Source organism: Tasmannia lanceolata, unplaced genomic scaffold, assembly GCF_043159265.1.
Source record: "Tasmannia lanceolata isolate RefF3 unplaced genomic scaffold, GAP_Taslan_0.1 ptg000019l, whole genome shotgun sequence".
NCBI classification, from domain to species: Eukaryota; Viridiplantae; Streptophyta; class Magnoliopsida; order Canellales; family Winteraceae; genus Tasmannia; species Tasmannia lanceolata.
In genome coordinates this window covers 14,129,544-14,192,706 of record NW_027518696.1, presented here as the reverse complement: position 1 = coordinate 14,192,706, position 63,163 = coordinate 14,129,544, and the positions used below count along the sequence as shown (strand labels likewise).

At 37.7% G+C, this 63,163-nt stretch overlaps 3 protein-coding genes across 4 annotated transcripts; all 3 read left to right on the top strand.

Moving 5' to 3' along the window:
- The first annotated feature begins 7,792 nt into the window (after nucleotides 1–7,792).
- On the top strand, nucleotides 7,793–25,776 carry LOC143852906 (uncharacterized). Its single transcript, XM_077362560.1, has 6 exons — nucleotides 7,793–8,142; nucleotides 17,736–17,828; nucleotides 19,108–19,341; nucleotides 23,898–24,000; nucleotides 24,920–25,149; nucleotides 25,408–25,776. The coding sequence occupies exons 1-6, from the start codon at nucleotides 7,829–7,831 to the stop codon at nucleotides 25,628–25,630; spliced, it is 1,197 nt and encodes a 398-aa protein (XP_077218675.1). The 5' UTR covers nucleotides 7,793–7,828; the 3' UTR covers nucleotides 25,631–25,776.
- A 621-nt stretch (nucleotides 25,777–26,397) lies between these two features.
- On the top strand, nucleotides 26,398–35,929 carry BUG22 (cilia/flagella-associated protein). Its single transcript, XM_077362561.1, has 7 exons — nucleotides 26,398–26,652; nucleotides 26,758–26,852; nucleotides 29,893–29,967; nucleotides 30,073–30,104; nucleotides 31,207–31,448; nucleotides 35,317–35,553; nucleotides 35,652–35,929. The coding sequence occupies exons 3-7, from the start codon at nucleotides 29,915–29,917 to the stop codon at nucleotides 35,658–35,660; spliced, it is 573 nt and encodes a 190-aa protein (XP_077218676.1). The 5' UTR covers nucleotides 26,398–26,652; nucleotides 26,758–26,852; nucleotides 29,893–29,914; the 3' UTR covers nucleotides 35,661–35,929.
- A 6,803-nt stretch (nucleotides 35,930–42,732) lies between these two features.
- On the top strand, nucleotides 42,733–47,769 carry LOC143852861 (uncharacterized). Of its 2 annotated transcripts, XM_077362488.1 has the most exons (7): nucleotides 42,733–43,152; nucleotides 43,861–44,287; nucleotides 44,464–44,761; nucleotides 45,522–45,647; nucleotides 45,744–45,892; nucleotides 47,067–47,269; nucleotides 47,369–47,769. In XM_077362488.1, exons 2-7 carry the CDS (start codon nucleotides 43,875–43,877, stop codon nucleotides 47,488–47,490), a joined length of 1,311 nt encoding a protein of 436 aa, XP_077218603.1. In that variant the 5' UTR covers nucleotides 42,733–43,152; nucleotides 43,861–43,874; the 3' UTR covers nucleotides 47,491–47,769. The 2 variants fall into 2 exon arrangements, with proteins under 2 accessions (XP_077218603.1, XP_077218602.1); XM_077362487.1 differs by having other exon boundaries at nucleotides 47,067–47,769.
- The last annotated feature ends 15,394 nt before the right edge of the window (nucleotides 47,770–63,163 follow it).

The window sequence follows — 63,163 nt, the reverse complement described above, 5'->3', positions numbered from 1 at the left end:
TGATTGGCTGGTATATCAGCCTTTAACAGCTCATTAGAAAATTGTAAATAAAGGAAAGGGTGCCATTATTGAAAAGTAGTAAGAATATCAATTCCCTAATCAGGGTTTACAAATATTAAATGTCAAAGGTTTTTGAGAAAAATTCTAATAAATTGCCCTCATTTGATCAATGAGGGGGATTGGAGGTTACAATACTATCTTGTGGTAGTATTAAGCGCTGGAGTACTAGACACAACCATGGTTTCAAATTTTGGCCAAAATTTTGAAATTTCGGCCGAAGTCCGACGAAACAATAAAAAACAATATTTTATCTCATACGAAATTTTGAAAAAAAATATATTAAATAATGAAAAAAATCGGACTTTTGGTTGAATTTTCTTAAATTTCCGGCTAAAATTAGGTAGAAATAATGTAACGTTTGGGTATTATGGATTTCGATCTCGGTCTCCACCGTAACCTGAAATTTCGGATTTCGGTCGAAATTTAAAACCATGGACACAACATTTCTCTTTTGTACTTTTCAGCTTCATAAAGCATGGGGTCGAAATATAGATCTTGAACAAAGACACCCTATTTGGATTGTAGGAAAAATATTTCTTTTGGAAAGTTTTTTTGTATGATTTTTTGTGTCCACGATTTAGAGGGAAATGATATGGTTATGGTTTATTTAGAGGAATATTATTATAAATTGAAGGTCACTTTAGATAAAACTTGAACATCATGGGTTCAAGTTACTTTTTTTCATGAGTTAAAAAACAAGAAATTCTGAAGAAGTTTTTCTTTTCCATGGAATATTCGTGGGCTCAACTGTAAAAGATGAGCAAAGAAGGGGAGAGAATTGAAGAGGCACAAGTGGAGAGAGCATAAGAAATCTCTAAAAAACTGTGAAAAAACATTACACTACTAGAAACAGGGGTTTTCAGGGGCTTTTCATTCTGCCCTCACTCCAATACTCTCTAGTCTCTCACTATTCCTCTTTCCCACAACTGGACCCACTAATATTCCATTGAATATTTTTTCATGGTTGCCAAACATGGCCTGAAAGATATAGGACAACCCTACAATTGATGAAAGGCTGACAAAGAGTGAGTAGGTTTAACAAATTAACTTGACCATAGTAAAAATATCTCCAGCAATGGGTGAAAATTGACTATCCTATCACTGTAGGTTAACGATTTACTAGCAAAGAGGAAAGAGAAACTTTAGATGCATTCAAGGAACAAGTCCAATGAAATTATGCTTTTGGCTACTGATGTTGGCACTACCATGTTTTGATACTTGCACTAACTCATCTTGTCTTTTATGATCTAAACAGCTGTCAAAGGTCATTACATTTCCCAAAAAGCTCTCACATGCCAATTAAAAAAGGAAAAAGACAAGCTGGTTTTGTCAATTATTAAAACATGGTAGTGCAAATATCAGTAGCTTTAATCTAACTAGGGGTGCAACTCGGGTCGGGTTGGGTACCCGACCCGACCTGATCCGAGGGACCCATTTTTCCAACCCGAACACGACCCAACCAGATTTCCAACCCGACGAGGTTCAACCCGAACCGACCCGAGGAACCCATTTTTCCAACCCGAACCCGACCCACCCCGACTTCAACCCTACCCAACTTGAGTTTTTAAACTTCAAAAATAAAAAAATTATAAAAAATGTCGGGTCTCACTCAGGTCGGGTTGCAAAACCCTCAACCCGAACCGACCCGGGTTGGGAAAAGTCAACCCGAACCCGATCCGAACTCAACCCGACCCAGGTTGAACCCGACTCAAGTTGCACCTCTAAACCTAACAACCTTTATATGATTAAATGGGAATTAACAGGCAATTTTGCATAACGCCATTTCGTAGCTCACCTTTTAAGGAGCGAGCAGCCACCTGAAAAAGTGAGCTGTGAAATGGTTTTCTGCCAAATTACCTAGAAGTCCCTAATTAAATATGGGTTTTGCTAACGACCGTTAAGGTGCATTGGAAAAGAAATTTTCCAATCATTTTACACACTTTTTCATACTTTTACACATGTTTTGAGATTTCTTTATAAATATAATGTGTATAATCTCTTTTCCAATGCACCTTAACGGGTGCCCTTTAAAAACCCTTTTACAGCCCTTTAAAAATAGGGAAAAGTACACTTAGACCCCCAGTGGTTTCTGGCCCTAATGTTTAAAAAGTTACAAGTAGACCCCCTGTGGTTTCAATTTGTGTAAGGTAGACCCCCTCAGTTGACGGTTCGTCCACAGATTGAAGGGTTAGGATGATCCTATGGAGCTGATTTTTTGGGCACACCCTATCTATGTCAGGGCCCATCAAATGAACGCTTTGGATCATCCAAACAATGTGGACCCACTGTGTTTTTGGTATTGTTTGGATTCGGGTATGGGGTCTTCATTAGCATTGATAGTGTTTCAAAAGAGGGGGCCTACCTTATACAACTTGAAACTTAAGGGGGTCTACTTGTAACTTTATAAACATTAGGGGTTAAGTTGAATGTGTCAGAAACCACAGGGGGTCTAAGTGTATTTTCCCCTTAAATATAAAAGAGAAGAAACATGAGCGTCTTGTATGAAAACATGTTTGTGTTGAAATCATTTCCCTAAAGATATAGTCTAAAATGCATTTATAAAAGGATCCATTGATGGCCTACAAAATGGATGTTTGGTTGCTTGTGGATGGGTGGGAGATTAGGAGAGGAAGAAGTCAACGGGAGATCAAAAGAAGATCAGTCAACAGGCAGATTAGGAGAAGATGTAGAGAAGGTTGTTTGGTTGCTTGAAGATTTGTGGGAGATCTCCCATATGTCTTCTCAACTCTATCTCCCCAAGATTTTCTCCTGAAATTTCTTTGTTTGGGTAAAATTTGGCGAGCGAATTTAGAGGGCGCCACATCACCCGACCGGCTCCCGATAACCCCGGTAGTCAAAGACCCCAAAATTACTAAAATGACGACCAAGCAACCCTCGGCAAATTAGGAGAAGATCATTCCCCCATATTTTTCTAAAAAATAAGCAACCAAACGGAGCATAAAGAAAAACTCGAGAGTTTGAGTTCTTACATTGTGCAGTTAAGAAGGCAATGAAAGCTCAACAGTTTGAGTTCTTACATTGGGCTGTTAAGAAGGCAATGACTTGCTACATCATCTATTTAGTATAGCCGAGCCCACTGGATTAAGTGTTTGGATCACGCTCATGTCATTGTGGGTAGACACCCTTACGAGACTTCACATAGCATTATTCTTCAAACATACAATACTAGTAAAATGGTAGGTCACGATGGAAAGCCATTTTGCGGCTCACTTTTGCAAGAGAGAGCAGCCACGCAGGCTCACTTTTTAGCGGATTTTATCTTATTCGCTGAATTTGTCTGAGGTGGTTGGTCTATCCTGCAAAAGTGAGCGGAAATTGCTTTCCTTGAAATTAACTAGCAAATCTCATACATATAGGGCACGGTTGGCTACCATGAGATTTTTTTTCTCCAAGAGGGCGAGCATTGGCGCAACGGTAAGGTTGCTCCATTGTGACCTAGTGGTCACGGGTTCGAGTCACGAAAACAGCCTCTCTGCAAAGCAAGAGTAAGGCTGCCTACATCTGGCCCTCCCCACACCCCGCAATGGTGGTAGCCTCGTGCACTGGGCCACCCTTTTTTATAAATCGGTGTCTCCAAGTGGAGATGAGGGTGAAGTGACTCAAAATCAGGAAACAAAAAACACGAAACTAGTGACTCCAAGTGATGATTAGTGGCTAAAAATCAGAAAACAAAATACTCTACTCAAAGTAAGTTCGTCTTTTTCCTGATTTTTAGCCACTTTTTAGGCTCATCTCAATCGTTCCCTCTCAAATCTCTCTCCTTCTCCCACTGCTTTACCCCATTCTCACCACTTGGAGACATCAATTTATCACGGGAAAGAAAAATCCTGGCAGCAAGACATGGACATAGTGATTTTGTAAAATGAATTTCATAGTCCCCTCTGTTTTTTTTTTCAGGAGAGAAGTGCTGCATAAGCAATGATTATGATTTAAGGGTATTAAATGAAAAACTTAAGGTTAGCGAATATGTGACATTTCTCTCTTGAAAAGAGTGCGGCTCCAAAAGTAATTTTGAAAAATTGCACTCTCTTTCTCTCACCACGGTAAAGTAAATGTGAATCTTTACTATGTCATTCGTTTTACCATAGAGAATTTTTATTAGAATTTTTTTCATAGAACATTTTTATTGGAATTTTTTTTCATGAAATAATTTTTTCTTATTTTCAAGGACTATTGAAAACTTATTATACCTTGGGATTTTTTCCATGGGATATTATTTTCCATTTTTTTACATCCCACACACATCATGGGTGGGGCTGCCATTTTACACTTCATGTTTTGATGGGTCGGGCTATCATCTCCAGCCAAACCCATGCATAGGGTGGACCCCACCATTTGTTAGAGTAATGCTTCAAGATTGTTAGAGTAATTAGGTCAAGAGGTTGCTTGAAGCGTTACACCCAAGGTATCTAATTTGGAATATCAAGTTTGTTGCCTCAAGCCCCTATATATAGAGATACACTAGGGTTTTAATAGGTTAGTGGGCTCTAGCCCAAATAGGCCCACTACACCGGTCCATTATCTTATTGGGCTTATATTAGAACATATATGGGTTATATTATATACCCAACACCATTCGCACCTCATGTTTTGATGAGGTGGGGCCCACCAGTTTACACCCATGCATACCATGGGTCAGGAATGTGTGTGGGCCCACGTGTGCGTTTATAAAAACTTTAATTCAAGTTTTTAATTTTTTTTTCAAGCCCGTAAAGTGTACGAGGGGCTTAGCTGTGGTGTTTCTTGCTGGCAACAGTGAACATCACCATGCCCAACTGTGTCGTGTAATTTCAAAAGACTACTAAATAGATCATACTCTTAGACTGCTAAATGGGATAATTTCCAAAACTTACATGATCAAGCATTTTCAAAATAATATAAAAGTTTGGAGAAGGGTCTCACATTTTTTTTCTAGTATTCTTTCAAACACTGATCAAGCTCTCTACACAGACAAATTCACAGTCAAGTTATATTTTAAAAACTCTAGGATTAGTTTAGGTAGCTGAATAATTAAAATTTAATCATACATGTCATCATCGTAATCCACACGATAATACATATTATAGTTAATTAATAATATTCAATACTATGTTGATTTTTTTACTATTGGATGGACGATATCGCGGACCAATTACATCAATTTGTCGTGATTAGTGCCATGGATCTAAGGCTGACTTGTACCATGGATTACCCTACAAAATGATACGTTTAATTAACCTTTGAAGCTTTGTATAGGAACAAAATGGGTTTTCCCCAATCATCTCTACTCTACTCCAATATATAAGTGTGGTTTCTCCTTTCTTTAGAGTATCGAAAGTGGTTACTTCATCTTCTCTTCAAGCAAACCATTTCTTTCCCTACAATTTCTCTTTGAAAGCTAGGTGTTTCTGCCAATGGCAGTTCTTGCAGTGAAAATTCCAAGCCACGGCATGGATTTTCAGTTGGAGAGTGGTTACTCTACTCCCTATTTAAGTGCCCCCACTAGTCCTAAAGGGAATAGCTTTAATGATGATCCCTACTTTTATAGTGCGCCGCCAAGTCCCACGAGGGGCCTGACAACTGTTCCCTTTGTCTGGGAATTAGAGCCAGAGGTTCCGAAAAGTGGCGCGGAGATCGATTCTGGTTCTGAAGATTTCCATTTTGAAATCAGTCAGAGATTTGAGAACCCTTTACATGAACTAGAGCAACAGCAACAGCAGCATCAGCAGCAGCAGCAGCAACAAAAGATGGAAGAGCTTCCCGTCATTTCCTATGCAGATGAACTTTTTTGTAATGGTCAAGTCCTTCCCTTGAAACTCCCACCTCGCCTTCAACAAGGTAGTAATCGAAGCTCAAGTGCTTCTTCCCCTTTGTCTTCTCCGAGGTCAAAAATGTGTGGGACATTTCAAGGGTTGAGCCTCAAGAACAAGGACTTTGATCCTTTTATGGCAGCTCTAGAGCATGTCATGAAAGAGGATGTGGGGAGGGAGCCAATGAGTCCTCGTAGGAGGGCCCGTTCTCTCTCCCCGTTGAGGGTTCCTCACTGGAGTGATGACCCCACAGGAGGGGTCACACTCCAAACAAAAAAAGAAGTGGGCCCTTTAGAGCCCACGGGGCATGTATTGCCATGCCCCAGTGGGCTCATTGACTCCAATCGGTCTGCTTCCGCAAGGACCATGGGACCCACAGGATTAGATTCACAAAAATCCAGATGGCTCATTGACCCGAAAAGCCCAAATTCTGCGCGGGCCATGAGACCCAAAAGATTAGATTTACAAAAACCCGTGAACCCAAGCACCGAGACGCTACCTGGGCCCACATCTGATGTGGGAGGGCCCATCGAAAAGTCTACCAAAAAAAAGATTTCTACAAGAAAAATGATCAGGAATTTCTTGTTTAGGAGTGCCTCAGAGGGGAGGGCAGATCCTAAGGACAAGTTGAAAGACCACACAGCTGCCCTAAGTAAACCTAATGAGGCAAGGAGTTTGAGTTTCAGGTCTGTGCATGAGGCACATTACAGTGCTAAGAAGGGGCTGCCTGAGGACATGAGGCAGAAAATAGCTATGCCTTACAAGCCAAGTATGTTTCCCTGTCTGGGATTCAGCCCCAAACAACCAAAGAAAATTAATTGAATTGCCATGGGTGGGGCGTTGAGTGCTGTTGTCTCTTTTAAGAATGTTTCCTTCATATCTACTTACCACATTTCAAGTTCTGTGCTATGAGATACTGAATATGATTTCAGTGTGTTTGTGTAGGTGAAAGATTGAATCAAGTGTTGTTTGTTGTGGTCATGTTCTGAACATCTTTAAAAAATGAGTTTAGTTGTTGTTACTTTCTTCTTTTTACCTATTTCTATATGTGAGCATTGATATGGTGGGGCCTCAACACCACTATATTAATTGCGAAGATCAAAGCTAAATAAAAGAGAGCTTAGGGAAGACAAAGAGACTGTTCCATTATAAACGGGAGAAAGAGGCTTAGAAAGATTAATCTTTCACTTTACCTCTTCTAATCTAAACAACCATGACATAAATTGAAGTAAAATTAGCAGCAATTCGCATAAGCTCATAGCTTAAAGGCTCCTTTGCCCAAGTGCACACTTATTAAGACTGGGAAGAAAGGGGGGCGGAATTATTATCATTTCCCCTACAAATACTTAAATGAATAAGACAAAATGTGCTACAAGGTGGCTGTACTATCTGCAAAAGTGAGCCGCGAAATAGCCTTTTTCGAAATTGTAAAAGCAACTCCTAGTTTTTTTTATATGGTGTAAGCCCTTACGGTACTCTAGTATTTTTTAGAAAGTATTGTATGTACCACACCATAGGATGATCCAAACCGTCCATATGATGGGCCACAACGTAGATAAGTTGTGTCCAAAACAATCATTTCCATAGGATGATCCCAACCGTCCGATCTATAGAAAAACTGCATCTTATGGAAACGTCTATAGATCGGAGGGCTAGGATCATCCAACGGAAATGATTTCTAGGACCCAACCTACTTACCTTGTGGCCCATTATATGGACAGTTTGGATCATCCTATGGTGTGCTCCGTACAGTAGTTTCTGAAAAATACTGGACTATAAGGGCTTGCCACATATAAAGGGAGATGACGCTTTTTGACGTTAAATTACATAACAGTGGGGCGCATTATCCTACAGGAGGGCGAAAAAATCATTGCCCAATATAAATTCTCCCCAAACTTATAAATACAAGCTGCCACATTTTTTATCTGGATTCCAAGCTTCTCATCCCTGCAAATTTCATGGCGATTTTCAAAAATCCGAAGAGCAGACACAAACCCAAATCGCCAATTCTTTTACTTTCCATCTCAATCTTTGCAATTGCATTGTTCTGTGTCTTCTCTTCATCAATATCCACTCTTCGATTCTCGATTCCCTCTGCTCAAACCCTAAAAAATCTGATCAAGGATAAGAAGAATCAGCATAATTCAGATCGATACTTGTACTGGGGGAAGAGGATCGATTGCCCTGGAAAGCACTGCGATTCTTGCGAGGGTTTAGGTCATCAGGAATCTAGCCTTCGATGTGCACTCGAAGAAGCCATGTTTCTCCAAAGGTATCAGGGTTTCTACATTTTAGAGTTTCTGTTTCCTAATAATTTTTACTTGTATATGTTGGAGATTTTGTCAAATAATCTATCTTTAGGAATTTATGTTTATATTTAATATTAGATCTAACCATAATCAATCAAAATAAGTAAAATATATTGATCAAGAAAAGGTTAGAAATAGCCTTTTTTAATGGATAGAGGCACATCAGAAATGACGCTCTCTTTAGAGTCAAAACGCCCCCGTTTGCACTGGGCTCTCCGGCATTTTTCTCCCAAGATTCAACCATCCTTCAGGGTCTCTTTCGTGCAGGGAATTGATCCCATGAACTCATCATGCACGTATCGCAAAAAATACATGAAAACCAAGAATCTGATGTAGGGGTTTTTTAAGGAAAGAAGATGGTGCATCCTCAAGAAGAAATCGTCAGAGATGGGAGAGAAAGAAAACGTTCAAGAGTCTTTTTATAAGGGAAGAGACGGGTGAGATAATATAGGAAAAATCCCTAAAAGTCTCTCCCACTCCCCTTAACATTTTTTGATGAGAGAAAATAAAGGGATTAGACGTTTGGAAACGTCTCCCAATCCCTAAAATCTCTCCCACTCTTAACCGTTTCACATCCCCCTATTTTCTCTCTAACGTTTCCCCATTTGTAGCAAAAACGTTTTTCATTAATAATTAATAAAATAATTTTAAAATTCAAATCAGTTACAACAATCCCCAACATGATTTAAAATTTAAAATAAACAGGCAAACGAATTTACTGTGCAATGGGTGTAGGTGTCTTCCGGACTTGAACCTACACTTAGTGTTAGTAAGATTCCATCTGAAGAAGCCCTAGTGAACTAAGTCTTGAACTAGGTCCTTGAGTTCAAACTTCATCTTACCACACACACAGTACGGGCAATTACTTGAGTTCTAGTCGGTTTGGCCCTTTACGGTCATGAGCCCTATCTTGTTTTCATGAGTGTTTTTAGGGAGTAGCCCAACTTCCCACAAAAGCGACCTTACTACCACATTCACATAGGTGAGTCCTCCAAGGGTGCGCTGTGACCTACACCCTGCAGAATCCTGCCTTGGACTGGTTAAGAGAAAATACTCATCCTAAAACCGTCACAGTCTTGAGCACTATCACCATAGGAATGAGACTAGGGAATACCCCTCAAAATATTCAGTGCTCCACCCAGTCACCCTACAGCTTCGTTTTTACCCATTGAACCTCCTTCATGGGATCTCCAATCACAGAGGTTGGGTGTCCACTGCCATGACTACCTTATGGGCTACAGTCTCCATCCCCTCGATGATTTTTCACTAGCCTTTGAGCTAGTTTTTCTAATTATATTGCTTTCAGACTATATGAAGTCTAAAGCCATCATCACTCTATGAGAGAGTTATATTTTATCTGTGTCTTAAACACCTTTTTACATTATCATTGTACCATCATTATAACTCATGAAATGAGTATGCCAGTCATATTTTTACATCATGATTGTGCCGTTCATGATACTCAACTATCAGGCTTAAAACATCATATCTAGTCTATAGACATGCAAAGAACATAAACTCAAATGCTGTAATTCATCATGTGCGAGTAAGTTTCAATCTTGTTATAACTTTAAATAACTCCTCTTGTATAAGTGATAGCCCCCACATTTGAGAAATTTGGTGAACATAATAATTTACTTTATTTGTGCAAATGCTCACCCCCACACATCTTATGAAACAGTAAGCATTTCCTAACGCAATATAATCTACACATTATATTGATTCAAGAGATTTATTATCTCAATATCAAGTCTCACAGTCTCCATCTTATGCATCATAAACATATGCATCGCATACACTTAAACATTAAAAGAATCATAAACATTTGATTAGTAAGTTAACATCATGCCTTAGCACTAGTAGAAGAGGTATCTTCAAACCATTTGACTAGAGAAACCATAGGTCAATAAATATTTAACTTTTGACAAACTGTTGCCCATGTTGAATCAAAATGTAGGTAAAGCTTTATCATAATTACATGCCATTGAACCATAGAATCAGATATTCTAATATATAATGCATAATCTATGATAGATATGCATGTCCAAATTTATTCTTCTTCAGTTCTAAAGACACCATCTTATTACCACTATTTTTTTTAACACTTTTAAGACACATTTTCCTTCTTAGAATTAATGTATCTAGAATCTCCATATCCATAAGCAAATTGGCAGCAGATCAAAATGTCAGCATGCGGCAAGAGAGTAAAAACTAACTTAAAGAAAATAGTCTCTTAGCGTTGGTCATTTTGCGTGTCATTATCAAAATGTGCCAGCATGGAAACAGAGTATATACATGTTCAAAACTAGCAAAAGAAAAATGTGTTGTTACCAAAACTGCAAGTGCTAAATCAGTTTTGCCTTTTAGTTCGGGTGCCAGTATCAAAATCATTATCCAACAACCATATACATCCAAGTCACATATAGGCTTGTGAGTGCAACAGAGCAATGGTATGACAGAACGGTACAGATGGTATGAACTACAGACAATTAGAAGGCCATATAATGTAAGAATATCTTATATTACAAAACGTGTACCCTTTTCTTCGAGAAGTTTAGCGGAGAGGATGGCAAAAAGGGTTCTCAATTAGCCGAGCAAATGACGCCTACAATCCTGGGAAATTGAGGGTGTGATAACCAAAGATACTCTCTACCAAAAACTAAACGGAAATTCGATAATGGCATTCAATGAAAGGGGTTTTGGCAGGGAGAAGAAAACAATCTGCGGGACACAGAGAGACGGGAAAAAACGGGTGCCAGTACCAAACCTGGCCCCTTCATATAAAAGTGACTAAGGTTTGGCAAGGTGCCCTTAACAAAAGAATATTCAAAAGAAGATTTACTTCTAAGAACCAAATGGCTATCCTCCTTAATCGAGGGAGTCTAATAATACAGCATCAAAGCCTTGTCTTTTACAAAATTCAACAGGCACTACCGTATGGCAACCGGGACCAGATCCAGAGATCCAACAAGGTTGGATCGGATAGCAAAGACAGCTATCAAGCTCAAAAAATTGTTAAGAAGTTGGGAGTGTCATTATCAAAACAAAGGGTCCAGAGGATAATCAAGAGCAAAGCCCAATTTGCTGTAATTCCAAAAATAACCAGAAAGTAATTCAAACAAAAACAGGTCAAAGAAACCGCTTCATCTTCGATCGTTTCGGGAGAAACCGAAATTGGCGAGCGATTGGACTACACTTGATTTTTCGGTTTAATTTCTAGAAATACAAAAATACAATTTAAAGCCATCAAATGGATGGTCCAGATCATCCATATACAACAGTAGCGTATAGTATTGTCACAAATCATAGTATTTGACCTCTGATATGATAAATAAAACAAATATTGGCAAGTTTGGGTGTTTATATTTAAACACACAAATATTCACATAGGCTGAAAACATGGGCGCCAATATTAAATTAAGGGGATGTAAATTTCAGTTTTCCCCATTATTTTGTTTTGATTTGGTGCCATAATCAAAGAATAGGGGTGATAACTTACACCCTCTACCAAGGACCCAAGGAGTAGCCATCGTATATATAAGATACCTTTCTTTTTATTTTTAATATTAACAGAAAATTCCTTACGTTTTGACTCTAAAATTGTTGGAGATTTTGTCAAATAATCTATCTTTAGGAATTTCTGTTAATATTTAATATTAGATCTAACCATAATCAATCAAAATAAGTAAAATATATAGATCAAGAAAATGTTAGAAATAGCTTGTTTTAATGGATAGAGACACGTCAGAAATGACGCTCTCTTTAGAGTCAAAACGCCCCCTTCTGTACTGGGTTCACCGGCGTTTGTCTCCCAAGATTCAACCATCCTTCAGGGTCTCTTCCGTGCAGGGAATTGATCCCATGAACTCGTCATGCCCGTATCGCAAACATCAACAAAGTAATGAAGGATCAAAATACATGAAAACCAAGAATCTGATGTAGGGGTTTTTCCAAGAAAGAAGATGGTGCATCCTCAAGAAGAAATCGTCAAAGATGGGAGAGAAAGAAAACGTTCAAGAGTCTTTTTATAGGGGAAGAGGTGGGTGAGATAATATAGGAAAAATCCCTAAAAATCTCTCCCACTCCCCTTAACGTTTTTTGATGAGAGAAATTAAAGGGATTAGAATTTTGGAAACGTCTCCCCATCCCCAAAATCTCTCCCACTCTTAACCGTTTCACATCCCCCTATTCTCTCTCTAACGTTTCCCCATTTGTAGCAAAAACGTTTTTCATTAATAATTAATAAAAAAAATTTTAAAATTCAAATCAGTTACAACAGTATATATGTGGGGCTTTCCTGTTTTGGTGTTTTAGGAATGAGTTTTTTTTTTTTTTTTTGCCGTTTTTGCAATTTTAGGGTTTTAGCGGTCTGTTGTTTAGGTGTTAATTTCTTTCCTGAAAGAACTTAGGCCCTGTTTGGATTGCAAGAAAAACATTTCTAATAGAATTTTTTTTCTTGGGAATTTTTTTACTTTCAATGATTTAGAGGGAAATGGTATGATTGTGGTTAATTTGGGGGGATATCATCATAAATTAAAGGTCTCTCTAAATAAAAATTGAATAGGGTTGATTCAAATTATCATTTTTTTTGTGTGTAAAAAAGTTGGAAATTTTAGAAATATTTTTCATTTCCAAACTTTTCCAGAAAATTCCTGCTATCCAAACACTGCCTTATTGTATGAAAAATTCTGACTTTGGAGTATTTCCTCAGATTTTTTTTCTATGGAGTGATGTTGTTTTCTTGTTGGATTTATTTTGAGCTGTTGAAAGTTAAATTGTTGAAAAATGGGAAAAGCATAAATAGTTGAGTAGACAAGCTGTAATTTTACACATATGGTATGAATTATCTAGTCAAGAAGAATGTAATGCAATGCCATGATTTTGTAACGTGTGGGAAAGTCTGTTTGCCTCTCGTTTTTTTATGGGGGATTTTTTTTCTATTGAGAACGATGAAAGAATTCGCTCCATTTCATAGTAATGTGGGATTAACTCACGGTGTGAGAAGATCTCCTCTTGGCCACAATTGAATTTGTAGAACTACCCTTGACGTGTACACTACCAGAGGTAGTTTACCACCATACCAGAGGTGACTACATCACTTTAATTTCATTTAAATTCCCAGCTAAAGGAGAATAAATGGAAAATGAGACCGTTTCTGGTCAATTGTAATGAGGCCTAGATTCATTTGTCAAACATCCCCACCATCTACGTACATGTGGCTATAAGGTCCAAGGATTTAGGGCTTCCATATTGTAGGCTCTACCACGGATGGCCCATGCCACAAAACTCACACATATCCTAACAATCCGATGATGGACTTTTTCATGTTGAATGTGGGTTGTTGATCATTTTTTCGTTTAATGGTTAGGCAACTGGTTAGACAATTTTTCATTGTTCTGTCAGTATGGTTTTTGTACTATGGAACATCAAAAGTAGGGCCAGCCATTGTGCATCTGGATCATCCAAATATACAACCAAGTGGATGATGATGACATACCACAAATTGACCAGAAGCAAGATTTGAAAAAGTATTTTCCTTCATTTTTCATGCATACACAACTGTAGCCTACCTACCTATCAAGGATTGCCCTTGCTGATCCAAATACCATTTTTTAATTTCTGTATGCTAGCATGAACTCAGCCATTTCTTTGATAATGGAGGCATCCGTGTATCATTGCTTCTTGGAATAGGAGTATATGCCATTCTTGATTGTCTCTAATCCTTTGATGCCTCTTAGGCATGCCAAAGCAACTGCTCTTCTGGTACTTCAGAATATTCTCCTACTATAAAACGGCTTGCATGGTCTCTAGTGATTGCTCTAGCACTTTACTGCTTTGATATTACCCCTCAATAGTATACACTGTAAGCATCTTACGTTACACTTCTTGATCTTCTATCATTTATGCGTAGAATCTTCAAATCGACAAGCGGACAAATAAGTAAGAATGGAGTATATAGTATGTAAACGAGATAAAAACTGTCCAATTATGGAGCATGACACCACATAGAGCTTGTACAATCGTTCAAACATAGGGTTCGCAAGTGGTGCACACCCAATGTTCGCGGCGTTATTCAGTAGATGCCTTTATGGGAGTTTAGGAACATAAATGAGTTCTGATTCAATAAAATCAGCAACATGTATTCCCAAATCAGCATACACGTAACGTATGAATCAAAACTCAACTATGGTTGTCAAAAAAATTCTGTGCTTTAGAGTTCATTCATCAAAAGATATTAGTTCATCCCAAGTACTTTCCATACAATAATCTCAAAAGATAATCGCTAACTAATGAATAAAATTGTCTGTTAATTCAAAATTGTCATAGAAATCAGATCTATATAAAAAAAAATAACTACGACCCAAAAATACTAACGAGGTTATGGGAGTAATGGTGGATCTACTTAGGTAATCAAGTGACAAGGGTAAGGAATGATTAGGTAAGGGTTGTAAGGGTGATGGGAAAGGTTTCGAGAGGAAAATGGTAGTATGATAGGCTGCAAAGATAGAGATGATTGGCTTAGAACCTGGGATTGACTTGTCAAGCTTCATACCTTGATCATCTGCTGCAAGTAATGGCCAAGAGAGTAAAGAGAGAAAGCTAGAGTGGGGGAAAGAAGGGCTGATCTTAGCCAAGACAAGGAGGAATGAAGGAAAGAATAATCAAGATCAAGAAACGATCAATACCGGGAAGAAAAAGGAAGATCAAAATCCATAAAAGATTAAAATCAAGAAAAATTGAGATCCAATAAAGATCAAGATCAAGAAAGATCAACATCAAGAAAAGGAGAAAGAAGATCAAGGAGGAGAAAGATAAGGAGAAAAAGGGAAATTGTTTGTAAACCTGACTGAGGAAGATGAAGTGGACAGGGAGAAAAATGAATGTTGGATATAAGAGGGGGGAAAGGGGACGAGTAAAAGAGGAGGGGAAAGGGGACGAGTAAAAGAGGAGGGGAGGTGAATGGGAAAGAAGAGAAGGGGAAGAATACCTTGCAGCTGGGAGTTCCTCATAGGGTTAAGTCTTTTATATGGGGGTTGAAGGGTCTTTTGCCAAGGTTCGTACTTATTAAAAATAGTAAGCCTCAACTCAACTCAACTCAACTCAAAAAAGCCTTTGTCCCAAACTAGTTGGGGTCTGCTAAATGAATCCTTTAGAAAAATTTCATGAAGAATGTGAAAGGAATCTACCCGGCTCTAATTCTGGCTCTAGTTGGGTTCTTCTATGTGGATCATTTTCTTCGATTCTATCCTATCCAAGGTCATGTTCTATGTTATATTCCTAGCTATCAAGTCTTTCCTCAGTGTTTCTACCCAAGTTGTTTTCGATATGGCCCTACCTCTTTTTACTCCATCGATTTGGCACGAGTTGCCTCTTGTCACTGGAGCATCCAAAGGCCACGTTGGATATGTCCAAACCATCTTAAGCGGTGCTCTCTCATCTTCTCCTCAATTGGTGCCACCCCCACCTTTTTACGAATGTCTTCATTTTTAATTCTATCTAACCTTGTGTGGCCGCACATCCATCTAAGCATTCGCATTTCCGATACACTCATCTTATGCACATGTTGCTTCCTGGTGGCGCAACATTCTAAGCCGTACAGCATGGCTGGTCTCACAGTTGTTGTATAAAACTTTCCCTTCAACTTGGGAGGGATTTTACACTCGCACAGAACTCCTAAGGCAAGCTTTCACTTCAACCAACCTACTCTTATTCTATGGTTAACATCCTCTTCAATCTCTCCTTCCTTATGTAGAATTGAACCAAGATAGCGAAAGATACCCCTCTTAGGTACCTCCTGTCCAGTCATATTTAAAATAGTAGGCCTACACTTACAAAAATAGCAAGTCTTAGAAATACTAAATTTATTCTTGCTCAACTCAACTCAACGAAGCCTTTGTCCCAAACTAGTTGGGGTCGGCTAAATGAATCCTTTAGAAAAATTTCATGAAGAAGGTGACTAAATTTATACTCGCTAAAAATAGTAATTCCGTACTTTGAATTTATTATGTGTTTGCGCTTGGGTAATGGGTAGTGGTGGGGCCATAGACTGATGTGGACATCCCCCATGTCTAGGCTAAATAAATGTCACTAAATTGAAAGAAAAGTTACATAAAAGAAAAAAATAATACATTTCCAATGACTAAGACCGCTGAATAACATCATACAGTCACTCCATTAGGGATGTTGAATCATCTTATCAAAGAAAGAAGAGAAACCTTCTTATTCGCACTTCAAAACTAAAATGATTTCAGCAAATAAGGATCTTTTCCGGCGATCCATAACACTCTAGTCTTAAACCTTGTCTTGTTTATATAGCTAATATTCTAAGAAGCTACCTTAAATTAGAAACTTATCCTTAGACATCCCAAATACTATCCATAACAAACTCTATGAACTTCCTGGGGTTTCTAAGACTCACTTAAAACAGCTTATAAAATGACTAAAATAACCATAGTTTCAAAACTCCCCTGCGTCATTGTTGACTCTCTCGAGTCGACTCCTTTTTACCATGCCGTATTCTTGTCCGCATATGCATTTTGCAGTACAAAGTGAATTAGAACTCCTTCGACTTTTTTGATAGATGACTGTCAACTGAGTACTCGGCTCTGGGCTCTGTCAACGATTGCTTGACCGCGTCAACTGAGTACTCAAGTGCACCGCGCCGAGTCGACTATGATTTTCTTTGGCCGTGCTTTGACCTACATCTGCTTTTTGAAACACTGAAAGTAACCTTAAAGAAAATTTTTGGTGCCTCAACCGTGTTGTAAGAGTTTGATGAAAAGAGGGTCCGAGTTTTAAGGGAGATCATGAGATATTTATCTTCTTTCTTTTATATTCCTTTCTTCATGCTGAAACTTTTGTTGGATACGCAGTTCATTCGATCAAGTTTGTTTTCATTTTATTTTATTTTCCATTATTTCTGACTTTCAATGTTTGTATGTTAGCAACTGAGCTTATTTTACATGACATTTGGGTTTTTTCAATTTGTTAAATTGGCTATTATGCAGGTTGGGTTTTGTTTTTCTTGTTTTGCTATGGGGGGCTTGTTGTTGTTGTTGTTGTTGCCTTTTCTTTTCTGTTTTTGCTTTAATCTGCAGGAAATTTGTGGTTGTAGCCATTGAGTCTATCCCTTTTATCTGCTTACATGTTTCTGGTTTGAGCTTATTTATTTACTCAACTTTCTTCAATACTTTGCTCTATTCGATTTTCAGAGTGGGCAAAACGGTTGAAATAGAATTCAGTGGACGACTCCCCTTCATTCTAGATAATCCGATTTTTTAGCCACTTTTGGTTAGTGATTTAGAGAAATGGCAGAATCGGCCAGTGGCAAATAGCTCCATCCCCCTTATTTTTTTCCCTTAATTTTCCATTCTCTGGAATGAAAAAAGAGCACAAGCGCATGCGATGAAGTGTTAAAGATCGCAACTGTACTTATCAACTACTAGAATCTCAAATGGTTTTTGGCTTGATATTTACTTAATACATTATAGATTGGTGAGAGCATACTGACCCTAGATACTTGGCTATTCATTCCATTTTTTAATCATTATTCCAGAACTTTTGTGATGCCTTCAAGAATGTGCATTAATCCTATACACAATAAGAAGGGAATCCTCCATCGGTCCAGTAATGCGAGTACAGAAGAAAGGTGTGTGCTTTGGATTTCCTGCACCTAATATCTGGGTATGTAATGAATTTCTATCAGCTTTGGTTCTTTAAAAGAAATTGTGGGTGATTTGTATAAAAAATTGCAAAATGTCTAAATATTTACTGTTTGAAGTATTTTCCAAAACCTACTTAAAATCAACTACCATCCCACTAAAGACAGTAAGTGTTATTTTAGGACCATGGTTTAAAATTTCGGTTTCGGTAACCGTTTCGGACCCCACCGAAAACCGAAATTTGGTAATTTGGTTCGAAATGCCAGACCGAAATTTTGTAACACTTTTTTTTTATAATAAATAATGGCATTTAATTCGGTCCAAAATTTGGTAAATGGCGAAAAATGAAATTTCGGTTTCGGTCGATTTCAGTCCGAAATTTTGGATTTCGGTCGAAATTTAAAACCATGTTTAGGACTAGGATTTCCTGCACCTAATATCTGGGTATGTAATGAATTTCTATCATCTTTGGTTCTTTAAGAAATTGTAGCTGATTTGTCATCTTGTAGTGAATTCTTGTAATAATTCTGTTGTTTCCCTTTATTAAGTTTGCACTTTGCAGCTAGCCATGAAAATATTAATATTTTTCGGAGAATGGCCAAAACCTACATGTTTCTTTAACTAAATGCTAAAACGTACTAAAAGAATTGCATAATGTCTAAATATTTACTTTTTGAAGTAATTTTCAAAACCTACTTAAAATCAACTACCATCCCACTAAGGACAGTAAGTGTTATTTTCGGACAATTTTACCCATTGAGACATGTGCATGTGTTGTTGGAGGCAAAAAGTACATCTGGATCCATCTGTTTCTTATCCAAATCATTCATGTGCTCGGCCTCACTACAGATGGGCCATATATTGAAAATCTCATACATGGGACACTAGTAACCCTTTGATTTATACATCCTTTTTGTATTCTTAACTTCTTATTTTTTTGAACTATCCATTTGATAGGCCACAATTCGAAGGTTTAGTATCCAAAAGAAAGACTCGAAACTCCAATGATTGAAAGGGTAAAATTTCCCTAAATTGACACTTATTTCATGGTAGTTGATTTTAAGTCGGTTTCGTTAAACAAATTAAAAAGTAAGTGGGGTTTGGACATTCAATTATAAGTAGGTTTTGTTGAGTACTTAAAAAAAGTATGCAGGTTTTGGTCATTTTGCAAATTATTTTTTCCTCACCATTTTTCTTTCCTTTCAAAAGAAATTTAAGTATTAGGGCTATTTTCTGTGAACTGAAATTTTCTCATTCATCTGTTAGATGGGCAGTGAACTCTTGTGCCATGGACTTTTTGTATGATTTGGACCTCATGTCCAACACCGTGCCCGTAATTCTAGACAATTCGAAAATGTGGTATCAGGTACTATCAACAAGTATGAAGCTGGGAAACAGAGGAGTGACGCATGTGGAAGGCATTGATCGAGTTGATCTGAAAGAGAAGGGCTTCTACTCAAATTTGTTGCTAATAAACCGTACTGCAAGCCCTCTTTCATGGTAAAATTACCTTAGCATTTTGTTGGTTTTGTCAGTCGAAACATGTCTGTTTCACAATTTTAGGCATAGTATCAAATTTCAGTCGAAACATGTCTGTTTCGACCGGCATGTTCTAGTTTCGATTGCCATCGAAACAAAATTTCATATACGTGGAATCATTACAATACTGACTGAAAATTCGGTCACGTAGGTCATGTTTTGGTGTCGTTTCGGTCACGACGATCGAAACACTACAAAACAGTACATAAATTACAGGATTTCAAATGACAGGTCTACATTTCGGCTTAAGTGCCTAAATTTTTACTGCAAACTTCTGCTATTCTTTCACTATATACTCTATTTTATAATATTATAACTGTTTTGGTATTTTTATTGAAAAATATAAAATTATTTAAATTTTCAAAAAAGAAAAAGAAAAATCAAGATATGTGTATTTTATAGCCATGTCCTATCATACATAAAATTATGTTTGATTTTCTCACTATTTTCTATTTTGTTTTAATTTTATTTAAATATTAAAAATATTTTAAAAAAGAATAGTTTTTTTTTGCCATTTTGTCTAGTGTCATATACTGTACCATGTTCTGTCATGCATGAAATTTATGTTTGTATTTTCTCACTATTTTCTACTATGATTTGCCCAACACTTTGAATTTATTGCCGACACACATGTCGTGTCATGTCGGACATGACGTGCGTGTCCACTCGTGTCAACACTTTTAAATATACAACTAGAAGTGTTAGACTTAACATGGGCCTGTCGACACGTTTTTGTACCATGTCAAGTGTGACATTCTGTTTTATTATTGAGTATTTTGTTTACCTCTTTTATTACTAACTCATTTATTATAAACTCTTCTTCTTCTTCTTCGAAAAAAAAGAAAAAACTAATATTTATTGTTATATTCCCTCTCCTAAACCTAAAATCCTAAACAATTTCTTAATCAAATATTATATTCATTGTATCCTATTGGTCTCCTTTCTCGCTTTATATTGGAGATGAAAGTGGACTAGATTAAATTGACGAATGTGTTGTTATTTGATTATCTCATGTTTCTTTTATATTATAGTTGATTAATCCTAAAATTTGTTAGTTTTTTAAATGAATAATGTATTTATATAGTTGCAAATCATGGTTGTAATCAGTATTCTTTTATATTTATGCCTGTGTATGGACGTATCACTATTTCCAAATTTTTAGGAGTTTCCATGATAGACACCTCATATCCGTGTCGAAACTCAACACATGAATCTGTATCCATAAATAGTGATTATATATACTTTCTATTTAGCTGTGTCCTCGTTTTTAAATTTTGGGGGTTTGCCGTGTCCGACACTCCGTGTCCATGTCCACAAATCATAGATTTTCTATTTTTGTTTTAAATTTTAATAAAATATTAAAAATAATTTTAAAAATATCTTTTTTTGTCATTTTGAGTATTATTACTAGTACATCTTACATAATTATATTTCTATAATTATTTAAAGCATATATTTATGTGGTTGTATATATTTTGAGTATAAAATGAACTTTACTATTTCGACCATTCGCGGCAGTGCATGTCACTAGGGGTTCAATGTCGTACCAATATAGATGATTTTCTTGCTTATGTGATGGTTTCTAAGTGTTTATTTATGCCTATTCTATCATTTCCTGAAGTTTCATCTTAAATTTCTTAATTTGCATTATGTTTTCATAAGGGAGATGATATTTTCACCCCGCTGCAGTACGCATGCCCCCTTATAACGTGATTTGACGTGAACAGTGGGCAGCTTTAACGTTTTTTGACGTCAAATCACGTTAAAACGGGGGCGCATCCGTACTGCGGGGGGGGGGTGATAGGATATCATCCCCCTTTCATAAAAGTGGCATAATTTTATTAGATATCTCCCCAAAATGACATGCTTTCATTTTCGGGTGGACCGACATGCATACTGAAACGTACTTCTAAAACCTTGATACTAGGCACTACTTGATTTAGGCAAATGCACTCCATTCTTTTGAATGAATTCGCTATAATTTTTAGATTTTTTTTTAGTTAAAGTCGTTTCAAAATTATAGATTGAAACCCAGATCAAGAACTTGTGATTTCCATGTTTTAAAAAAATAAAAAATAAAACAAAAAAGGGATCTTTGGATTACATGTGACAGCTTAAGTTTTCAGCCTCCTTTTGATTATTACCTTTTTAATGAGCTTTTCTTTTCCAAGTAAGCTTCACGAAATTTATAGATATGATGGCCCTCAAATTCTTGAAATTTGTGACCTCTAAAGTATGTTATATACCTAGGGCTGTGACATATTGGTTGTCGGATCTCTAGGGTTTTTATTACTCTAGTTGTAGGAGGATTCTAATTAAAGTATTCCAATCAAACTGGGAATCTCACTCATGTAAATTCTTGCTTCTTTATATTATTTAATTGCTAGCGTCCATCGCAAAAGGGTTTTCGTGGCTGGTCTGTCGCACATCAGACCAGCCACCTCGTTAATGAAGACAACAGCTTTTGTCTCCATTCACGAGGTGGCTGGTCTGACGTGCAACAGACCAGCCGCGAAAAGCCTTTTGCGATGGAGCTTAGCAAATCCCTTTTATTTTATAACTAATATTTATGGACTACTGCCTATGGTAATGTCCATCAACACAATGCCATAAACCCCTAAAACCTGAAAAATGTATAAGCCTTTTCTTGTAGTTTTATCAATTTATCCCTCCACCATGCTCTATCCATTCAAAAAAAAAAAAAACAATCTCCTTCAGGAATTATGTGGCACCACCAGGATTGAATTATACAATACTAATTAATTGAGCTCCCCAAACATTTTACAAATGCCTTTTTGCAAATAATATATTCAATATATATAATTTAATTTAATTTAACTAAACATTTGGTAAAACCTTTTTATTAAATACTGTTGGATCCAAATTTCTTGAGTCTAGCACATATGAAAATCCCTCTTAATTATTCTCTCCTGTGAATGGTGGATTCCTTGTTGAGCATTTAGATACTTCATGCACTGTTCATAAAACCCAGCTACCCATATTGGGCATCACCATTTGGTATAATCAAATTTATACAATCATTACATAGAACGATATGAACCTCTCTGGGTAGGGATTAACTATATTCTATAGCCAGGACAATGATAATATCCTTTAGGTGTTTTCCAATCAATGTTCCTATTTGATGTGTACCTTATTATACAGACCCGCATGTGTGCTCGGGGTCTCCACCATATTGACTAAGACAAATCATCTTCTAGTCTGTCAGAGTACCACGTGTCAGGTGTACCAGAATGTGATATCCAGCCAACATTTCTAGTTGGAAACTATTCTAGGTCTAAAAGGAATTGGAACATCATATTTTCTGCCTTTGGTTTCATAAATCCTATGCATGGTGTTCCTACAATTTTACCTAAGGAACATTTTGAACATCTAATGTGACATTAAATTCAATATACCCTTAAAAATCATGATAGCAAAGTGAATAAGGCTATAAATAAAATATTCCATATGTCTCATAGAATAGTGTTTACAAAATCTGAATAGAAATTTGCTTCTGAGAGCATACAATACTAGCTTTTTTTTTTATATCTAAGACTGATGAAGCAGTACACTTTAAGGGGAAAAAAACATACTCTCTCTCTCTCTCTCTCTCTCTCTCTCTCTCTCTCTCTCTCTCTCTCTCTCTCTCTCTCTCTCAACCCTTCCGGCTGATAGGAGGATCCACGAAAAGCTTCAAGAGATCCAAAGAGGATGACATGGTTTTGGTCCTGGTCATTAAGTGGGGCAAGGTTTCCGTCATGCGCATAATAAGCTAGACAACTGACTGAAAGGGGTGTCCTCACGAGCTTATTATATCTATGACTACAAGAGGCAACTCTTTTCTCTAACACCACCTCTCCATATCCAACCTCTAGTTTGCTTCCCTTCTCTTCTTGTCTCTTGGAAGCTCCGTCATTGTCATGTTTTCTTGTCTTCCAATAACATCACCCCAAAAAATCATCAAGATCAGGGCTTGCCGTCTGCCACTGTGATGTCACCCTTGCAGCCCTCCCAAACAGATAAACATAACAAAACTAACACACCCAATCTCTCTTATCATTGCTGAGAGAGGGTTTCTTATCATATCTGACTGAGAGGGATTGTTCCAGCAGCAGCAGATAGGGATTCATATTCCAGCACCTTATATATTTTTGTATGTATGTGTATATACGCACATACATATACATAAATTTATATTTATATTCTATGTTTATATAGGCTACTGATATTCCCATTACCATGTTTTGATAATGAGAGAAACTCACCTTGTCTTTTATTAATTAACCAGATGTCATTACTCAAGCTATTACAATTCTCAAAAAAGCTCTCGGCAGCAAATTAAATAGGAAAAGACAAGGTGAGTTTTGTCTCCTTATCAAAACATAGTAGTGCAAATATCAGTAGCATATATATATATATATATATATATATATATATATTTTTTTTTATTTTTTTTTTAATTTTTTTTTTTTGAGAAAGTCCTTGCATTGATCGAGATCATATTAACTGTCCAGGTTTATGGAGTGCAAGGATAGAAACAACCGCAGTGCAATTACACTGCCATATTCATTTCTCCCTCTAATGGCAGCCAGGAAATTAAGAGATGCCACAGATCAGGTTCGTTATCTTTCTGAGCTGATTTCTTCCAAGTAGAAATTGTCACCTTTGGTTGTGTCATACAATATATAAAACTTAGATGGCCGTAATATTCGTATTTAATAGTCTCTTTTGAAAATACTGTATTGTGACTTTATCTGGTGCTGTAAGTTCTGGGTATATTTGTACCATTAAAAAAAAAAGGTTATGGGTATATTTTTCCGTAACTTATGTAACCCAAATGGTTTCAGGCATACCTCCTGGACTCTATCTTGTACAGAGTCATTTCACACATGTTAAAAACTTGTTTTCAGAGTATAACTTCGGGTGGGCTGAAGCCAAGTCATTTTAGAATGTTCTGGCCTCAAAATTCTGAAACAAACACAAATCTTTGGGTCTGTTTTCTATCAGAGTAGGCCATAACTAAGTCATTTTCCAAAAAAAAAAACAGTCATTTCGGCCAATCGTCAGTGATGAATAGAATACAAACGGTTGCTTTTTTCTTTCTTGCCGGCCATTTAATGGCCACAAATCCTCCAATGGGGGTGTATAGGCATTTGAAATAATTGAGGAAGTAGGCCTTACTTGTACTTCTACCCATTCATTTTCTTGAAAATATTTGCTATCCATCGTATCAGAACCCTCAAGGCAGTGATCATGTAATTGCAAATATTTTGAGTGAGATGGGATTTTTTGAACTATCATTGCGTACCGATGAACAACAAGAAAGGCTAGTGTTTTTGTCAACTTTTTAAGTTGACTGTGTAGGTTCCTGCAAACTTTTGAACATCCGTTCCATGTTATTTCTTTCTCTTGCACAGTGGACTTTTTTTCTGTTCATTTTCAATTACTGATTTTCAAAGGTCTTCATATTCTTTGGGAAGTCATATTTTGTTGCTTCTGTTGTTATTTCTTCAATTTCAATCTTTTATCTCCACAGATTAAGGGAATCCTTGGTGATTATGATGCTATACATGTGCGCCGTGGTGATAAGATAAAGACCAGAAAAGACAGATTTGGAGTTAACCGAAGCCTTCATCCTCATCTTGACAGGGACACTCGTCCCGAATTCATCCTCTTGAGAATAGCTAAATGGATTCCGCCAGGACGAACTCTATTCATCGCTTCAAATGAGAGGTCGCCCGGGTTCTTTTCACCTCTCTCTGCCAGGTATGTCCTTCACCAAACCAATTCCTAGATCTCTACTGTGCTGAATCAACAAAAACCAATATTTACCACCAAGTACATACCCACGCCTCTGTTCAAATTTAGTTGCCATAAACATCATAGTTTTTGCTGGTCTGGTCAAAATTTATTTGGGCTGTACATCATAATTTCAGTCTCGTCCTCATTTAGAAACGAAGTGAAAATTCAATCCACATATACAGCTGCAGAAATTGCCATGATAAAGATGAGACATTTTTGCAGGTATAAGTTGGCACATTCGTCGAATTACAGCAGCATTTTGGATCCAGTGATTGAGAATAACTACCAGCTATTCATGATAGAAAGGTTGATTTTGTTTGGTGCCAAGACATTTATTAAAACATTCAAGGAAGATGAGTCAGATCTGAGCCTTACTGATGATCCAAAGAAGAACACAAAGAGCTGGCAGATTCCTGTTTATACCATGGATGGAGAGGGAAGCTGATTTTGCTCTCTCCTCTGTTCCTTCCAATTTTTTTCATTCATATTTGAACAAATGATTTTTCTATCAAATCCTTTCAGGATGGAGAAAAGGTTTCTTCATAGATAATGCCTTATATTTGAGCCAAATGCAAAGCTTTTTAACCTTCAGTTTCTTTTAGTTTTAAAAGCTTAGACAGTGTTTGGCCGCCATGAAAATATTTTTCATGGAATATTAGTTCATCCAATGTTGAGATAGGACTATAGGAGCAAAGAGGGTGAGAGATTTCTTTCCCTCTTTTTAGCTACTTCTCACTCCTCCCGCCTTCATAGCCCTCTACTTCTAACCTCTGGGCTTCTCACCTTTGAATGCTTGGGTTGGGTCCCACCTTTGAATGATATGAAACGTACACTTTGCAAAGCATGGTCTATCAAATGGACGGCTCTGATCATTCAAAGGTGTAGTGGGCCCTACTGATGCATTCCTCTCCCAATATGACATATCCTCAGTGTGGATGGGCAACAGCTAAAATGAAACCGATTTTATCTGTCGTCCGATCGAATGAAAAATTAGGACTCAGGATAATCCGATGGCTATAATTTGTTCCTGAGTGGGGCCTTCATTGGTAGTTCCTTCCTAATCCTAAGTTCCTAACCACACGATTTCTTCTGTGGGAGGACAAAGAAAAAACATAAATCCAAGAAGAAAGAGGGTATTATGGTCTTAAAATTATTTCCATAGGTTGATCCTAACCCTCCGATCTACTGAGGGTTAGGATCAACCCTCCGAGGGTTATGATCGACCTATGGAAATGATTTTTGGGGCACAACCTATTTAGGCTGTGGCACATCTAATGGACGGTTTGGATCATCCTATGGTGCCGGCCATACCGTACTTTTAATAAAGTGAGGAGTGCCCTCATCAAAATACAGTAGTGCTGATATCATTTCCCAAAATAAAATGTCGTATTAGTATAAGATCGTCTTTCTCAACGATACGAGTATATTCCCAGAGCAGAAGGCGAAAACGGAGAAGCTGCTTAAAAGGTTTGGTTAGGGTTAGGGTTTTGTTTCTTCTGAAATTTCTCTTCCGATTTGTCTGATATTTACTATAAGCTTTTTTTATTTTCTTTACTCTTGTATTCGATACAGACGAGATCCAATTTTTTTTTCCTTTTGCGGAAGGATTTCAATCAAAAGCTCTGAAGATCTCTATTTTATTTGGATTATTACGTCTGATTTTAGAGGTATGCGATCGATAACTCTCTTTGCGGATTATTTTCTTTGTTTTGATGTTTAAGAAACATGTTCTATTGCGATGTTTATTTGTCTCTTTTGATTTCATTTCTCTTTTGATTTGAGCTTTGAGTTTTACTATTTTTTTGCGGTTTGATGAAGTTGAATTTCGTAGTGGTTGTGAAGTAGTTAGGGCTTTGCTTCGTGGGTTTTCAGGTTTCATAGTTTTTGGGTTTGTTTGGTTTTTTGGAATTGTGAATTTTCGAGGCATTTTACTATTTTTTTTTCATGATAGGTGGAGGGGCATCGATAGAGGGCATAACAAGGAAATGGAAAATTCACACTTATATTAAAAACTTAAGGGGCCGTTTGGATACGCGGATTTTAGAATCCAGGATTTTAGTTTGAAAACAGGGTTCATGATCTGGCTCCTGTCCTGGCAGCGTTTCTTGGATTTTAAGTAAGAAAACCAGGTTTTAGAAATCTCATGATGGGAGAGAGGTTTCTAAAACCTGGTTTTCTTACTTCAAATCCAAGAAACGCTGCCAGGACAACATGCAGCAGCTTGATCATGAACCATCTTTTAGAATCCTTGATTTCTTCAAAATTGTAGATGGGAGACAAGAGAAGAAAGAGACCAGCCGTCCTTTTCTTATTTCTCGCCCTTCTTCCCAACAGCATGAGAGCAGCAAATCTTCCCATGTTTCCAGGTTTTAGAAATCTTAGGATGTGGGAGAGATTTCTAAAACCTGGATTTCTTACTTAAAATCCAAGAAACGCTATAACGACATCAGCTTGATTATGAAGCCTCTTTTACACTGTTTTCAAATCAAAAACCTGAATTCTAAAATCCGCGTATCCAAACGGCCCCTTAGTATCTGCTTTATACCTTATTCTTATACTGATATTCTGCTAGCATAAATCTTGTGCGCATTGCAAAGAGTCCTGAGAACATAATGATCTTGTATGCATTCTCTTATCTGTATACTTTGTTTTCCATGTAATCTGTATCTTTTTGTATTTTGTATTTGACTGAGGTGTAATTGGTCTTCCTATCTCAATGGGAAGAGCTGGATAGTTTACAGCCATGCAAATATAGTAACTTTTTTGACCGGCGTATGTTCGAATTTCCTCAAGTTTTGGTTCTTGGTTTCATGCATTTAAATGGTAAAAGCTTACTGGATGTTCAAAATACAATATTTGACCTTAGATGTGTATACTCATATGGAAATGGGTGATTGCAACTCCTTAAAAACTGCATCTTAGTTCAATTGACACCCTTTTAGGAAAGTATTCAACTCTATTTTTTTCATTTGTTCTGTTCAGTTTGGGATCAATAACGAAAAACTTAACTACGCAGTCGTGGAATTTGTAGTTAGAAGAAACGCTTTATTTATTTCTGTCCTTCTGATAGAAGAATTAAATTTGTCTTCAAAATGCAAAATGATGGTCAAGTTTCATTTTTATTATGTAAGTAATGGATGAAACTTTGGTGCTAGTATTCGGGCCTTGTGTTTTATTTATTTGTTTGTTACTTTCTAATTTTAGGTCAGTTACATTTTGTTGAAGGATTGTGACTCTCTGGGGCTTTTTTTGGTGTTAATTCAACTTCTTGGGGTTGTGGGGTTTGTTTTGTATCACTAATGGTTCAGTTGTTTGGAAGGCTCACTTTTTTGGATAGATTTAACAGGTTTTCTGTGCTAGTTTGGATTAGTTTGTGTGGATCTTTGATCTTTTCCCCAATTTACAAGAAGAGAGTTCTGAAGAAGACTGTTGTCAATGATTCTTGTAATGGATAGCTTACATCTGTTTTTTTTACATTGGGATCTGTGATCACATTTACACTAATTTGCATTTTTACATCAATGTGAATTTTCTATTGCAACTTTGCGTTGAAAAATATTAGGTTGCTTACTAGGAAATGATGTGAGCAATAACATGAATCGCAGCTGTCTCCATGTGAGTATCATGTATGCCGACAAGAATCATAATTGCAAAGTCCTACTGTAGTTTAGTTTCCTAGTACCACACCCTAAACCTAAATTTGAGTATCTAAAGAAGTCAAAAAAATATCATCGAATATTTGTTTACCTAATGTAAGAGAGTGGCAAATATGTGGGAGTGAAAGAGATTTGAGGGGGTGGTGAATGAGGAGAGCATGGAATGGGGTTGGAAAACAGGGAAAACAAATATCCTATTTTAAATAGGAGATTTTTTCTTTGCTTTCCAACCCTATTAGATGTTATCCTCACTCACAACCCTGTCAAATCTCTCTAACCAGCCCTCAATACCCTTCTTTCACCTTGAATAAACAAATATTCTATGAATGTTATGCCCTAAAGGGTATTTCGGAAAATTATTGCACGCATAACTCCATCCCAATAGATACTAGTATTCAGAGTAAGAATACAAGATAAGGAGCATGCAGTAGGAATATTTAACAAAAGAAGATCTCCGGATCTGGGACGTTTCCCTAGAATTGGGAAACACGCTTCGTGAGAACCAGGAAACACGCTTCCCATGTTTTGGCCAAGCGGCACGTTTCCTGCTGCTTAAACACATTTGCCACTTCCTAGGGGCATTTCCGGCAACCCTGCCACTTTCCAGGGGCATTTCCAGGGACCCTGGTTTGAATCCATCGTAATGCTCAATGGTAGGTTAAATTTAAGAAAACTAATGTTTCTTTGAGATGCACATATACGAGACACAGTCTAGTTTTTAGATACCCGATGATTGGGCCCCAGATGTGACTTCAGGATGATGATCTGGTCTGTTCATCCAATGGGTCGTATTGTAGAGATCACATAGCCTAAAAGATAGGTAACATTGTGCGATCCTAACCATCAGAATCAGAGGACATCTCACATAGGTGCCTTATTGTTGTTGTTGTGATAATGATAACATAAGGATGAGGACATTTATGAAAAATTAAGCTTTATTATTGAAGCAGAATATGAGAGCTGTGAACTGATCTGTGGAAGATAACAATCTTCTTATATATGTTACATTTAGGAGCTGATTCCCTTGCTTTCTGTGTTTTCATTGTTGCAGTTCCAGTTGGTTACTTAGGAAAATGTTTAAGAATACATTTCAATCTGGATTCTTATCCATTTTATACAGCCTCGGGTATGTTGCTTTTTGGGTTAATTCTTTTCATTTGTATCGTGGCTAACATAATTTAATTTACATTATTTTTGATATATATTACTGATGAGTGGGCATTTTTAATAGGAGCAAACCCTTGCAAATATGGGACAAAGAAGGTTAGTAACTTTTGTTCTGTGCTGTTGTTGCTGCAAGCTTTTTTTCTCCTTCAGAATAATTTTCTATAGGTTTATTTGAGATTAAGGTTTTTGGATTCATGCTCATTCTAGTAACCAAAACACTTACCTGCACTACCCCAGAAACACGCTTCAGAAGCTAAGTCCTCACTTTCCAAGCGTTTCCCACTCTTCCTACGTGCTTCCTAGGTGTTTCCTCTTAATTGAGAGGATTTCTTATTTAAAACTTAAAATCACATCTTAAGTTTCAAATTAACTTATGTGGATCTTTTTTTTTGAATGGTCGAACTTATATGGATCTTATCCCAAAAGTTTATTTGAGTTTATTTAAACCTTAAAAATTCATCTTAAGTTTCAAATGAAACTTTTATGGATATTATACCAAAAACTTCACATTAAATCTATATGAATTAAATATGTGAAACTATAAATCCCAAATTTAGAGCTTTTCACTTCTCGCATTTTCTCTTTCGTAAACCCCTCGCTTCCGGCTCCCGTTTCTCGCATCACTTCTTGCAATTGTTTCCCAAGAAACTGAAAATGACTTCCTTGCATGAAGCACCCGAAAAAAATTTCTTCATTTTGTTCTGTATACTTGCGTAGCACGACTGCAAGGAGAAAAGGAATCAAGTGATATTTTCTCCTGTCTTAATTCATTCCATTGCCATTTTTAATGGCTTTATTCCATCGCTATTAAAAGTTTTTAAGGTTGAGTCTCAGTTGTTGCTTCTTATCTCCACACAAGTGCAGCAAGTGATTGTACCTCGAGGGTGCTATGTATTCTCCAGAATGGGATGATATTAAATACAGCCCTGTTTATTGATTAAAAAGATGAAATCAAACTATGCTTTGGCCACATTTTCTATGATCTTGAAATGTTGAGTTTTAGTTTTTTGACAAATACTGGCATGTTTATTTATTTAAAAGATGAAATCAAACTATGGTTTGGCCACGTTTTTGCTAACTTATAATGTTGAGTTTTAGTTTTTTGACTTCCCGAGTCACTAGAGGATTCTTCTAACTACATTAACCATAATTGTTGTCTTTTTATTTGATGTTGTCTTTGTATTCAAATTCTTTGCAGTTGTCAATGGTCAGATCAAACGGCCACAAGATGAAGACATCCAGTCCAATGTCCTTGAAATAGTTGGATCAAATGTGCAGTCAACATTTATTACATGTCCAGTGGATCCCAATGCGACACTTGGTATAAAGCTTCCTTTTTTGGTTGTGATCGTAAAGAATCTAAAGAAATACTTCACATTTGAGATCCAGGTGCTGGATGATAAGAATGTTCGACGGCGTTTTAGAGCTTCAAATTTTCAAGTGTGTAAGTCTTGCCAATTATTTACCTGTGGATTTAATGCTTTTTGCTGCAAAAGGAAAAGAAAAAGGAAATGCCACAGAACTGTCTTTGATGGTTGGACACCACTTCTGAAGAAATTAATTTAATACTTTTGCCATTCAAAAAAAAAAAAAAAAAATTAATACTTTTGCTATGAAGGATTGTGGCCTGAACCTTGTATGTTTTGGTTATGCTGATAATTGGCCAAAATTATTTACGTTTCGTTGGCCTTTCGCGTGATTTACTGATATGTATATGCTTTAATTATTTGTGCCTCTGTTGCAGCTCCATTGAACTTTCAGTAATTTAATCACTGTTCTTGGGCATTATTAGTTGTCTTGTGCACCATAGTTGCGAAGGCTGCATGAACTAAGTGAATGTCTAGACACTAGGATGTCTCCAGTCCAGTCATCCTACGCTGTTGTTAGTGTGAGGGGTGTCAAGCTTTGCAAGGTCATAATATTAAGGCAACATGGCCATTAGAGTTGCTTATTTTCATGTTGGCTCACCGTAAAGAGATATGCTAGTGACCCGTTATGAACCACGGAAAGTGCCGAGAGGTGAACAAGGCTTCTACTCGTGCTTCCATTGGTTGTTCCTTACTCCTTGGACTTTTCTTTCATTTCTTTGGACCTGGAAGAAAGCCTAGTAGATTCTTTAATGATTTTACTCGAGGGAATGGGAAGGATAAATCTTTATGATCCAATAACATTCTTTTCAAAGATCTGGATGACTTGAAAGAATCTTCCAGCTCAATGCTCGTAGTCCTTGACATAGATTTAAATTTTCACCGAAACCAACATGAACCGACTGAAATGTTTTGGTTTCGATCCCCACTCTGTAGCTCATACCAAAATTGAAATGCATAGCACAACCAAAACTGTAAGTGTATTAGAGGTATACTGTGCTCGTATGTATTACATAATTGTGTGTGTGTGTCTCTCTCTCTCTCTCTCTCTATATATATATATATATATATATATATATATATATATATATATATATATATATATATATATATATATATATATAGAGAGAGAGAGAGAGAGAGAGAGAGAGAGAGAGAGAGAAGGCTTCCTGAGGTTAACCTCATATAGCTTATATGAGGTGGCGCTCACAAAACATATGGGGCCCACATTGTTAAGATGATCCAAAGCATTCATTTGAAAGGCCCCATCATAGATAGGGTGTGTACAAAAAATCAGCTCCATTGGATCATCCTAACCCATTATATATATATGAGAAAACTGTTGGTGAGCTTAAGCGCACCATTCTTTTGGTGCGCTTAAGTTGTTATAACGCTTCCCATTTGTGCGCTTAAGCGGGACCCAGCGGGACCCAAACATTTAAACGAATGGGAGGCGTTATAACAACTTAAGCGCACCAACAGTTCTCTCTCTCTCTCTCTCTCTCTCTCTCTCTCTATATATATATATATATATATATGAGAAAAGTGTAGCTACACATACGTATAGCTAACTTAGCTACACCGACGCCTTAAAATACAATGGGCCCCACATTTTTCGGTGATGCAAACCATTCATTTGATGGGCCCTCACATAGATAGGGTGTGCCCAAAAAATCAGCTCCATAGGATCATCCCTACCCTACTATTTGTGGAGACAAAAATGGACGTGTAAAAACCTTCACAAATCTGTCCATTTTTGCCTCCACAGTTAGAAAGGTTGGGATCATCCAATGGTGCTGATTTTTTGGGAGCACCCTATCAATGTGAGGGCCTATCAAATGAATGGTTTGGATCACCCAAACAATGTGGGCCCACTGTATTTTAAGCCGTCGGTGTATCTAAGTTAGCTACACGTATGTGTAGCTTCACTTAACACACTCTCTCTCTCTCTCTCTCTCTCTCTCTCTCTCTCTCTCTCTCTCTCTCTCTCTCTATATATATATATATATATATATATATATATATATATATATATATATATATATATATATTGAATGTGAAATGTGATGTATGCAACTATTTATTGTGTGCAAGTATTTATATGAATTACATGCGAACTGTGGTGTTTTACTAAATTATCAGACATGTGCCACAACGCATGTCATTATGTATTTGATATTGTTAAACCAGTGTTAATTAAAAAAAAAAAAAACACATGAAAAAAACCCTACATGTGTTTTTTTGCTTATGTGATAGTTTTGAGTGTGTATTTGTGCTTATTTCAGTACTCTTCTTGAATTTTCATCTTAAATGTCCATCATTAGCATATGTTTCTATATCTTTTCCTAATTTTATAGGATCACCATCCGACATTTTTCCATTTTCATCACGACCGAAACGCTTACTGGAACAAAAACCTGAAACCTTGGTCCTTGCATGACCAGGTTGTTGTGTGGATATCTCTCAATGTTATAACTTCAATTAAGTTCACTTCTGAATTTGAACAAGTCTATCATCACTTTCTTCCTTCTGTGTCATTGGGCTTTTTATCAACTTTTGGTGCCTTGGCTTGAGCCCATAGCTCACTTAGCCTCCCCATCTCTCCTAAACTTCTCCGGGTCTTTGGCCCGAGCTGTATGACCCACTGTTTAAAAATGCGGATGCGTCGCGGAATTTTAAGAAAAATTCTCGTCGACTCGGCACGGACATGGTCAAGAACACAGTTGACATCGGCTGAGTACTCGGTTGACACGGTCATAACCCAGGAGAGTCCGGAGGAGTTTTTATCGACTCTGTAGGGGCAAAACGCGGAACGCGGCCAAGGGAAAAGGGAATAGACTCGAGGGAGTCCAAGATGACGCGGAGGAGTTTTAAAACTATGATTATGACCCAACATGGAATTAATACTATTGTTCTTTAGCGAGTATCTCATGGGATGGTCGTGATGTTAATTTCATGAGTGAATGTCATGGATTCAATCCTAGTCTACCTATCAAAAATGAAAACTTCAGAGCCTTCCTCTTTCAAGTCCCTTTTATTCTCAAGTTTACAGAAGCAGTGAAATTAATCTAGGTCAGTAGTATCATTGCCGTTCAGGTATTTTATATGATGACCCGTACTTTTAATTTTGCTGGTCTGTCGGGGGTTGTAGATGCCAGATGGCAAAGCAAGTCTCTTAAGTGGCATCTGAGGTTGGTCTCCACTATTCCTTTGACCCTGCATGGCCATGATAATTGTGTTAATACCATTAGAGATAGCTTTTCACATTCGGGTGACAGTTTTGTCAGAACCAGGTATGGTTCTCTTCCAAATTCATGATAGATTCTGGGCATACATTTTTTTTTTCTTTCTGTAGTCATAATTTTTGGGTAACATTCACACAAGCCCATTGATCTTGTGACCAGCAATGCTAAACTAGAACTCCATTCTTTGTAAAGAAAATTCATGATTTCAGATTACGAGGTTAGATATTCTAGTAAATGAAGCGCACGTTTGGCTGCCAGGAATTGTTTTTCATGATAAATTGGGCGTCTCCGACTGGATGAAGTCGGCTAAAAGTCCGGAAACAAAATCCTGGAACTACCGGGAAACCAAAAACTCTACTCAAAACCTGATCAATCTTTTCCGGTTTTTGAGCAACTTCTCCACTAGTTCAGGGATTTTGATTCCAGAATTTTAGCTGACTTCACCCTCATCTCCACTTGGAGACGCCCAATTTGTCTTGAAAAGCAATTCCTGGCAGCCAAAAGTGCCTGAAAGGTCTGGGCAATTAATTGATGACTGATTTCTTTCTATATGCGCATACATTTACATTGAAGCATTTTGATTTTTAAAAATTTCAAGGAATTTTGACTGCTCTTGACTTCATGTTCATGTTATTCAGTGCAGATATTTCTCTCTGCTCTTCTTTCTTGATTTATCTCGAGTTCATATTTCTGTAGGCTGTGACGCGTGTGAAACCATTTATCTGCACAATGCCATTGAGATTGGATGAGGGATGGAATCAAATCCAGTTGAATCTTGCTGATTTTACAAGAAGAGCATATGGCACAAATTATGTTGAAACTCTGAGGGTCCAGGTTCATGCAAATTGCCGACTGAGAAGAATATATTTTGCTGATCGCCTTTATTCGGAGGAGGAACTTCCACCCGAATTCAAACTGTACCTTCCGATGCAGGTAACCAACCTTTCCTTCCCCTGTTTAAGAAGGCAAGTCTGTATATTTTAGTCATAATCCAACATTTCATCTTATGCGTCCCGCTTTTCTTATTCCAGAAGGCTTAGCTGCTGAAGATAGAAAAAAACCTTGGAAACATCTAGGAGGTCTTGAATTAGTTCCAGCGTGAAGGAAAGGCGCCGGTGTTGCAGGTGTATTTGGTATGACTGTAAATGATAATGTTAGAAGACAGAGAACTCTAATGTGTGAACTCAGTTTTTAATTCCTTGTTTTGGAAGATAAAGACTATTGAGTGAATTTCATTAGTTTATAATCTCATGTTATGGAAACTTTATAGCTCCTAGTAAGTAATATCATTGAGGGAAATCTGTTACTATATTTGTTAGGTCAACTTGATTGATGGTGTATTGGCTTGAGATGATAGAGATTTGCAGATATGATTTGGTACATTGTTTTCAACTTCTGCAAATGAAGAGTGCATTCTCATTCTACTTTACTTCTACGGCACTCTTCTCTTTATTTTACGGGATTTGCTAGAGTCGCACAAGGCATTTCGCGGATGGTCTATTGCATGTGAGAGCAGCCACCTCATTTCGCAAGATTGTTGCGTGTAAAATTCAACTGCTTAGAGACATCTTTAGAACATCGTGATGCTTGATCAACGGTTTAGAATCATCCAATGGGGGTTGATTTTACTTTTTTTTTTCCTAAAAGAAATTACCTTATAAAAAAGCAAGTTAAACCCTTCTAGTCATTTTTTTCTTTCTTGATTTCTGTTTTCACAGAAAAGGACTTTCATGTTCAGTGGTAGAAGCAAAAGGGTCCCTCCCACTGGGGGACATGTATGTTAAGTCGAGGCCATTGATCTCGTAGAATAACATGAGATGAATGGCCCATATCGAATGCAAGGTAAAACACAAAACAAATCTACGGTTTAGATTTTGTAAAGGATGATGATGCTTCATAGATAAGTGCCTGTGATCATCCATGCAAGGTGGTCTCATCTGCATTGCTGAGAACTGGTGGTTAAGATATAATATCCTGTACATGAGGCAGAAATGTGGCCTTTTTAGTAACCCCTTATGTGTTTTTTTAGGAGCAATATCCTTACTAAGTAAACAGTAAGGTCGTGTTGCTTAGTTTACTACTCTAGCTGAATTCATGGCTTGTAATGAAGTTGGTTCTGAAGTTGTATGGAGATGGAGGATCTTAAGCTAAGAGCAATTATTCAGTGTTTGTATTCACATTTTATTGTGTTAATCAAGTGTCAATATTCATTTCCCACATGCATGAGCACGTCCATTAATGAGATTAATGGTGCCGTGTTCAGTTGTTAACTTGGTGTGGGGACATCGTTAGGACAGGTGATACAATGGCAAGGTGTGAGATGTAAACTAAAACTGGTCAGTTCTATAAGAACCTCCTCCTTCCCTCAGACCTGAATCATCTTCATTATAGCAACAAGCAACACAGTGTTACAGAAAGCTCCTGACTAGAGGAGAAAACCTTCTGTAACCCAATTCTTTGATATCAGCACAATCATGTTTTCATAATTGCACAATCAGCCTTTTGGGAACTGTAATTACATTTGACAGCTCTTTAAAGTCTAAAAGACAAGAAGCTTTAGTGAAAATATCAAAACATCGTCGCGCTGATATCACTTCCGTATAAAAAATTGAAGTTAAATTGTGTACAATAGTAACATAACCATTAGAATAATAATCAATAGTCTGGACCTTGTATGGATAAGCTAACAAAAGATAGGTGGGAGTTAATGATAAGCTCGAGATAGGCCTTTTCCCTTTAAATGTGAACCATAGGTGTTAGGTGATAACTACCCATGACAAGACATACTGGACCCACCTATTTATAATTGTTAATCTTTGGAAAGTGATATATCCATTATTCACCCCCTTATTTTATACTTGGGACAGCCCCCTCTAGTGTAAGAGAGTAGTCGTAAAAACACTAGAGGGGGCTGTCGAAAGCATGGTTTTAAATTTCGACCGATTCGGATTTCGGTCAACACCGAAACCCAAATGTTCCCAAACCGAAATGTACCAAATTTTGGCCAAAATTTCTTAAATTTTTGAAATTTCGCCAATTTTGGCCGAAATTCGGTTAAAATACTAATTTTTTATTTCTTTACAAAATTTTGGCCCTAAATTTTGTTAAAATACTAATTTTTTATATTTCTTTACAGAATTTCGGGGGAAATTTCGGAACAGAAAACCGACATTTCATGAGCTTCTACTGAATTTCAACTGAAATTTTGGGATTTCGGCCGAAATTTCGGTTTCGGTGAACACCGAAAGTATATCCTAAACCGAAATTTAAAACCATAGTCCAAGCTCCAAAGTAACAAATAGGGGCGAATATATCACTTTCCTTTATACTAGGATTGAAGTATAACATGAATAGCACGTGGCAATATAATAGTGGGCCATAGTGTTTCCCAAAACCCAAAGTGGTCCAAATTCAAGTGGAAAGGAAGTTCCAAAAATACCCAAAGAAAATCCAAAAACAAAGAAGCCATTTGTGAATTGTGTGGGCATAGAAAGTCTCTGTTTTGAAAGTTTTACTGTGACAGTTGGCCACGTGTCTCATTGAAATAGCCTTTTCGAAACCCCACTTGCCCAATTGCTTAAAGAATTTTTCAGATTGACCATAATGCCCTTACTTGATTCCATTCATTTTTCTGGAAACAATGGAATTGACCGGAATCATAATAGCATGCCGATTCCAGTGCCGGATCCCTGCAATCCAAACACACCCTATTAGGTTCCGTTAGACCTGGCAAACGCGACCCGTGCCCGCGGGTCGACCCAACCCACCCACAAATTTGCGGGCACGGGTCGGGGTTTTAGTGACCCGCCAAAACCGATCCGCGGGTGACCCAACCCGTAAAAACACGGGTCGGGTCGGGTCAACCCGCGGGCACTTACTAATGAGATCAAGGGCTAAGAGCATCTCACTTTTTGAGCTGGAATCGTGCACTTGTGTTTGGAAATCAGCCCTTCTAACAGCATCTCACTTTTTGAGAACTCCCAACTTCCAGCAGCTTATTAGCATTACTAATTTACTATGCATGAATACACTCCCTATTTTTCAAAATGGATGATTGAAAGGTACAGCCCACACCATAGGATGATCCAAACCGTGCATTTGATGGGCCATAATGTAAATAGGTTGTGCCCAAAAAATCATTAGCATAGGATGATTCTAACCCTCCGATCTAAAGAGGGACTGACAATATGGAAACTCCTATAGACCGAACGGTTGATATCGTCATGTGGCAATGATTTTTGGGGCACGATCTATTTACGTTGTGGCCCATCAAATGGACGGTTTGGATCATCCTATAGTGTAGGCTGTACCGTCCATTTTGAAAATTAGGGGGTGAATTCATACATAGAAGGAGGTGAATTTATCACCGCCCAATAAAAACTCTGTTTTGGAAAAACATGAGGGTCGACCCGACCCACCCGCACTGGGTACGGGTCACCTGGTTGCTGACCCGTAGGAATGCGGGTCATTTTGACCCGCAACCAGCGTGACCGGCACCCTCATGACCCGCGGGTCGACCCGACCCGACCCACCCGTTTGCCAGGTATAGGTTCCGTAACCTTTGTACTTGTTAGATAATTTATGACAAATTGAGGGGTGTTTTGGAGAAAATACATCATCTCTTAGCAGTTAGCACGTGCGAGGTGATTGTGTCTCTCGTGCTCTCAAAACCACAAACTCATACTCATTTGACGTTTAGCTGGCATGGGTTTTGAAGCTATCTGATCTTGCCACGTGTACCAATGAAACGATAGCTTTTGATTTGAGGGCTCTCTAGCCACTAGTTTCATGACTCATTATCAGCCACAAACACAACTTTAAACCTTCACATGAAGCTACTCTTCAACTCTACAATCCTCCAACCTCTGTACAAAACAGAGGGAAATAAAATTTGAAAATTGAGTACTTTCCAATTTTCAAATTTTCAGCTTCTTTGAAATCCAACACAGTTTCATAAATCCATTTCTATAAACCGATCAAGCATCGCTTGTCGGTTCGAATATCAGTAGAGCATCAAGAGGTACGGATTTCTTCATTAGTAACAAATAAACGATTGAACATATGATTTTAAGAAGAGAAAACAGTTCCTACACATATGTGTAGATAAGTTATCTACACACTAGCTTAAAATACAGTGGGGGCCACATTATTTGGGTGATCAAAACCATTCATTGTTAAGGCCCTCACATAGATAGGGTGTCCATAAAAAATCAGATCCATAGGATCATCCTAACCATTCGAACTGTGGAGGCAAAAACTGGACTAATTTGTGAAGGTTTAAAGACATCCATTTTACCTCCACAAATCGTAGGGTTGGGATGATCCTATGGATCTGATTTTTTGTAGACACCCTCTCTATGTGAGGGCCTTTAAAATGGATGGCTTGGATCACCCAAACAATGTGGGCCCCCACTGTTTTTTAAGCTAGTGTGTAGAGAACTCTCTACACATATGTGTAGGAACCGTTTTCTCTTTTAAGAAACATGTCTACTCCATCATATTGAAAAGCGATTGATTATTATGAGAAATTATATGATGCAAGGCCTTACAACAAACAATAAGGCTGGTGGAAGTACCAACATTGATATTTGATACAACAGCAGCTTCTCAAAAATTGAGCTGCCCTTGGATCAAATATCAAGGTTGGTACCTCTACCGTATTGTTGTAAGGCCTTACACCATATAAAAACTCGATTATTACATTACTGGCATATTGTCTTAGTAAAAACGTAAAATCGTGTGGAAAATTAGCCAGAAAGCCACGACGAATGGATAGATAACTTACTTTGTAGGATAAAACGGTAGCAAATGAGCATATAAATTTCCTTGGAGAATAAATTTTCGATGCAGGAACTATTAGCAAATTTAGGCTTCGATTAGAAAGCCGCAACGAATATGTAGAAAACCTTTGTTCAAGGATACAACCGCAATGAATGGGCAAAAATAATCTTATTTTCAAGATAAATTCTCGATGTAAGATCAAGTGACTATCTCCTTCCAGTTACATAGCTGTGAAGAATAGGCAATAACCTTCGTCATAGAATAAATTCTAGTTCTCTTTTCACGAACTTAACTATGTATGATTTTATCCAAATATACATTTAAACTTTAGTAAAAAAATTTTAATCAAAATCATTTACCACATGCACGATCATGTCCATTAATGAGATTAATGGTGTGGATGTTCCTCCACGTCAGTGATATTGGGACGCATAACTTAGAACCCTAATTTTCAAATAAATATTTTCTGGCTGTTGTATTGCAATCCATCCCGCAGATACGAATCATCTTCAAAGCAATCAACTGTTATAGAAAGAAGGCCCCGATCAGAGAAGAAAACCTAGTGCCATTGTAATCTTTTTCTTTCCTCGATCTTCGAATCGGAAGAACAACCTAACCCTTCCTTCACCTCAATCTCATTTTTACCATAGCAATATTCTTCTCATCTTCTCATGGGATTATAGAAAATGGAGTTAAATGTGTGATTAAGAATTAGAATAAGCCAATAGTGTGGACCAACCGATCATGGTTTTAAATTTCGACTGAAACTGAAATCGGGTATACCCGAAACCTTACAAAATTTCGACCGAAATCTAATTCAAAATTTTAGGAATTCACCCAAAAACCTCGATTTCCTTCATTATTTAATATTTTCTTGAAATTTCGGGAAATTTTGCCATAAATTTGTATGAGATAAAATATTATTTTAAGGGTTGCATTGGGAAATGAATTTTCCGATCATTTTTCACATCGTTAGAGAATTTTACAAATGTTTGGAGTCGTTTTTATCAAAACATGTGTAGAATTTCTTTCGCGATGCACCTTAACCCTTCGTTTTAATAGATTTGGTCGGATTTCGGCTGAAATTTCGGATTCGGTGAGGACCGAAATGAAATTTGAAACCGGATAAAGCTAACATGCCAAAAAAATAGGTAGGAGTTAATAATATGTTCGAGATAGGCTTTTACGCTTTAAATATGAACCACTAGGTGTTAGGATACTGGCCCATGACAAGCCAAGTGGGTCCACCTCTTTATAGGTATTAATCTTTAAGTAATATAGTCGCTTCTTGTTTTTTATTAGGGACAGCCCCTTCTAGTGTAAAAGAGTTGTCATAGTTACACTAGAGAAGGCTGTCCCAAGTAACAAATAGGGATGATTATATGTATGAACATGCATTCCACGTGTCAATAGAATAGTGGGCGGTTTTTTGACAGGTGGCATGATTATTTTGTACCACGTGTCACATGGAAAAACACTTTGGAAACCCCACTAACCCAATTGCTTAAGCATTTTCGCAGTGACCATAATACCCTTACAGGTTATGGGGAATGTATTCTAGTTACTACCTCATGGTAATACAATGCGGCACACATGATACAACATATTGGGCCCTACCTTTGATTGATCAAGACCGTTCATCTGCGAGGATTCACTATGGATCTTTGGTGACCCTAAAACCATGTCAATAACTTATATTTTTTTCTGATTGAATGTGAATGGTTGGCATTTAATTTTGGTAATAGGAGATTCAAAGAGAGATCTATCAAGTGGACGGTTCAGATCTATCAACGGTGGGGCCCACTATCCCTTTAGTGGGCACACAACATTTCTCGTCTCTCTCCGGCTGCATTTGGATTGCCGGAATCAGGAATTAGAATCAGCATCCTATTCTCATTCCAAGGTAGATGGGAAAAAAAAATTAAAATTAAAATTTTAATTAAAAAATCAAACAAAACTTTCATTTTGATTAGGGGGGAATCAGAATACCACCTCATGAGGTGAGAAACAGATTCCGATTCCAGCGTCGGCATCGAAATAGGATACCGATTCCATCATCCGATTCTTGCAATCCAAATTGAAGGGTATTTTAGAGAAAACACATCATCTCTAGCATGTGCCAGGTGCTCGTGTCTCTCGTGCTCTCACCACCACAAACTCTCTCATTTGAGGTTTGGCCGACAAGGGCTTTGAAGCTATCTGCTTCTGACACGTGTACCAATGACAATTTAGCTTTTGATTATAATGACTCTCCAGCCACTAGTTTCATGACCGATTCTCAGCCACAAACACATCTTCAAAACTTCCAAATGAAGCTACTCTTCAACTCTTCAACCCAGCAACCTCTCTACTAAAAAACAGAGGAAAACGGAGGAATAGAAAGTTTGGAAAATCGAGTACTTTCTACTCTCAAATTTTCAATTTCTTTGAAACCCAATACAGTTCATAACTCCATTAGAGATCTGTTCGTTTTCAATCAACTGATCAAGCATCAGTTCCTACCAATTTTCGCCTTTAGCCCTTCAAACTCTGTTCTTAAAACAGGGGAAAAAGTAAAGAAAATCTGAAAATTTTGTGCTTTTCTTCTCTCAATTTTCAGTTTCTTGGAGATCCAATACTATTGATCAATCCTCTATAAATCTGTGCTCGGATTCACTTCTGAATTCCGATCGATTTTTGCCATCAGTACCCAGTTCTTACTGAGAAACACTCTTCATTTTCCTATTAGGTCCATCAGTTGAGCATCAAGAGGTATGGATTTTTTTCCATTAGTAACAAAGAAACAAATTTTGGGGTTTTTGGGTTTCATCAATTTTTTAAGAAAATAGTTATAGATTCTCTGGTTGTGGATGTTTGTACTTGAAATTTTGAGAGATTGGGGATTAATAGCCTGCCTGTTTATGTTTTATGAAAATTGTTGGGTTTTTCAGTATTTTCTCTTGAATTAGATGTTGAATTATAGGGATTTAATCCATGGTTTAAGTTGTCTTACTGTTAGTGAAATTTATTAGTAAGGGTGACTTTGTGTCTGAGGTCTAATCCAATTCTCTGAATCAAGTTGAGTTTTCTTACTGTTTGGAAAATTTATCAATAAGGGTTACTTTGTGTCTAAGATCTAATCAGTTTTTCTGAATCAATTTAAGTAGTGTTACTGTTGGGAAAATTTATCAGTAAGGACTACTTTGTGTGAGAGATCTAATTGGATTCTTTGAATCAATGTGTAAAAATACCCTAAAGTAACGAAAATCCAATTAAATTGCACACCAAATCTAGTCCTAAGACAATTGAAATTCTTTTAACTTCTAATCAATTGACATCATTTTCAATTAAACTGAAAGCCAAATCTAGTTCTAAAGACGGTTGGAATTCTTCTAATTTCTAATCAATTGATGTCATTTTCATTTTTTTCTTGGTGATGGGTCTTCTGACAAGACTGTCTGTCTGGGGTTTTTTTTTCAGATCAGATTGATAATATGCAGTGGTATTGCAGCACAGAAAGTGAAGATCGCTTAGTTCCAAAGGTTCAAGAATCATCAGACATGCTTTGTGAGGACTACAGATCTCCATCACCAGATGATTGGGTGCAATGGGGAGTTACAAGGCCCGAAAAATTTGGATTACCCAACAAGTTTAATTTTGGAGAAATGATACCAAATACTGAAGAGTTTACCTTTGGTAGACAAAGCTTATATCTTAAATCAAAGAAGAAACATTCTGCTCTGGAGGGTGAAGGCTCTAGTAATTCCAGTGACTATGAGGATTTCTCACTGATAGATTATAAACAAGCGAATGGAGTTTTAAATGATCGACCGGACTACCAACTGCAAAACTTGTATCAAAGTGTGGATTATCTAGGCAGCATGGAGCAGATGAATGATATTTTCTTGTACAAGATAACTTCTGGGGCTCTTAAGATACTTGCTTTAATACCTGTAGGAGTTGTGTAGTTTATAAAATGTTTCAATTTGTTAGCCTTTTAGCCTTCATTAGACATTAAATTTTGAGTTTCATCAATGGGGCCATTTGATTTTTGATCATCTTCTTTACATGTCAAATGTGCAGGCACTCATTTCTTGAAGAAGATCCATCTCAAATGGAAAATCTATACCGACCTGTCGGCATGTTTCAGGAATCTGAATGCAGTTCGATGTCGTTTGAAGACTTGAATGATATGGTTATAGACCCACGCCATACTATGAAGGATCCGTTTTATATGAGCAATTCAAAGTATCTTAAAACGAGTCACTTTTCCCTTGCAATAGATGGTGTATCAGATAATTGGGACCAAAAAGAAGATAGCTCATCATCGGATGTCATCCGGGCTGAATCTGGGATGAAGGAAGGTTCACATACTATAAAGGTGTGTTCATTCGTGTATTTAAACTAGAATTTTTATACTATGTTACATGGATTCTTCTAAATGGGCAACATACCCATGTTGGACACATGTAGTACTTTAGGATTCACTGCGACACTTCTAGATCTCTTTTTTTTTTTTTTCTAAATACTACTATAACAAATTTATGACTATCTCATGTTTTAAGTTTTATCTGTTTTATTACTAAATTGTTTGTGTGGAAATAAAACATTATAATTATAACCTTCTGAAATTCCTTATATATTACCTACTATAACCATATTATTATGTAAAAGAAATAAAATTGGAATCGATTTAAATATATTGGTGAATCCACAAATCCTTTCTTCTGATGTTAGCCGAATCCGACAATCGCTAGCTGTGTCTCAACGAGGCAGATTAGATATTGTCTATTTGAAGTATAACCTTTTTTAACTGTATTATTTGATTGAAATTCACAGAAAATAAATTTTGAATACTATGAGATTCTTATCTGTTATATTTGTTTCTTTTTGCACTATTCCGTGAGGATTTTCTCAGAGATTCTATTCATTCAACATCTCATCTCTTGACCGACTTTCAGTGTTTCCTTGTAGGATTTTTCTCTCATATTTTCCTTTCCATTGCTTCTTGTTATATTCTTGCAAAAGACTTGCATTGTTTTCTCTATGATTTTTTCATTGATTCTCAACATTCGACATTCTGTATCTACTGATTTATTTCAGAACAATCCGACTAACTAAGTAGTGCAACTCACTTTCAGTTTCCAGTGGTCACACAATTGAACCCCAGTAAAAAAAATGAGTCCAGTGAGACAGGTGCACATGTGGGTGAAGGAAAATCGTTGGAGGCATCTGTGCTTCAGGATCTCGAATCTGTAATGACACAGGTAAAACAAATTGCAACCATGGAAGTTTAATTTCCAGTAACTTCTTAAATTGAATGTGGTTTCCAATGATTTATTCTGAATTTTTGGTTTGAACAGTTGAATGAAAGCACTCGGATTTGCTTTCGAGATGCTTTGTTCCGCCTGGCTAAAAGCTCAAGACAACAACATGCAGTAAATGAGAGCAGAACTTCTAAGTTCACTGTGGACAAGCCCTCTCTTGGAGTAGTTCATACTGAAAAACACAGGTATTGCCACTCATCTTGTCCTGCATAGAGCAAAAGAAGTAAGCTTGAGATCAAGGCCTCTTTTTTATATGATGAAACATGCATAACGTAGATTTCGTAAGGAGTTAATTTTCTCTCTTTCAATCTTGTGGTTATAGTTTCCAGATTGGTGTTTACTTATCAAGAATTAAGCTCTATTTCACTGTTGAATTTTTTTTTTTCTGTAGTTATGTTTCTTTTCTTTTAGTTGCTTATTCTAAATACACAGGAGAGACTATAATTTTATGTCAGGATGATTTTGTGTAGTTGGTCATTCCCCTAAGAAAGATGCATGAAAAAAGAAATAATAAAATTTAGTATAGATCACTTTTTTTGTTTTTACAGATCTCTTGTTCAGTAGACATGTCAACAAACAAAAACTTAATCCACTGTATATGTCTAACTGTGAAAGATCAAAGCCATTGGGAGAGTTTTTTCTGTCTTTAACTCTGTAATATCATTTGGAGCCTACTTTTATAGTTTTATTACATATTATTTTCTCGTGTACCTTTGACATCTTCTGCTTAATTTTTGACTTCGCAGCCATTTATTTATAATATTATAAATCTGTAATGCCCTCTACCAAATTTCTTTTATACGGTGATGCATTCTTAGGGTGCGCCGTGAGCTATGTTGGTGATATAAAAATCACCACCCATATTTTCCTTTCTTGTGATGTAACTTTATGATGCAAACCTGTGTGTTTTATTTCCATATCACATGTGATTTGCTTTATTTCTATTTTTTTGCTTTAATTTATCGCACACAAATCTTGGGTATTTCACGATTTCATCGGAAACATGCATTTGACTGCTGCACCTTGTAGTGCCAATCCATCACTTTTTAGTTTTTAGATAATTACAACAAAGAATTCTGGTTTATCGTTCAACTTGTACATCAGATCTTCTCAAGAAGCAAAATCTTAAAAATACATCCACCCATTAAATATTTATTTTTTTGAATGGTCAACCATTAAGTATCTCGATAATACATTGGCTTATGGTCCGCACAATTTTTATGTCAGTTGCATCATATCACCACACTTCTGCACTGCTTAACTCTGAAAAAAAATCAGTGTCTGATTATTCACTTCAACAAGTTTAATGTCCCAACTAATTTGATATATTATAACCCATCTAAAATTTTCCATTCTCAGGTTTGATGAAATGAAATCTGTGGAAGCAGAGACCAATGTCATTGACAGGACAGTTGCAAACCTTATATTCAATAAACCAGACTGTAGTCCTCCAGATCTTTCTTGTTTATCATCAATACAACTTAGCAAGGAAGCACTTATGGGATCTGGGTTATGTAATTACAGTTTGAAGCAGCCACTCCCAATGAATCTATCATGTGATGGTAAACTTTCATTCTCTGGTACAGAGAGCAACAATGGCAGTCATCTAGTATACGGATTTTCAAGAACAGAACCAGTAACTGCACTAAATTATTTTTCAGATATAATCAGTCAGCAGAGTAGCGATATCGGTCTCTCCACCCATGATTCCGACCTTTCAGGGTATAATCTCCCAGTGGGTTCAACTGGTATCAGCGATCAGTTCAACATGACTAGCAACTGAAGATTTTTATTATAGTTATTAGTACAGTTTTGGTGGGTTTATCAGGGATCAGATTCAGAACTGATCTTAAGCGATGAATTTACGAGATTAAACACCTTGAGATAGATGATAGAAAGTTAGTAGAAGGGTATTTTTGTGAAGTTAATCAAAAGGAGTTGAAAGTATGGTCCTTAAAAAACAGTTGTAAATTTTAAATAGCTACTTTTGGAGATCATTAATTTGATTTTCTGCTATGTATAGTGAGTGTATATAAAAATATATCATTTCCTTGTTTTCTAATTTTATTTTTTGATACTCCATGCCGGTGTTTTGCTCATTTCCTTACTAATGTAATTGAAACTACAAGGTTCCATACAGAGTACTCAGAAGATTAGGTTGCGATGTCCTCGCAACCTTCACTCAGTGGCCAGTAGTCCTCTGCATCTTCATTTTTTTTTAATAGATGAACTTCCGAGGAGGTCACATATCCTAATACCCAAGAACGCTCAACTTTGGAGTTTTGATGAGATCCAGTGCATTTCTGCCGATATGTTCACAACCTATATCTTCGTATTTATTGGTACAAATACAATTGGATGCAAATGGGTTTATGGGGCCAAACACTTGGAACCACATGAATTTATTTTCCTATGCAGTTTTTATTAGATAATTATCAATAATTTTAGACCACGAGTTTAAAACACACGCGGCACTTCATGGCGATTTGTGTTGTCGATATAGTGGCCTTCACAAGTCCAGATAATGGCCCCTAGTCTTATCATAATTGGATAATCTTAAATCATGGACCATTATTTTATAAAAATAAAATAGGAAAAATATTCTTAATCTTTCTAAATAGAATTATTTGTTTATTTTTCATTATCAAGGTTTTGTTCACTGGCTTAATGAATATTGGATCATACTCAAGATCCGATGCGATTGAATCCGGACACTATTTTTAATCTGTTAGGTCCTTCATGGATCCATATTTCAGGATACAAAATATTTTTAATCCATACTCAGGATATATCATGAAAATATTGTATTAGGATTCAACAAATTACAAAAACTGCATGTTCTCACATGTTTTGTATGGTTAAGTATAAATTATATGAGTTGCCTGCAAATTGGATCCCCCAAAAAAGACCCAAAGTACAATCCCTTGACCTTGAGGAAGTTTCCATTTTGACTGAAAATGAGTTTGCAGATCAAATTTGAAGGTTATTTTCTTGTCATGCTCAAAGAGCTTGGAGGTCATACATTTTCTCTACTGAGTTCTTAGAGGATATGTTTGGCTTAAAAAATAACAAGTGTGGATATGGTTACAGGAGATGGTTAGGTGAGCTACAGGTGGGTTATATAGGAGCTGGCTTTGGTGAGCCCAAATCCAATACAAAACTGTTTGAATGATTAGGAACAGTTGATAAAATCCTTTTATCAATTGTGACTAGATTCAAATTACTTAAAGTCCAATACTATGGACAATATTAATTACAACCTCCTATTGGATTGGTAGAGTTCTCATTGGGTATTTACATTTTCTACACGCGTTTCATATAACCTAATCTACCCATATATAAGCCCCTGATTAGGCATCGCCCTTTGGTATAATCAAAGTTATATAATCATTAAATAGAATGATATAAGGAGCTACTTTATCCTACAAATAGAACTGCCCAACAAAAAACAATAATTTCATTCAATGGATGTTATGGAATAAATTATCCAGTTTAGTGTTAAATTGACTTTATACCCTCATATGTCTGCTTAGGGTGATGAGGATCGTTGATGCTACTTTAGTTTTAGGGATTTTATTTCCACGTTATTTCAATTGCCTATGTATATGAGGGCCTCATATATTGAAGTTTAATTTTTTGGAATAAGATTGATTACAGCACTTTCTCCTCTCCCTTGAATCTCTTTCTTCCTTCTTCTTCCCTGTTTTTTCCTTTCTTTCCCTTTCTTTCCCTTTCTTCCTTTTCCTTTTCTTGTCTTCTTCTTCTCTTTATCTCCCCCCGGCTTGCATCAAATTGGTATCATACCGAAGGATCCAAGTCACCTCAGCAAGAGCTATTCATGTCTATCCGGCTGCAGTGACCAAACCAAAGCATGTCACTTTTAGGCACTGTTTTTCGACATAAAATGGGCATAAAACAAATTTCATGCACATTTTTAAGTGAAAAACTGAGCTTAAATTTTGTTTTACGCCCATTTAACATCGAAAAGAAACAGAGCCCGGTGAAAAGGCAATTTTTGAGTCTTACATGGGGGCATAGGAGGCATGCATGTTAAATCAAGAACAAGAGTTTTTATATGGTGTAAGGCCTTACAACAATACGGTAGGGGTACCACCCTTGATATTTGATCCAACAACAGCAGCTGCTGTTGGATCAAATATCAAGGTTGGTACTTTTTTTTTTTTTGCTGGTTGGTACTTCCACCGTACAAGGGCCTTATTGTTGTAAGGCCTTGCACCATATAATTTCTCTAGGCTCTGTTCACTTGTTTTCCCGGGAAAGGAAAGGAAAGGAATCTGACGTGGCAAAATGGAAAGGAAAGGAAAAGAAACTGTGATTTTCCCATGCTTTTTCTCTGTTCACTTGCCCAGAAAGGGAGGGAAAATATGCAGGAAAGTTATTTTCTCGCTGTTCACTTGCCCAGAAAGCAAGGGAAAATATGCAGAAACCCAAATTTTAAGCAGTTGGGGAACCAAGATGGGTCCTACCAACTGGTTGTCTAGATCCAAATAAGGAGGGCTACCTCTGCAATATAGGCACACTTCATTGTATTATGATGAAGAGCCCACCCCAAATGACAAAAAAACATGGAATAGGCAAATAAATTACAAAGAAACTCTGCATTTTGTGGATAACTTGGGTCCCTATACGGCCATTGTTAGTTGAACATGAAAGATGGCTCGGCTTGAAACAGACTTTCAAGACATCTATTGTATCGAGTAAAAGATATCCCGATAAACTCTTTTTATCTTTTTGAAATTCCAACAAACATGAAAGTTTGTTTATGGAGAGGCGTATGCAAGCACTCCCACACAATTTATTGTTATTAGCTGTTGGATTTAAATATTAGACTGCAATAATACTATTTATCTTTTGTTTATTACATAAACTCACTTAATTTCAGGGCTACGACACATTAGTAGGCGAGCGAGGGGTCCAATTGTCTAGGGGACTGTGGACCCCGATCCGATGACGGTGCCGAGGGACGCGAGATCCCTCCTGCAATCCTCTAAGATCTCCACAACGGAAGAGAGCTTTGCCAAGGAACTCTCGAAACGGATGCCACCCTCACAGCATAGCATGAGTGGCGATATAAAAAGAAAGAGATACATCCTGATCCGGAGCCAGGGCTCGAAACCAAGATATATCTGAAAATAAACTCAGAGTCGCCATCCATGGACACGCCATGGAACCAAAACAAATGCTCTGTTTGCAATGGATAACCAGAGATACAGAAGGTCCGTGCCTGATGACGAATGGAGAAGGTCCGAAGAGCGCCCCCAATTCGCCCGAGTGCGAACACTTGGTCTCTTATGCCATTTATTATTAACCTCGAAGAGTTTTGGGCGAAAATCATATGAAATGGGAACATGCATCTCCGAGAAAACGTCTATCTAATCATGCATGTCTCGGAGATGAAAATAAGCACACACAAAAGAACCGAAATAAATGTCACCTAATGATAACTAGGTTATGAGTGACATGCCTAACAGGTGTCTAAGTTCTGGTGGACAAACACATGCATGATATAGCTAAAGGTATAGGATCAGCACAAGAAGGTAAGAGAACACATCAAAACATATAATAACAACACAATAAATCCTAAGACTCTAAATGATTAGCCCGAGTCATCGGATGGTCTGATGTTCATCCAAAGAAGCCTACGTATCCCCGCCTCCACGAGAATCAAGGCAACGTAGTTCTTCGCGCCTATTCTAAGCTAGGATGCCTAAGACACCTAGACCTCTATCTTAGACTCGATCTAAAAGACCAGACTAGTTATTAAAGCTTCTTGAACGATTATTTAAATTCCAGTGAATTGTAGATTTTAGGACTCCCTATATGCCCTAACTAAATGCTAGTTAGCCCTAAGCTAATGCAGGTGGTTCCTCCAACCTATGTGTAACTAGGCTGTGTGCCCTAAGGAAAACAATAGGATTGCTAACGTATCCAAGACCTAGTCATCAGTCGGCGATGTGAATCGCCAACTAACCGGACGGAGGCACTCCTAGCTAGGACAAACCCCTAACTCTAAAACAAACACAAACAAGCACACAACAAATCAAAGACGAACTCCTAACTCTAAAACTCTCTATCTAGGACAAACTCCTAACTCTAGAGAAAGATTTTTGTTAAAAACAAGGTTTTAAAGTTGAAGGGTTAAAACATTTTTATTTACAAAGTTTGGCTGGACTTGGGATGAAGATCCCAAGCTGCACTACGTACCTCGTGGAAGAGGATCAAGCCAACGTAGTTCGAAACGAACTCTCAAACTACGCTTCTAAAAGAAACACTCAACACTTTAGATTTTTTAAGGTTTTTTATGTTTTTCAAATGTTTTTGATATTTTTAAAGTTTTTCAAATGTTTTTGAGTTTTAAATTTCCAATGTTTTTGGATTTTAAAGCTTTTCCAACGCTCTAAACCTTTAAATGTTTTCAATCTTAAAGGGAACACGCAAGTAATACCACAAACTAGGGCAAAGCCCTAAATCTAAAGGGGAAACCCCGAATAAGCAACTAGCGTCTCAAAGAGACGAACCACAACACGAAAGATAGCGTCCCAAGCAGAGAGAAAACGATCCAAGATCCCAAGCAAGCAAAGCTCTATATGACTGAGTTAGTCTCTAATGGAAAAACTCCTAACTAATAACACTAGGGAGGAAGTACAAATGAGTCAGAGACTCTAATAACACTACAAAGGATGAATGAGTCAAAGACTCTCTAATCAGGGCTGACTCCTATGCGAATGGACTATCGAATAAGGAGAAGCTCACAAGTAAAAAGGAATAAAAGACCCTGTGCATAGTTGGCAAAGGTGAAACACCCAGCCGGGCCGGACAGCTACCTAGCCCTAGGGTGCAACAAATGTGCAACCCAATACCCATAAGGGTAGGGGTATGCTGCCAAGCCGAGTAAGGTGTTCTCCCAAAACCAAACGACGCACAAAGAGGAGGTTTAGCAAGAGAATGAGACTGGGTAAGTCTCCTAGACACAGAGGTAGGATAGAGAAAAATGCTAGCAAGACTGGGCAAGTCTCCTATATACAAATGAGGGGTATGCTACTTGGACTGAGCAAGTCCCCTAAGGATGGGCTTGGGCTAGCGCCTTCATCGCCCTCGCAATGAGAGGGGACTCTAGTTATCTAAAGAAATTTAACAGAAAATCTATAAGACTGTGTTAGTCTATTTAAGAGAGAAGAAAAGGCTACCAGATAATCGCAAATTTCAATCCATTCTTATAAAAATAAATCAAGTGCTGAGCAAAGAAGAAATTTCAATATAAAAAAAATACACAATCTATAGCAATCATAAAATGATAAACAACATTAATTAGTCCAGACCAGCCGCTGGATAGCCTAATAAAGTAAAAGAAAATAATATTAAACACTTCTATGCCAACCACAAACCCCAATACGGGGACTCCAATGAAATCAGATGATGCCAAAGTAATCATCTGATATCATATACACATGATAATATTTCTATATCCCGCCTTGAAATCAGACAGTACTCATGTCGATAACATCGAATAGAGTAGTCATCTGATTTCCTTCTTCAATTAAGCCATTTATTTAAATAAATAAAAAATGAGTATGATAAGCTTTGAGATAATCTTACCTGAACAATCCGTTTATCTTCAACCTAACTCAAAACTTAGCATAAAAGAAGAATCTTAAATTTTCAACAAATTGTACAAATGCATGCAATGATATTTCTGATTTTATCAAAGTGACCACAAGCTGAAGCATACAATGATATGTACAGAAAACTTCTTTCCTAGCAAAACTTTGGTAGTTTTTTATTTTATTTTGAAGCATTGTGAAAATCTTCAAGATAAAACAGAAACTATCAGATTTTCACAATTTTTACACGATCAACAGAAACCACAAATACATGAAAGAAATATCATCTATTTTCAGCCGTTTCAAAAGAACAAACTCTGTTCACAAATTTCCCTCGAGTCCAAAGTTAAAATCTGTAAATTATTGAACTAAAGGACTCTTTGAGTATACAAAAAAAAAGCTTCTGTCACAAAATTCCTAAGAACAAAACATTAATACCAATGCCATTTCATTTTGCAATTCCATTATTAACTCCAATCACAGATCCAAGCCTCCAATTCTCATCATATTTTCAAACTAAATAATGTAAAGCTAACCAAAATGAAAATGGAAATTATTTCCCTATGACCAGCAAAAGCATAATCATGTGGCTCAAATCTCTAATCTCAAAAATGAAGACAAATGACGGATTTATCAAGAGAATAGCCTACATGAATCTAGAAATATCAACTCAAATGAACCCAGGGCATTCTAGGCGTAACAGAAAATCATGCTATACAATAATTCATATATTCACATCCTCGACATGCGGTACAACAAACAATCAGATGATCAATTCATTTATGCCCACGACATGGAACAAAGTGATAATTTGATTTGCATCTTTCACTTAATACAAATGGCTTCACAACCCATTCACCACAGATATTAAACATCAGATTATATTCAAGAGTCAAATTGACACCAAATCCATGAATTAGTATCATAATATCTGAAAACAAAGTGAATAGCCATACAAATTTTAGCGATACAAGGGTCAGAGATGTTACCTGAGTTGCCAAAATTACCAAGAAAGAGATGATTGGAGAACTGCTCGACCCTGATGAAATCAACGAAGAAGATGACCACGCTTCACTGCAACAGCTTTCAACTCTATGTCGATTGTAGATAGCTCTGAGCCAAAATGCTTTGGATCTAGGGTTTGATGGTGGAAATGAAGGTAGAAGATGAGAATGGAGAGGGCTGATGGAAGTGGATGCAGAGAAACAGGAGAGGTGTCTGGCTGATGTGGGTTTGGGCGAAATGGAGATGGGGAATGGGGTCTCTGAGATGGGGAAGCGATGGTGATAGCAGTGGAGAGAGATAGCCAAAGGTTAGAGGCAAAGGCCGGATTCCGGCGAAGTTGCCGGAGTTGCAGAAATGGTGGGATGGGATTAAAATGGAGGAGGGTGAAGGGGGAAGAAGGTGATTTGGGTTAGGTTCACGGTGGAAGAAGGCCGCCGGTGAATGGAGATTGGTGGCGGTTGACGGAGAAGATGACCGGATTTCGGTCACAAATAGGGGCGGATTTGAGGGTTTACTGGATTTCAATGGGTTTTAGGTGAAACCGAGTATGGGTTTTGCAGTAGAAGGGAAAACCGCAGATGGGGAATGGGGTTTTGAGGTGGGTTTGGCTTGAGCTAGAAGAAGAAGGGAGATAATGGAGATGGGTTTAATGGCGGTGGATTTAGGGTAGTGAAGGAGATGGTGGCGGTAGAGATGGAGATTGGTGGTGGTGATGGGGTAGATCCGGCCGGATTCTGGTAGTGAGATGATCGGTGGTGGAGGAGCAGTGGCCGGCCGGAGATGGCAATTTGGATGGGACGATGGCTCCCTCTCTTCCCTCTCCAAGTCTATCCTCCCTCACCCTCTCTGCTTCTGTTTCTCCTCTTGGTGGCTGAGGGTGGAGTAAAAAAAAAAAAAGAAGTCGGTTTGGAATAGGGTTTTTGAGGTTGAGGATGGCGGCTGGCGGTGGCGCGGTGGAGATGGCGGTGGGTTTAATGGAGATGGGTTTGTGATGGGTGGAGGAGGTGGAAAAAGGTGGTGGTGGAGCCGAGGGTTTGGGAAGGAGGTGCCGGTGCCGGATTTAATGGAGGTCGGAGGGAGATGGCTGCGAGAGTGATCGGAGAAAAGGGGTTTGGTAGTGGGTTTCGGTAGAGAAGAAGAGAATGGGTTTTTAAAGGGTGGAGATGAGAGGCGGCTGGGATTCAATGGAGCTTTGCCGGATTTAATGGTGTCCGGTTGGATTCCGGTGAGTTTCCCGGATCCCGATTGGGGGTTGGCCGGATGTGGCTGGTAAGGTGGAGGAGATGGAAGGGTTTGAAAGGGTGGAAATAGAGGTGATGGTTGGGTTGGTGGTCGGAGGTGGCACGGCTTGCCGGAGACGAGGCCGGAGAAGAAGGGCGGCCGGAAACTCTCTCTCTCTCTCTCTCTCTCTCTGCAAAAAGGAGGCTCCCTGTTGGGAGAAGAAAAAAATGAAGAGCCCCCTCTATAGCCCTAATTCGATGGTCTCTTATAAGACCAAAAATATTAGCCCCCCCCCCATTTCCTAGGACAGCCACCTCCTAATGGATTTATAACTACTCTTTTGCACAAAGGGGGGGCGGCTGGGCAAAACAGACCCAAAGGGAAATGATATATTTGACCCCCCTTTCCTTGCTCCGGACAGCCCTCCCTAATCTATTTACAAACATCTTTTTATACTAGCAGGGGGTGGTCCTAAGCAGAAAACAGGGGGAAATATTTTGTGAAAATATCTCCTTGAGAATTGATCTCAACCTTTCAAAATGCCTTTGTCATTAAAAGGCTAAGATTAAAAGCTTTCTAATGACCTAGGAAGCTTCCAGGAAGCTTCCTAAGATTCCCCCTAACTGATTTTGTTACACACTAATCCGCATACCCCCAATATCTCTCTGGACAACCCAAAATGGCTAATTTGAACTGCTTTTTCAGATTCCAGCACAACCCCTTTTCTGGCTAAATCGCCACCCTTCTAAACTTGCACCACGTCATCGTCTTAGCTCGTTCGCTAGGCAAACGGGCTCAGATCTTGACGAAATTTCACAGGGACCTTGGTGGGACCCTAAGCCAGCTTAGGGTATAATTTGGGGTCCATACACACTGATTTGAAAAAGGTAAGCACAAAACAAGAAGGTGCAGGGCACGGTCAAAATGGGGTGTCTACAGATGCCCCTCTTTGGCAGAGCGTGTACAACACGCGAATGGCAAAGCTGAACAGACAACACATTTTGATCGACCCGAACACAAAGCAAAGCAATTTTTTTTTTTTTTTGATTTTGAGACACAAAGGTAAACTGGCAAAAAGACTCTTAACAAAACTCTAAAACTGCAAGCAATAGGGAGATAGTCTCTCTCTGACCCTTAACTCTGCAATTGGTACATCTCAATGAGATGGCCTCTCTTGAAACTCTTAACTTGACAAAACATATCATATTGGTGAAACTACTTTCCACCTCAACCATTCAAACAAAAGGGGAAACTGCTTTTAAACAAGCATTCTAGATCAAAAGAAACTACTTTTCTCTCAAACAATCAAAACCAAAAGGAAACTACTTTTCCGACAAACATCATAAACACGAGAAACTACTTTTCTCCAAAACTTTCTATCTCTGAGAAACTACTTTTCTCTCTAAAAATTCTGCCTTTGAGAAACTATTTTTCTCTTCCAAAATCTTCAAATAATTGAGAAACTACTTTTCTCTTCCAAAACCCTCCAATCAAAGGGGAAACTACTTCTCGCCCAATCTTAAAATGAACGGTGAAACTACTTTTCACCCAATCTTCCAAACAACGGGGAAACTACTTCTCGCCCGATCTTAAAATCCACGGGGAAACTACTTCTCGCCCGAACTTCAAATCCACGGGGAAACTACTTCTCGCCCGATCTTCCAAACAACGGGGAAACTACTTCTCGCCCGAACTTCAAATCCACGGGGAAACTACTTCTCGCCCGATCTTCCAAACAACGGGGAAACTACTTCTCGCCCGAACTTCAAATCCACGGGGAAACTACTTCTCGCCCGATCTTCCAAACAACGGGGAAACTACTTTTCGCCCAATCTTCCAATCCACGGGGAAACTACTTCTCGCCCGATCTTCCAAACAACGGGGAAACTACTTCTCGCCCGATTTTCAAATCCACGGGGAAACTACTTCTCGCCCGATCTTCCAAATAACGGGGAAACTACTTCTCGCCCGAACTTCAAATCCACGGGGAAACTACTTCCCGCCCGATCTTCCAAACAACGGGGAAACTACTTCTCGCCCAACCTTCCAAATCAAAGGGGAAACTACTTCTCGCCCAATCTTTCAAACAACGGGGAAACTACTTCTCGCCCGATCAACAATTCAAAGGGGAAACTACTTTTCACCCAAACTTCCAATTCAAAGGGGAAACTACTTTTCACCCAAACTTCCAATTCAAAGGGGAAACTACTTATCACCAAAACTTCCAAATCATGGGGAAACTACTTCTCGCCCAAACATTCAATACGAAGGCAAAACTACTTTTCACCAAGCAACAAATAAACAGGCCACTACTTGGCACCTCATTGATTAACAATCAAAAGATTTTTTTTTTCTCTTTTTTTTTAAAAAAATGCCCCTTGTTTGGGTTTAATAAAGAAAAAGATTTTTTTAGGCCCAAAGGGCTTGCAAAAATGATTGATGGGTTTATCGATCTTATATCGAGCTCATTGATAGCATAGCTATCTCCTGCCGAGAATAAATGGGAGTGCATGATCATTGCTGAAGACAAGACTCGAAAAACTTGATGGAATTTTTGGGTATTGACTCTTTAAAAGAGAGGAAAAGCATTCTGCTAAGATTTGAAGATTGCAAAAGTGAATTCTAGACTCCGTTGGGGACTAGATTATCTGAAACATGGACTCTTTCAAAGAATGAGTTCAACTTAGAAATTTAAAAGCTTAGCTCATAAGATGTGCTCAAGCTTCTCTTGCTTCCATTTGCTGAAAATATTTATCTCAATTATCTTGTATTTGATATCTTTTATGACGCACGTCATAAAAGATGCCCCTAGTATGATTACTTCCATGACAGGATTCATAGGAGAGCAAAGCTAGGGTTGGTAAGAGAAGTTCAAGCCTGCATGGGTTCTTTCTTTGGTATATGGGTAAAAGGATATCCACAATGGATGAGTCTGAGAATTTTTTTCGTTCATTGCTCACTACTTGAGGCTTTGATGTCTCTGGCAAGTTCGAACAAAATGTCTCTTGCCCTTTCCTTGATTCTTAAACCAGGATCTACTCTAGATTTTTCTTCACATTTCGAAAGGTGTACTCTCGCTTTTCCAGTGCCAAACACTTCAGACATTGAGAGAGAAAAAATGATAAAAATAAGAAAAAGACTTTCAATGACTCAATCAAAGAAGACTCAAATTACTCAAGGGACTTGACTCACTTTTGATTCACCCTTAGATAAAATGTGTTATTTTATTATGGTAAGGCTAGCCACTCTTAGAGTACTCTCGAAAACCATGTCAAAAGGCTCTAGTTTCTCCATCGGGATTTCCGTCATGGTTATTACCCCTTTCGGATTGCTCAGTCTTAATGCCCCTAGTTTGAAAGGATATCAAAGTAAGTATTGTCGACACTACTCGGATTCTAGGATCTTGCACTGTGTAGTGGTTCTTTCTCCGTCTCCCTGATTTCTATCTTCAAAAGAAGTCACAACTTATGCCTTCCAATTTTCGGTCTAAAAGACCACTTGTCTCAACTTTTGTTGTTTCACCAAAAAGACTTTCTAGGTAGCTTGGGATCAAAAGGGTGGGATATTTAAAGTTCAAACGATTTGGACCGAATCTGGTCTAGCCAGATGTGGACCCCGATCCGAGAGAGGGGCGGGGGACGTGCCCCACGTGAAGTCTCAGGATCATCCACGTGAATGGAGAGCTCTACCAAGGAACTCTCGAAAGAAGTGCCTCTCACAGCATGAGTGGCGATATAAAAGGTGAGATACCTCTCGATTCGGGGACTAGCCCAGATTTGAGGCGTACCTTAAACAAAGAAGAGTCGCCATCCAAGGAAAAAGGCAAATGGGCCTTGGATCCCATACTATGCTCTGTTGCAACGGATAACCAGAGATATAAAATAAGGTTCGTGCCTGGTTACGAATTCGGAAGGTCTAAAGAGCACCTCATCCGCCCAAGTGCAAGCACCTGGTCTCTTATGCCATTTACTTAATAATTTTGAAGAGCTTTGGGCGAAAATCATATGAAATGGGAATGAATATCTCCGAGAAGACGTCTATCTAATCATGCATGTCTCGGAGATGAAATCAAAGGCACACAAGATAAAATAAAAGAAACATGTGTCACCTAAGCATAGCTAGGTTATAAGTGACATGCCTAATGGGTGTCTAAGTTCTGATGAACAAACACATGCATGACACACCAAAAAAGTATAAGGTCGGCGCAATAAAGTAAGAAAACACTGCAAAACATAGAAAATGACTCGATACCATACAACCCTAAAACTCTAATCTATACCTAGGCCCGAGTCTTTAGATGATCTGATGTTCATCCAAAGAAGCCTACGTATCCCCGCCTCCACGAGAATCAAGGCAACGTAGTTCTTCGCACCTATTCTAAGCTATGATGCCTAAGACATCTAGACCTCTATCCTAGACTCGATCTAAAAGACCGGACTAGTTCTTAAAGCTTCTTGTGTGATTATTTAAATTCCAATGGATTGTAGATTTTAGGACACCCTATATGTCCTAACTAAATGCAAGTTGGTTAGCCCTAAGCTAATGCAGGTGGTTCCTATAATCTATGTGTAGCTAGGCTGTATATCCTAAGGAAAACAGTAGGATCTATCGCATCTTAGACCTAGTCATCAATTGGCGATGTGGATCGCCAACTGACCGGACGGAGGCGTAAAACTCTTAGCTAGGACTCACTCCTAACTCTAACACAAACAAATAAAACACATAACAAACAAACAACGAACGAGGGAGCAACTCCCGACTCAAAAACTCTCTAACTAGGACAACCTCCTAACTCTAGAGGAAGATCCTTTCGAAAAAACAATATTTTGAAAGATTTTTGTAATTTTGAAAATTTTAAAATGCTTATTTTTAAAGGTTTGGCTGGACTTGGGATGTGGATCCCAAGCTGCACTACGTACCCTGTTGAAAGGGATCAAGCCAACGTAGTTCGGAACAGATTTCCTAACTACTTCTAATGACTCAAGATTTTTGAGATTTTTGGTTTTTCAGATGTTTTTGTTGTTTTTAAGTGTTTTTGACTCAAGGGGGACAAATCCTATCATCATAAGGGGAGGACAGACTCCTGATATCCCGCAAAGGTTGGACAGCATCCTATGCTTTGCGGGGGGAATGAACAGAATAACAACTCTGCAAGGGTTGGACAGCATCCTATACCTTGCAGGAGCGGATAGAAAAACACAAGATTTGATGAGAGGTTGGATAAAATCCTAACCCCTACGATGATAGGACTGACTCCTGAAAGAAAAACAGACTCTCTAGCTAAGGACAGACTCCTAGGCTAAGGACTGACTCTGAAAATAGGATTCTAAGAAGGAGGTGCTAATGAGACAAAGCCTGTCTCCTAAAAGAAAAAGAGATAAAGAAGGGTGATAGTGAGACTATCAAGCTAAGATAAAACTCACAAGTAACAAGGAAAAAGAGACCTTGCACATATTTAGCAAAGGTAAAACATCCAGCCGGGCCGGACAGCTACCTAGCCCTAGGGTGCAACAAATGTGCAACCCAATACCCATAAGGGTAAGGGGTATGTTGCCAAGCCGAGTAGGATGTTCTCCCAAAACCAAATGACGCACAAAGAGGAGGTTTAGCAAGAAAATGAGACTAGGTAAGTCTCTTAGACACAGAGGTAGGATAGAGAAAAATACTAACAAGGAAAAAGAGACCTTGTGCATATTTGGCAAAGGTAAAACACCCAGCCGGGCCGGACAGCTACCTAGCCCTAGGGTGCAACAAATGTGCAACCCAATACCCATAAGGGTAAGGGGTATGTTGCCAAGCAGGGCAGGGTGTTCTCCCAAAACCAAACGACGCACAAAAAGGAGGGTTTAAGACCTATGAGATTAGAGGTAGTCTTCTAGAGGTTAACTCAGGTTGATTCATTAATGAGACAATGCCTGTCTCCAAAGATTTGGATCTAAAAGACTAGGCAAGTCTTTTGAGAAAATAGAATGCTATTTGGACTAAGCGAGTTCCCTAAGGATGAGCTTAGGCTAGCGCCTTCATCGCCCTTGCAACGAGAGGGAATTCTAATATCAAAGAATTTTAACAGAAATCTATAAGACTGTGTTAGTCTATCAAAAAGAGAAGAAAAGGCTACCAGATAATCGCAAATTTTATTCTAAGAATAAATCAAGTGCTAAGCAAAGAAGAATATACAACCTAATAGCAATCATAAAATGATAAATAACATTAATTAGTCCAGACCAGCCGCTGGATAGCCTAATAAAGTAAAAATAATATCAAAACACTTCAAAACCAACCACAAACCCCAATACGGGGACTCCAATGAAATCAGATGATGCCAAAGTAATCATCTGATATCATATACACATGATAATATTTCTAATCCCGCCTTGAGATCAGACAGTACTCATGTCGATAATATCGAATAGAGTAGTCATCTGATCTCCTTCTTCCTATTAACAATTTATTTAAAAAAAAAGGAATGAGTATAATAAGCTTCGATATAATCTCACCTGAACAATCCATTTATCTTTAGAATCTAACTCAAAACTTAAAAAAAGAAGAAGAGGGTACTATCATGATCCAATAAATCCCTCTAAGGGTGGGCTTAGGCTATCGCCTTCATCGCCCTGGAAGAAATCAATTAAGATGAAATAAACATGATGATTTTGTATCAACAAGGAAATGAATTGATGTCAATGTCAAACAGATGACATTAATATTCTAATATTTAACCATGATTCTATCTATCTTATAGTCATGAACTTATCTAATATATCAATATACAAATTCATTTTTATCTTATCTATCCACTATTTCAATCACCTCATTAAAATCAAGGATTCAATGTTAAAATATGAGGACTAGAATATCATTTCTAGATGGCAAACAATATGAATTCTACATAACGTCACAAAAGTAATTTTAACAATAATTATAATCTCTTCAAAGATAAAAACAATTATTTATGCAGACCATGACCAGAAAATTCCGATAAAACTCATAACCAATCCATGCTCGAATTATAACTATCAATTTATTTCATGTGATTACCGAAACAAAATATAATTAACACTCAAACAGTATAAATCTTTCACCCTAACTCCACTATCCTCTAATTTCACCATACGCATTCAAGTCATTTTCAACTTAAAAAATCATTCCAAAAAGAAATTAATATTATTTGTGAGTTTACTGCGAGATCATGAGTTTAAATTTCTGATTTTTGAAAATTCCTAAGATATGCATAGGTTTTATAGAATCAAGAAACATTTTTACATCTTCAAAGAAAAGTTAAATATTCAATCCAGAGAATCAAAATATCACTCATACAAAAAAAAAAAAAAATGTTTCGTGCAAGGATAAAGAATTCAAAGATTAACTTGTTTAACAGGATCTGTAAAATAAGATAAAATAAAATTAATTAGATAAAATTAACTGCTAATGATGCTTACCGATGATCAGGACTTGAATAATAGCTAGAGTTCCAGCAAGAAACGATCAAAATCAAGCTATGAAGTATCAAAAGATATGGCAAGAACACATCTCTAAATCTCAAAATCTATTCAGATCTCTCTCACTCTCTCTCTATTCTCTTCCCAATCTTTAGAACAGAGAAAATGA

Bases quoted from the DNA above. Each gene is read 5' to 3' on its own strand.
- LOC143852906 (XM_077362560.1), top strand. From the start codon at position 7,829: ATGGCGATTTTCAAAAATCCGAAGAGCAGACACAAACCCAAATCGCCA. The intron at 24,001-24,919 runs GTTCGTTATCTT...TTATCTCCACAG, and splicing joins TAAGAGATGCCACAGATCAG to ATTAAGGGAATCCTTGGTGA. The intron at 25,150-25,407 runs GTATGTCCTTCA...ACATTTTTGCAG, and splicing joins TTTTCACCTCTCTCTGCCAG to GTATAAGTTGGCACATTCGT.
- BUG22 (XM_077362561.1), top strand. From the start codon at position 29,915: ATGTTTAAGAATACATTTCAATCTGGATTCTTATCCATTTTATACAGC. The intron at 29,968-30,072 runs GTATGTTGCTTT...CATTTTTAATAG, and splicing joins TCCATTTTATACAGCCTCGG to GAGCAAACCCTTGCAAATAT. The intron at 30,105-31,206 runs GTTAGTAACTTT...AATTCTTTGCAG, and splicing joins GCAAATATGGGACAAAGAAG to TTGTCAATGGTCAGATCAAA.
- LOC143852861 (XM_077362487.1), top strand. From the start codon at position 43,875: ATGCAGTGGTATTGCAGCACAGAAAGTGAAGATCGCTTAGTTCCAAAG. The intron at 44,762-45,521 runs GTGTGTTCATTC...ACTCACTTTCAG, and splicing joins AAGGTTCACATACTATAAAG to TTTCCAGTGGTCACACAATT. The intron at 45,648-45,743 runs GTAAAACAAATT...TGGTTTGAACAG, and splicing joins TCGAATCTGTAATGACACAG to TTGAATGAAAGCACTCGGAT.